Here is a 72,089-nt window from a genome sequence, read left to right as displayed (position 1 = left end):
AGATAAACATCCGTGAAAACATCATACGTGACGTCACTGCACTTTTTGACTGTGACAAACAGGAGGATGAAACATTAAATAAAGATAATAAAACATGTGAAATAAAGATATTAAAACATTAAATAAAGATAATAAAACATTAAATAAAGATAATAAAACATTAAATAAAGATATTAAAACATTGAAGAATAAAACATTAAATAAAGATATTAAAACATTAAATAAAAGAATAAAACATTAAATAATTAATATAACATTAAATAAAGATAATAAAACATTAAATAAAGAGAATGAAACATTAAATAAAGAGAATATAACATTTAATAAAGATAATGAAACATTAAATAAATAGAATAAAACATTAAATAAAGATAATAGATGATGTTTCAGCCTTGTGGCATCAACTTAAGATCTTAAAAATAAGAACTTGAAAATGTAAATATATATAAATATATATATATATATATAAATATATTGTGTTTTATATGTATGAACAAATGTCTCAATAAAGTTATTGAATTAAAAAAAAAAAAAAAAAATTTAAAAAAATAAATAAATAAATAAAATCTACCCGGCATGCAATGCGCGGTGATCGCCGGAACCTATTTCCCGGTCACCGGGATTCTACCGGGACGCCTCCTCTAGCTCCCAGACGGCTCAACCTCCTCTAGCTATGCTAGCTATAGGAGGTTGAGCCGGACCAGGTCCACCGGTACCGGTACCGTGAAAAACACCGGTAATCCGGCACACCGGTATACAGGAGGATGAGCCGTCCAGATAAACATCCGTGAAAACATCATGACGTGACGTCACTGCACCGCGACTGTGACAAACGCGAAACATTAAATAAAGATAATAAAACATTAAATAAAGATAATGATCTTTCGTTTTATATGTATGAACAAATGTCTCAAGAAAGTTATTGAATTGAAAAAAAATAAAATAAAATAAAAACTACCCGGCATGCAATGCGCGGTGATGCGGTGAACCTATTTCCCGGTCACCGGGATTCTATAAAACAGACGGCTCCTCTAGCTCCCGGACGGCTCAACCTCCTCTAGCTATGCTATCCTTCCGTTTTCAGCCCTGCGGTCGCGGTCATTTTCACGCGGATTCAGCAGCATGGAGAGACAGGCTGATGGCACCACTGTTTAGCCACTTCATGCTCTCTTTTACGGACGTTTTCAGCCGGCGGTTGCGGTCATTTTTTAGGCGGATGGAGCAGCATGGTTGTTTCGGTTCATTTTACGCCGTTTTAGTGTGCTAAAAGACCCGCTGTCACTAGAGTTTACCCTGACTTGGAGCACTCTGCTGCGGGTGTTTTGACGCTGTGATGCCGGTCATTTTACGCCGTTTCACTGCCTTAAAAGACAGATTCAGCCGGATTTCAGCACTAAAATCCTCCGGAAAGCGCCTGCTATTTTTTCCTCCCTGGGCTGCTGGAGGTCATTTTACGCCGTTTTAGTGTGCTAAAAGACCGGCTGGAGGTTGAGCCGGCCGGTCCACCGGTACCGGTACCGTGAAAAACACCGGTAATCCGGCACACCGGTATACAGGAGGATGAGCCGTCCAGATAAACATCCGTGAAAACATCATGACGTGACGTCACTGCACCGCGACTGTGACAAACGCGAAACATTAAATAAAGATAATAAAACATTAAATAAAGATATTAAAACATTAAATAAAGATAATAAAACATTAAATGAAGAGAATGAAACATTAAATAAAGAGAATGAAACATTAAATAAAGAGAATATAACATTTAACAAAGATAATGAAACATTAAATAAATAGAATAAAACATTAAATAAAGATATTAAAACATTAAACAAAGAGAATAAAACATTAAATGAAGATAATAAAACATTAAATAAAGAGAATGAAACATTAAATAAAGAGAATATAACATTTAACAAAGATAATGAAACATTGTGAGTCAGATCGGGTGTCCTGCAGCACGGGGGCCCCACAAGGAACCGTTCTGGCTCCATTCCTCTTCTCCATATACACATCAGACTTCACATACAACTCTGCTACCTGCCACCTGCAAAAGTTCTCTGACGACTCTGCAATCGTCGGCCTCATCTCCGCAGGCGATGAGAGGGAATACAGAGAACTGAACCAGGACTTCACAGGATGGTGCCGGCGGAACCGCCTCCAGATCAACTCTGGTAAAACCAAAGAGAATTTATTTATTCTTATGTGTCCCCTTTAAGTCCAGAGTTTGCTGCTGCATTCTGCACAAACTGCTGCATCGTTAAGGCGAGTCAATAATGAATTACAGTCGTCCAGGGGAGAGGAAGCGTCGACTTTGGTTAATTTTCTGATTTGTAAAAAGACTGGAAACTGGAGCAGAGAGGAAAGTCTGCAAAAAAACTATTAAAGAAGATAAATCCACTTCCACGGTGACAAAGTGGAGACAGAAAAAAAGATGGAGATTGCAAACAAAATCATAACCAGGCTGAACTTTGTTCTTTTCAGCTGAGAAGAAAAGAGAGTCACAAAAAATAGGTGGTGCACGTTAACATCCAATCAAAAGTTTTTGCAGCTGCAAAACCGGCGAACTATCAGACAACCTGAATCCGTATAGAAACTAGAAAACAGGCCTCAGAATGAGTTTCATGGAGGACGTGATGAGTTCACTGAACAGCACAGAGAGCAGGAAACAAGCAGAGCTCCATTTAGTTTAAAAAAAGAACAGCTAATTATCAAACCAAAGCCACCAATCATTAATTGTTAGCCGGCACAAAACTATGAATCAGGTCACTTATAAAGGCATGCCAGTCATCCAGAGTGATAATTAGTACTTTGTATACTTGGTGTACCTGCTCTTTGAGTTTATACTGAGGACAGTAGCAAAATGTTCACAGCAGTTTAAACGCTACAATTAAACCAGACTTGCTGCTATGAATCATCATCACAGAGTCCCTTTAACTGTCAGTCACCTCGTTACTTTGTCTTCAGTTTTCTACTCTCACAAGTTTTATAGTCCTTGTATTTTATTTATTATTTTTGTTTGTTCTTCTATTTTTTATATCTGTATTTATTTATTCATGTCTTTGTGCTTCTTTTGCTGCAACACCTGAATTATCTCTTCATATTTTATTTTGTCATGTCTTATTTTATTTAAATTTATTTAGTCTTATTTTATCTTATCTCATCTCATCTCATTATATTCAATCATATTTTGTCTTGTTTTTATATTTTATTTTTTTTACATTTAATTTAATTTTAATTTAGTTTTATTTTATCTTCTTTTCTTTTCTTTTCTTTTATCTCATAGCATATCATATCATCTCATCTCGTCTCATCTCATTTCAGTTTGTGATAGATGCGAAATTGAGGTCAAAGTGCATGAGGCAAAACTCCACACACATGAGAGGCTTCTGCCCTCTCAGTGATGTTTATTATAACTTTATTTATTCACGAGGCGGGGCCAGAAGCACAGATAATATTGGAAGCAGCTGTAATAAAAGCAAAAGTAAAGACAATAAGGAGCTCCTGAACAAAAGCAGTTCCTCCTCTCGTGTTTCACTGTTTTCTCTCTCTATCTCTTTACAATATACATTCACACAATTATTATTTCCCAAGGGCGTTTTTGATTAACAGCTGGGCCGTAAATTAACACCCTGTAGCTCCGCTGTGAATGAGACGCCCTCGTTAAACATGACAAGACACGTACCTATATAATTAGACCATTATTAAGACTGTGAGACAGACAGTGAGTCCAGACTTCACTCCATCTCTGTGTGCTTTTCTATATGTCTTCCATTTCAGTACCGTCACCTCCACACAGTCCTGGCATGCGGTTCTTGGCTCCGGCTCAGACTCCAGGTGCACTGCGACACATTCCTCAACCACTAATGGCTTCTTAAGCAGAGAACCTGTCCAACTGACATTTATGCGTAATAACAACCACCAGTGTGTGTGCGTGATAATTAGAACATGGGAGCCTTTTCACATCTCCTTGAGTCTCCCGGTTAGGTGCCCGCTGGGGGGGGGTTATTTTTAGCTCTTTGGTCTTTGATTAAAATATGACTCTCTTGCTGACCTTCACACCTGCAGCAGCTCTGCCAAGTCCACGGGAACACGGCCGCTTGATAAATAAAGAGCTGCCACCGGAACCGCTGACGAGACGTAATCAATTCTGCACGAGCCGGGTCCTTCCTGTGCATGGTCTCTGTGAGATGCTGGGGGTGGGGGTGCACCCATCCTTATCTGATAATGTTTCCTCATGTTACGTCATTTTTTGTGTTTGTGTGGAGCTTTTGTTGCAACGCTAGCGACATGGCTAAATGTTAAGTTTGTTGTTTGGTCCAGACGGAAAATATCTCAAAAACTTTCAGATGGGTTTGCACAACATTCGTGGTCCCCAGAGGAGGAACGCTAATAGGGAGGTAAAGTCCCGCCCCTTGAGGTGAACCACAATGAGACCTTATTTGGGAAAAAAAAGATATGATAGTCAACGGCAAGATTTGTTTTAACCCGTTTCAGTTGTGCCAGAAATTACAAATGTGGTGTGTTTGTCAATTTAAAAGATAACTTTGCACATCACAAAAGTCACATTTGGACTTATCCTCTATTCTAGTGTCACCAGCAGATGAAAGTTATGTGTTTTCCGTTCTTACGTTACATGTTTACGTTTTACAGCTTTTTGCAGTTTTGTGTGCTAACATCGCTAACAGTGCTGACAGAGCTAACAGCACTACGAGAGCGGGAGCGTTCTGACCAAGTGTTGAATCAGCAGAGGGAGGAACAAAGAAACCATTGACTGTATATAAGAAGTGGAAGTAGTCGTCGTGGATACGGCCATCGCCATGTTGTGTTTTTTGCAACCGTTGAACAGGAAGTGACCATATTTGGAATGCGAAGGAGTGAAGTAGAGACGCCGTATACGTCTCTAGTAGGGACCTGTCAATGAGTGTGTAGCCCCGCCCTAAAGCATACCCTGCTTTATGGTCTATTTGACTCTAAATGGACCATCATTTACTAAATGAACATCATGCTGTATTGAAGAAGACTTGAAACTAGAGATCGAGACCATAAACTCATGTTTACAATGTTTACTGAGGGAATAAATCAAGAGAGAAGTAGAGTCATTTTCTCATAGACTTCTATACAACCAGAGGAGTCGCCCCCTGGTGGACAGTAGAGAGAATGCAGCTAGAGAGAATTCCGCCTGATAGAAACAACTGTCTCGGTCTCTCTTTACAACCACGACAGGAAGCCTGGCTAAGAAACATAACAGAGTGAGTACTGTCCGTCTGTCCATCGTGTTTCAGTACAAAGGACAGCACTGTCTTCTGAAACAACAGCTAAACGATGTCACATGTATTCATTATTCTGTCATGTTTCTATACCTAAGGCTTAAACTAAGACAGCCTGCCACACACCTACATCCAAGATTAACATATTTAAATACACCTGCTCAGATGAAGTTGTTAGATGAAGTTTCCCACGCAACAGGCCAAACCTTACACAAACATACAGAAGAAACAAAAGCAATACAACAAACATCCAGTCAGTCAACAACCAAAACACAATCTGCAAGTCTCAATCAAAGGCAAAGCCCAATTGACATTACGAGTCAGCACTCAGAAGACAAATATCTTATACACACAGAGACGGGCGGGGCGTTCAGAGCCGTGCAAGCAACCTGAAATTGATTCACTATATAAGGCAGCATATCAACCAGTTTGGTGCTCTGCTTTCTGCTCACAATCCCACAATGCAATGCCTCAGAAATGCAAAAGTAATTGTAGGAAACTTCAATGTACTGCTCACTATTGAGTAAACTAGAGAGCATCTATTACACAATATAAGAATGAGTTTTGTTTTCCAACATGAAAAGTGGAGGCAGACGGTGGATGAATGGATAGAAAAATATTGATCGGCACAGATAGAAAGAGTAATTGACAGATGATGGATGGATGAAAAAATGAAGAAAAGAAAAGGGTTCAAGGAGACTGACCTGCTGCAGCTTGTCGGCGGCTTCATTACCGTAACGGATGAACGTATGACAGAAACACTCTATGGATGTCCGGATGAATTAAAGCCAGAGTCGCTTTAATTCCCAGCGGGCACATTAGTCCGTCCGTGAGTTGCCATTTTCTTCTTTTCATTTGTTTGTTTGTATTTGTAGTTGTACTGTACCTTTAAGAGGTATTCATGTTTAGTTAACATTTAATAAAAATAGATTTAATGTTGTTTTACTCTTATTAACAGAAAAAAGATTCAACACCAAATATATTATACATATAAGATACTAAATACTCTTCTTTTTTACTACTTATTTCTCCTTTTTTTATCTTATTGCATGTGAGTTGTATTTGTGTTTATTTATTTATTCTTGTTTTAAATTCGTAACTAAATTACATTTTGATACATTTATTTTTTTCTTTACTTTCTATTTCTTTACTTTAATTTCTTTATTTTATTTCCATTTTTTCTGTTTTTATTTTTACTTTATTTTAATCAAGTTTGTATTTCATTTTATCTTTAAAGTATTTGCATTTTTGATTGTATTGTACAATTTTTTAATCAGATGTCTATTTGTGTATTCATTTGATTTTTGTATTTTTTTGTAACTCATATTTATATGGCCAATTAATATGTATGGCCCTTAAAGCTGATTCTGATTTATTTTTATTTTTTTCTTGTTTATATTGATGTGTTTCCTGTTGTGCTTCTCCGCCTCCAACGCCTCATCATTTTACTGTTACATGACAGTTTCAACACAATAACAGCTATTCCCTCAAACAGATTGCAATTTTTATCCTTGTTGTCATCTTCTTACACAACCAACAACCTCCATCACCGTAAATGTCAGGAGTGTAAAAAGATGATGTCGCCAAAATTGCACAAACCAAATAACCCCCCCCCCCCCCCCCCCCATCCCCTCCTCCCGTCCAAATATAATAGTCAGGAAATAATCCTGCTGAAGAGTATTGGAAATGAAATGCTCCATTAAAGACCACTACACCTTCTTTTTTATGTGATCAGATTACAATGACTCACTCTCTACCAGTGTGGGGCGTTAATGTCAGGGCTGTTTAGCGTGTGGGTGAGAAACGCTAACAAAGCCACTTTAAAAAAAATAAAATCAGCAGAGCGGCTTCATAAATGTACCCACTTGTGTCTCTTTTCGAAGGTTAGCGGTGCGTTCAGGCACAAAGGCCCGACCTTATTAGCATGCACAGAGTTGTGTCATGTTGGGAAGGTGCTACTACATCCACCCCTGTCATAAAATCAATACACCATCTTGCGAAGGCTCCACCAATAACTCATTTCAGCTTTGTCACAAAACCCGGTTCAAGGACCGACTCTTGAAATCGTTCACCCCCGGAGAAATGAAGAAGAGGGGACGTAGGGATTCGTAAACATGCACATCATAAATATACAACATGAGCAGAACCCGTGTTCCTTGTTCTCTGCGGCACGCCAGCTTTGTTTCTTCCCCTCACACACACACACACACACACACACACACACACACACACACACACACACTAAAGGTCCTGTGTGTGTGTGTGTGTGTGTGTGTGTGTGTGTGTGTGTGTGTGTGTGTGTGTGTGTGTGTGTGTGTGTGTGTGTGTTTCTGCAGATTGTTCTGCGGAGACAAGTTTTGTGTTTCAGGACGCTTCGTGTTTGTTATTGTTGAGGCGAAGCTCTTCAAGTGTGCCGGTGAGACACAGTGCACAGATGTGGCAACAAAAATCAAAACAAGAATCAGCATGAGTGCACACGACACACACACACACACACACACACACACACACACACACGCACGCACGCGCAGACTGCATCAATATGAAGCCGATGCCGTTTTCTAGGTCACCGTCTCGCTGAGTGACTTGACAAGTTTTCCGATCTCAGTAAAAAATGTGTTTGAAGTTTGCTCCAGTAATTGGATGAATGACTTTGTGATTACGCAATTTTTCTAGCTGACAATTGATGTTTTTAAAGAAAAAAAAAAGAACAGCTTAAAACAAATTCACAAAAACTCCAACTCACTTGTTTTCAAGCTTTCGACCATATCACATGGACATCTTCAGCAGATTGAGTTTGCTAAATTGTCGTGAAAATTAAGATGTTCAAACAACCTCTTAGAGTTTCCATTATTTTATTCTCTATGTTGGCTTGAAAACTCTTGACTTTGGAAACAATCCCAACTCAAGGTCCACTTACTCGCTTTTTCTTGAGCTTTCAACTGTATCAAACCGTCTTCATCGCATACGAAGTTTGCTCTGTCATTGCGGAATTGCAGATGTAGAAGCTCTCAGTGACTTTCTTGTATGTCTTGAATAAGTAGTTGGCAAACCCATCTAAACTCAAGGTTCACTTACTTGTTTATCTGTAGCTTTCTACCATACAACATGGTTTTCATTAGTGATTTGAGTTTTTCTCGATTCTCATGAAATTTAGATGTTAGAACAACTTCTAGGACTTTCCATTATTTTCTTGTCTATGTCGACTTAAACGTTCTTGGCTTTGGAAACAATCCCAACTCAAAGGTCCACTTACTCACTTGTTCTGGAGCTTTCGACTGTGTCAAACTGTCTTCATCTACAAATTGAGTTTACTCTGTTATGCGGAAATGTAGACGTTCAAACTCTCCGTGATTTTCTTGTCCATGTTGGCTTTAAACTTCTTGAATAAGTAGTTTGAAAACAAATTTAACTCAAGGCTCACTTACTTGTTTATCTGTAGCTTTCTACCATACAACATGGTTTTCAACAGTGATCTGAGTTTGCTCCCTTCTCATGAAAATGTAGATGTTTTCGAACAACCTCTATCCCTTTCCATTATTTTCATGTATATGTCGGCTTAAAAGTTCTTGATTTTGGAAATAATCCCAACTCAAGGTCCACTTACTCGCTTGTTCTAGAGGTTTTTTCATCTGTAAATTGATTTTGTTCTGTGCGGAAATGCAGACGTTCTAATTCTCCCCAATTTTTCTTGTCAATGTTGGCTTTAAAGTTCTTGAATAAGTAGCTGGCAAACCAATCGAAACTCAAGGCTCACTTACTTGTTTATCTGTAGCTCTCATCAGAAGATTGAGTTTTCTCCGTTCTCATGGAAATGTAGATGCTCAAACAACTTCTAGGACTTTCCATTATTTTCTTTCAACTTTGTCAAACAGTCTTCATCTGCAAAATTATTGTTTGTTCAGTGCGGAAATGCAGGCGTTCAATCTCTCTGTGATTTTCTTGTCCATGTTGGCTTTTAAGTGATTGTGATTTGTGATAAGTAGCAGACATTTACAAAACCAGTCCTCTAAAAAGGACTTTAAAAAAGGCTGTAACACAGAGGAAATACAAGCCCAATATTTGTCACTCAAAAGAAGAGTACAATTGAATAAGCAAACAGAGTAAACACCATTCCTAATATTTCTAACTCAAAAATAGAGTACAGTAATTTAAAGGAAACTCAAAGTAGAGTACATATACATGTCACAACATGTGAACCGAGTCAGTCTGCTTGTTCTCGATGAAAGAGAAACGGCAAGACTTTATGCATGTGGAAAGAATACTAGAGTCCAATCTTTTTAACCCCTCCAATCCCAACACGGATGGATTTAATATTTAATATTGCTGTATTATTGTGTGTTTGTTCTTGTGGGAATGTCAAATTCTGATGATTTAAACATGATTGGTGGTGGCTGTTTCATTCCCAGCTTCAGAGTCGGTTTTCATGGACCGTGAATGATTCTGACGTTGTTTTAAAAAGTGCCAGAATATATTCCCTTAATTCCCCAAGAAACAAAAGCTATTGTGTTTCTAAAACTTTGGTTCTCGGGTGTAATTTCAGGGTTTTGCAGAATTGTCCAATATGATCATTCTGGTGAAAGGTTTCGCTCAGTTGCAGCGACAAATATACTTTCAGATAATGTAATGACCAAATACAAATCACGTGGGTGATTAAAGTATGCAAATGTTTCAACCTTCAATCTTTCAACCACCTCAGTAAATTCAACCTGTGATATACGTCCAACAGCTGCAGAAATAGGTCAGCGTTAATTCAATCAGAACGCTGAAGGCGAGCTCTCATTAGCTGATAGGCGTCAGCTGTTTCATTCATGCTTCTCAATCACTCGTAGTCCGTCCATTTAACCTAAAGATGTGGGTAAACCTCACATTATGGCAACAAAAACAAACTCAATGGCTTTTGTGACTCCATCCATCCATCCATCCATCCATCTTCCGTAACCGCTTATCCAGTTAAGGGTCGCGGGGGTGCTGGGTCCCATCCCAGCTGTCAATGGGCGAAGGCAGGATACACCCTGGACAGGTCGCCAGCCTATCACAGGGCCTTATCTGACTCCATATGTTCTAAATGAATTAGGGGAAATCCCAGAATATGTTCCTTCAGAAACCTTTTTCAGCCATTATTTTAATGAGACTGATCTTTTTTACTGTAATGTAATCTTATTTTAGCAAGATCCTGTTTGGTTTTGCCCAGATCAACAAAGACCTGGTCATATTCTTTCCAGATCTGGTCTGGTCCTACCCAGATCTGGTCTTATTCTACCAAAATCCTGTACTATTCTTATCAGCTCTCAAATGTAATATTATTTCAAATATAAGTCCCAGAAATACTCCCCATCTCTGATTGTAACTATTTACAATTTCCCAGATTTCATGATTTCCCCTTCGGATTATTCAATAACTCGTTTTGTACGTTTTGAGGTCAAAGAGGATACCTTCAGGGGAACAATACAAGTAAAGTGGCTTTAGTTGTAATTTATTGGAGGTCAAGATAAATTATTAATGATCTGTTTCTCATTCATCAGCTGTTTCTAGCAGCTGACCAGTAATATATAATCATAATAATGCAGAACAGACATTATAACCTGATGCTTCTGGCTGTTTGTCTGCAGCTCCATCCTCCTCCTCATATGATCTATGTTTGGTATCACACATGAGATTTATATGTTCATGTATGTGTTTCTTTAAGGGGGGATTATTTCTCAGAGCATCGCTGCTCTGATTCTATGGGAGCTCCGTCTAAGAGCTTAGCCTTCTCCACCAAACCTCATTCTACAACTATGTGTAGCTAAAAAATGCTCTCTGGAGCGAGGTTGGTTTGTTAGCTGCAGTTTCCAAGGGAAAGAATGAATATTTGTGTTTTCAAATGTCTAAGGGTTGTGTTTATTGTTGATTTATTCATTAATTTGTCTTAAATTAGCAACAAAAAAAAAGAAATTACCCACCAGAAATTCAAATGTAATGCTTGGTTTGATCAACAGCCCGACAGTAATACATTTATAAGCATAGTTTGTATTAGAAAGTTGTTTTTTCCTGCTTATACAACCACAGAATGGAACATTGGTACATTTTTCAGTATAAGGATAAATTACATGAAATGGCTCCTTATCTATTTCTACTGACGCTTTAAAATATCAGAAGCTGCAGAACCGTTTTTTCAGTTACATTTTAAACTAGATTATTTTATGAACATGAAAGATTTTGAAAACTGGATCATCTCAGCGCTGAATGTACTGGATGCACAGCTTTATTTTTTTTAAATGAGAAATGTAAGGTTTTTGTTTTGTTTTAAACTTTGTTTGCTGTTTTGTTTTTGAAGTCTGATATGTGTGTTTATATGTGGTTAACCTCTGTCAACTTGTCAAAATCTCAAAGGGATTATCTCGGCTAAATAAAAGTTAAATAGACATAAAATAAACAGGAAACGGAGAAAAGCAGCAAACCCCTCACATATGAGAAACCAGAGAATATTTGTCTTTTGTTTTTGCTTTATAAACTCCTCATATGAAAATGTTTTTCTTTTCATATGATTATATATTGACCCAAACATTTTCCCCCTCTGTTAGAACTATCACTTTTAAAAACTCTTTCCTTCCTTTTCGTCCCATCAGAGTTCAGCGACCTCATCTCTCAGGGAGTCTGTAGGTTAAACATTTTCATCACAGAACGCACTCATGTGAGCAGCTCGTCTGTCCGAACCTTCATGGGATCCGAGTGCATGTTCGTCAACCGAACGCAACACGGCTGCAGCTTTGTCATCGACTGTGCATCTGGAATGACCCTCAACACACACACACACACACACACACACACACACACACACACACACACACACACACACACACACACACACACACACACACACACACACACACACACACACAAACAGCATCCAACGCCATGGAGAGCCATGGATGTGACACGTCTAGATTGGAGATAAATTGCGTTTCAGATTAGATGGAGGAGGAGGAGGGAGGAGGAGGAGGAGGAGGAGGAGGAGGAGGGGGGAGGGTCAACGACAGTTTGCTTCATAGTGGACTCCGCCAGCTGCAGGGGGAAAAAAAGGATTAGAAAAAAGCCTCAGAGAAAATCCACATGGAGACCAAAACAAATTCCACTAAAGCATGCACAACAGCTTGATTAAAAACGATCTCGGCACCTGAATGCTATACAGTGTGTGTGTGTGTGTGTGTGTGTGTGTGTGTGTGTGTGTGTGTGTGTGTGTGTGTGTGTGTGTGTGTGTGTGTGTGTGTGTGTGTGTTAGTGTGTAGTTTAGGTACACTGTGTGCTACAGGGAGCACACTAATAAGCCAGTTTGTGATGGCCTCCTCCTTGTTGCTACCACTGACACTTCACGAGATGGCACACTCGGGGGGAGGGCACTGTCACCTTGGATTAAAGCATCTTCTGAATAATGCCTCTTTGCACGTCACCGGGTCTAAAGAAAGCTTTAGCGCAGTGTGCATAAAGCATCCTGTGCACTCGGAAAGGCTCTGTGGTCGGAATGATAGCAAGACAGCCATCCCACCTTCTCGCTTGTGAGCAGAATATTACCGCTGATGATATGATGCGTTGTGGGAAATATTCATCTCGGTATTCAAACGAGCAGAAAGAGTAGCACCATGTAGGGGGGGGGATGGAAGTCCTACGATGATGCGAAACCACAACAAACCCTAAAAAGTGTTCCATAATTAATGTTAAAAGTGAACAACTCTCATGAGTCCAAAGTGACGTCTTCAAAGTCTCAAAGTCCAAAACTCAAAGATATTTGAAGTACAATGATAAAAAAAAACAGCAAATCTGTCATGATTTTGTATTTCATTGTGTATTTTATTCAGGTTCCATGGTTATACATCTTGTTCTCGTTCTCTTCTGCTGTCATTTCAGACCTGATCACTCCTCTATGGGTAGATTATCATCACCTGCTCACCCCCCCCACTCACCTGTTCCCCATTCACTCATTAGCTCCATAGTATATCTACCAGCCCACTTCCACTATAGCTCTTTGCCAGATTGTCTTCGTGTCATGTGTTGTAGCTTTCCAGCATTTAAATTCTACTAATATGTTTTCCTGATCCTGATCTACCTTGTTTTTTTGACCCTTCCTGTAAACCCTGGATTCTGAGTTCATCCTTTCCCCTTTTAAATGAAGCAACATGAGTAAGCAAGAGATTGAGCAATTCTGATCTTCAGAGCCCTAAGATAAGATCAATAGACCAAAGTCTAGCGTTTCATGTGTTGCTCGTAGCGATGAACCATAAACAGTCTCTATAAATCCTCTCAGCTTTACGGAGCTTTTAAGCGTCTTTCAGCTCATTGTTTTGGTTTTGATTCCCTCTCACGGCTCTCATATTGTCGTTTTTGGCTGCAGCTTTCAGAGAAAAAGCTGTAAAACCCCACTGTCCCTACAGGCTCAGCAGCAAACAGCAGACAGACTCAGCTAGAGATCAGCTGGTGAACATCGTGGAGCATTTAGCAGCTAAAGAGACAGATATTTCCCTCAGGAGGGGGTGGAGACCAAAAATGGAGCTAAAAAGAGAGTCCAAATGAATTTTGCTTTGTATTTGCTTGTTGTGTAAATAGGTGACTGTTTCCTAAAGTTCTTCATATCAACCTAAAAGGTGATGATATAAAGGCTGTTCTCATCCAGCTTTTTTAGCTATACCAATAAAAAAAAACCCTGCTGAAATTCATAAATATCCCACGAAATCATTTTGCATGTTATCCACGTAATCATGTAGGAGGAAGTATCAAGACTATAAAAGCACACAGGGCTGGAGGGAGGGTTGGGGCAACCAACAATCTTTCACCCAGAAGGGAGGGTTGGGGCAACCAACAATCTTTCACCCAGAAGGGAGGGTTGGGGCAACCAACAATCTTTCACCCAGAAGGGAGGGTTGGGGCAACCAACAATCGTTCACCCAGAAGACAGCAGTTTGTTCCTCATGTGAAACGAGAAGTCAGTGTTGATGTATTTGTCACATAACTTGTGTAATGAAGTTGCTCCACAAACATAAATATTTTCCTAAACCTTACTAAGTAGATTTTTGCCTAAACCTAAATAGTATTTCACCATCTTTTCTTACACCTAACAAAATATTTGACAATCTTTTCCTAAATCTAACTATCTAGTTGTTTCCTGTGAAGACATACGTTTATTTTGAAAAGACAGTATGCATCTAACACTTGGAAATTGACACATGTTGCATGCTTTTGTAGGTAAACGCATGAAAATGTTGGAGTAACATTTCAGAAGATAACAGTGAAAAAGTGAAAAGTTTGCCTTGCTCAGTAGCAAACAGCAGACAGACACACTTAGATTATAGCTGGTGAACAAAGTGGAGCATTTAGCAGCTAAAGAGACAGATCAGGAGGTGGAGGAGACCAAAAACAGAGCTAAAAAAACTCCTAATGTTGCTTTATGCTTCCTTTATGTGTAAATAAGTGACTTTTTGTTAAAGTTCTGCACTTCAACCTGAAAAGGTGATAATATGTCAGCGTTGTGCTTCAATTTGTTTCTGCTGCCTCCAAGTGGTCCAAAAAAACAAGTTCTTGCAAATTGAAATAGTCCAACAAGAGAAAAAAACCCACAAACAATAATAAACATAATTTTGTGCAACAGAAAAAAATGTTCTTTCTCATCTCTTTAATTCATTTCATTTAATGAATGGACCCCACTGAGGATCCGTACTGTCCATTGATTGATTGATGATTAATCACTGATCTGAACACATTTAAATGTGAAGTCAGTTTTTTATTTTTATTTAAAGAGCATGTTTATTCTGGAACTTATTTGCATGAGATTTTTGTATTTAAAAAGGATCCCGGGGGGAGATGCTTAACTTTAGTGACACAGTGGGACCATCTGTCCCTCCTCTCACTGCCAAATCTGTTCACTCAGAGCTCGGCCCTGATCCAACGGAGAACGGGGACACATGTTATTTTTTAGAAAGGGTTCCCTTCTCTTCTTTTCAGTAATGCGCGCACCAAAAAAAAATAAAAAATGACTTTACTACATCCTTTAACTTTCCTTAGAGCTCTGAGGTCTAGATTGCAGAGGGATTACAGATTAGGATCTGGGACAGCCGCGAGCCGTTGCATAATTAACTCCTTGGTGAGGAATTGAGTTATTCCTTTCGGTTTAAGTGGCACAACGTGGGCGGCGCGTCGAGGAGCCGACGTGGAGGCACCGGCACGGCGGCTCCGCGCAGGACGCACAAAACTGGATGTGCAAGAGGAGCGTCTGGAGAGGGGGGGGGGGGGCGATGGAGTAAAACCTGCGGAGGGAGAAGCGTGCCAGCAAAAGGGAGGTTTTTTTGTTTTTTTATGTTGGTCCGGGAGAGGAGGGGGTGCGGTAGAGTCCGTCTGATGGTGCGCGTCTCTCCAGAAGGTGGATTCGGTTTCCAGTCCGCGTAACACACACATTGACGCAGCGACTTCATCTCACGAGGGTAAAAAAAACAACAACATCCCTTCAGTGGACACCTGAAGGGATCCTCCTCCTCACTGGACCGGATCTAATCCTCGTTTGTGGAGATATTTGTGTTTTTTTTCCTCTGTTGACATTTAGCAGCATCTTTTTCATTTTTTTTCATTTTTTTTTTTGGACAAGTGCGACTTTTTCTTTTTTTTTTTTTTTGCGCATTTCAACTCGAGTCTCGGTGGATGAAACGGAGTCACAAGGAGACATTTATTGACCCCATGTGAACATTATGTGAGAAATAACAGGGGGTGGAAATGCGTCGCAAATGCTTCTATCTGCTCGAGGTAAGTTATGCACCTTCAGCTTCGTTTTCTGTGGAACCCCCTCTCATCCGGGTTTTTGGACATTTCATTAAAATATCTAAATAAACTCTCTTATTGAAAAAGAGTATAAATCTTGCCGCGAGGGGATTTAACACTATCATCCCATCCAGATGTCAGTTTTAGGACATTGTCTCCATCTCAAAGCTGTTTAAAAGACAACATAATATCCATAAAATGAAAAATCTTTCTCAGAACTAAAATCTTTGATAATAATCCAGACTTCTTTTTTTGGACAGCTCCGATTATTTTTTTAAAACAACAATCTGCATCACATTATCAAATGATCTCTGTTAACACTCATGTGTAGTAGTGTGTACTTGCACTGAAACAGGAACCAGGAGTTTGGGTTTAGATTCCATGAGAAAACGATCCAAAGTGACTCAGTTCATCCCTCTTTCTTTTTTATTTTATTTGTGGGACTGGAGCTCAGATGCTGATGCTGAAAAAAAACCATAAAAAAAAAACAACGAGATTTGGGACACAGGAGATTAAAAATGTTAATGCACTCCTCTCACTTCATGTTCTCTGGGTTTGGGATCCCAGAAAGAAGAAGTCCAATTAACAACAACAACAATTATCAACTCTTGAAAGCTTCCCCGAGATGACTCATGTGATGTCTTCTGTTCTGGGCAGTAAGGGGGGCATGATGCCAGAGGTGAATCACTTCAGGAGAGCTACAGCACTAAGAATAGTAAAGAATCCTCTGAACCATTTAAATATATATATATATATATTATATATATATATATATATACCTCCTGGTTTCTATTGGCGTCCTCCATAGTTGTGATTTAAGACCAGGACCCCCCCTCACTGCAGATCACGTGTCTGCTATGAGGTCTAAAAGTACATTTACCCGAGGACTGTACTGTACGTTTAACTTTTGAGGTACTTGTCGTAAAATATTAAACTAACATGAAACTTCTCCAGTTGATTTCTTACACTAAGACAATTAGTTTTTTGTATTACAAGTTTTTCAAATATGCAAAAAAGGCATTATCCTATTAAATAGGTGCAAATTTTCATATTCCCAGAAGAGAAACCTGAACATTGGATAAAACCAGTTCAAATGTTTTGTTACATATGGTTAACATATTAGAGTAAAATGTTTTTACAGAGTGAATTCTGGATATCTCTTTGTATCACTCCATAAATCAGAAAATACTGTCAACAGCCATAAAAAAATATCTATTTTCTCCACGTTTTTAGTAATAAAACGTTGTGTAAATCAGGCTATGAATGATATATCAACAGAGATTTCTGGATCAGAGTCTGAGAAAAAACTAATTTAGAGAAAACTGCCTTTAAAGATATGTTTTGTACACTACAGGTGAATAGAAAATGAGGCATTATCTAACGGTTACTTTTAGTGAATTTAGGTGATAGACAAAGGAGTGAAATAAACACCTAAATGTGCATTTAGGATGTTTTATTTCCACTATTCAAGACTATTCACTATTAAGACAACACTCTAAACTGTCTAGTGCATGAAAAACTAATGTTTTGAGGTACTTTTACTGAGTATTTCAGTGGTATTAGAAGACGTACTCAGATCTTATACTCAAGCACAAAGTGTAAAGTACAAGTACCTCAAAACTGTGCTTAAATAATGATTCAAAACTTTCAGTTAGAAATATATATATTCTTTACTTCACTGAAGCTATCAGTTACTTTTCACAAAAACAATCCCTCCTATCAAGTCATTTCAATGCAAAACAACTTGTTTTAAGAAAAAAAAATCTCTGCTTTATTGTTTCTCGATTCAGAGTGTTTGTTTTGTGTTTTTATCAGTGACATTATGTGGTGAAACTCACACCTCAGGGCTGCTGCTGGTTGGCTGCAGCACACTGACACTATGAATATTAGAGGCAAATATTGTATAATGAAGGAAAAAGGAGAGATTAGGACGTCCAAAGGTCAAAGTCTCGTATTGACAGAAAACTGATCAATGTGGAGGAAACAAAGAGACTCCTGATAATATTTGAATCGTACGACGATATGACTTTGTGTTCCTCCTAGTTGTGCAACGGATCAGAAAACTCTCAGTTCAGATCATATCCTGATCTTTTAGTGGTTCCACGTTCACGTTTCTTTGCTGCTGATACAGATTCCTGGTCTTTAATGAGCCTGTCAAATCATTTTGACAGCCCTGAACTCAGTGTAAACCATCAAAAATTCTAAGTGTAAACTTACTTTGTTTTAGTCATCTCTACTGGTTATTTGCATAAAAAAACATTATCTAAAATCTTAAATAAGGTGCTGGAAGTATAAAAAATCTCAAATTGCTAGAATAGAAATCCTCACACTTAAATCTGAACCATGTGTGCTCTGAGGAAGGTCCTATAGACAGAAAGCTAAAAATAAAGTGGTCTCTGCATACAGTTAAGTGTGCAGATATCTATTCTACCAATGATTGGGAAAATAAAAGATTGTATTTTCTTATTTTAAGACAAATCATTAGTAGTCATGATAGCTCATTAGTAGCTTACTTACATATTAAAAGCTATGTAGCGCTAGTGTTAGGAAGTTAAACTGTTGCTGCCAACGTTACCAGGCATAGAACTAGAACAGACTTGGAAAACACAGAATTGACATTTCAATTCAAATTGACAGAGCTGGAGGGTCAGAGTGACGGACATTTACAGTAGAGTTAACTTCCATATAAACCAAACAAACTTGCGGCAAGTTGCAAACTCACTGAGGTGAGATTTTACAGTCACAACTAAGCAGTGGAGTCGTAACGTTACAAAGCATTGAGAGTAAGATCTTAATATTTCATCCACACACACTTGTCACACTGCGGAAAGCACATTGATATCGTCAGAAGAGTTACGACTTTGTTTTGCTCATTTTCTGTAACCAGTGTAGCATCAAAGCATGGTGGAATTGGAAAGCTAGCCAACTAACTAGGTAGCAGCTGGCTAATTAGCTTGCTTGCTAATTCAGCCATATTTTTCCCAATTCCCGAGAAGATCAAGCTAATGTTACCTAGCTTACTAGCCGAGCCATTCATCTCCCGTTCGCTCTCTTCCCTGCAATCTATACCACTTTACAACCTCGACTGACGTGTGTTGTCACCATAACAACTACAATTGCCATTTTCTTTTGTACCAACCAAACGACCACAGAAAAAAATTGCAATGACCTTTTAACTCCTATTCTTCTTGTCCATTTCAGCACAGATAGCTTCATCAGGGATCTGCTGATCTCCAGAGCGTTTAATTTTCACTGGATTTTGGCCGATAACGATCAGCAATAAAACTTTATTTCACTCTTTGTTTAGTTAAACTGTGTACTCAATCTGGGGTTCACATGCGGCCAAACCAACACTGTTAGTTTTATAGTCGGCCGCTGGGACTGAAGAAGACAAAGAGGCATTTGAAAAAAGAAGATATCATCAAATCTTTTTTATTATTATGACACATAAGTGGGCACCAATAGGTCTAGAAGCAGCTGGACATAGACTCTTATTTAGAATATTTATTCCACATGTAAAAGCTGAATAATACGGTTTTAAAAGGTTTTCAGGACTTAATTGTAGAAAAAAAAATGTTTTAGCAGCTCAACCAACCACAAAACACTGCTTACACATCAATACTTTGCTCATGATAATCCTTTAATACATATATTTAACACTAGAAGTGTGGCTTTCTTTTTATTGTCAATAATCCTGTGACTATAGGCGTCTTCCACACATAGAAAATGACGCCACCACTGATTAAGTACAGCCTTTCTTCATCCTGTTGTTATACGCGGTGGCAGTCACGTCGTTGAGCTTTAATTACGTGGGAGGAGGTGGACGGTCAGAAGTACAGCAGGTGACGTACGTTTGATACCTGGCCAGGAATCAGTGAGCATGAAACAGAGGCAGTGAGCCACCAGGGACGGTTCAACCCGGTGACATCTGCTACAGTTACAGTTTGCATGACGTGACTTCACACACTGCTGGTAATTCATTAAAATAAAAAAACATTAAATGACACACAATAAAAAAAGAAAAGTCAGGGAGTTTCATTCTTCAAAGCAACTTTTTCTTTATGTTCTGCCTAAAAAGAAAAAGTTAAATGTGTTTCAGATGTTGAAATACTGTGGAGTATGTGTAATTTAAAGAGCCAGTGTGTAGAATTTTGGGGTATCTATTGGCCGAAATTGAATGTACATACTTTTCATTAGTGTTTAATAACCTGAAACTAAGTGTTTTCATTAGTTTAGAATAAGCAGCCAATCTGCACCAATATGGGGTGTCGATTTGACCTAAAATTTATATCACAGTAATTTTGTTTATAATACGGTATTGTAATACGGTTATATGGTTTGTATTAAATCACGGAATTACAGAATTTAAAGGGTTACTCCCCTCAAAACATGATTATACCAAATATAACTCTATTTGTTATGTGAGGGATCATATCTTAAGAAAGAAAAAACAAATGAAAATTAGGTATTCCCTGTGTTTTGTCCCAGTGTTAGTATTACCAGCCTATTTTACTGATTTTAAGGTTTTTAAAACCAAAGCCAAACTGGCAATTAAAATACACTTAATAGAATTTACATCTTTGAAGAAATCGTACGTGGACATAACCTTTAAAATATTAACCAAAGAGTTTTTAAAATATGCTGCGTAGGCGCTGTTGGCTCATCTAGAGAGTCGGTTTGCGTTGCCAATTTTTTATTTCAACAAAAATTGAGAATGATCTGTTGAGGGTTTGCTGGTTGGGCGGCTGCTCTAACAAGACGCCAAAATGAAAAGCTTCTGTTTCTTTCTGTGATGAAACACAGGCTGTTTGTGTGTAAGACGTTGTGCATCGGGTGATTTGTCTTCATCGTCCTTGTGTGTGTGCTTAAACCAAAACATGTGTGTATGTATATGAAAATTCTAAATTCAAGTTGTGCCCGAACGTGACACGGTGATGAAAGCGGTTTTCCACCAAACTCCTTGCACCGGCATGTTTCTACAGTAGCCCAGAACAGACAAACCAAATGCTGACTCTAGAGAGAGACTTTTGCGTTTTAACGTCACCTGAAGGCCACCGTAGTTCTCTGACCCTCTTGTGAAACATTGGTACCGTCAGCCACCGTCTGACCTCCGTTGCTCCTGAAGTATGTGTGTTATTGTGTTGCGGATGACCTCTGATCGAGGCGACCGGCGGTACAACGGTTCAGCACTCGGCTGGCTCACGTTACCACGGTTGCAGAGGGAGGAGTGAGATGGTTGCTATAGGTAATAGAAGCCGCCCTCTGGTGCTGCAGGTCCGTTACTCAAGGACGGCTGCAGCGACATGTCAACTAGAGAGGCCAAACGAAAAACTAAACCGATGACATTCTACAGTCTTCTCTGCCTCTCAATTATACGCCATCGGCAGATAGAACCATCACTGGTTTTCCGTACATCACCAGTGCAATGTGCAGCTTAATGCACGCATAAACCAGCAGACAAAAGAAATCCAGAGTGGATGCAAAATGGATCCACTGTGCTTTCAAGTTAAAAAAACAGGTTCTCTCACTTTTTATCATCACTTTTTTATCACATGTAAATGCAGCAGATGCTATATTACATCAAGCTGGTACATCTGAGACCCTGCAGACACATGCACGTAACCCCTCTCCTGAATTATGTAACATTATTTAATGTTTCCCATCCTTTGCACACACGTGAAGTCGCTGCAACCACGCACACTATGCACACGAACAAATTTGTATTTAGCACCACAGCCATCCAAGAAGGTAAATAACTGCTTAGCCTTTATATTTTATTGAACCCTTATATCTATATACATAAAAGAGTTTTGATAACACAGACTACAAGTCCGTAGGAGTTGTTAATGAATGCATCATCGTCTGCTCAAGGGCACAGCGAAGTCTTTCAGTTGGGTTCAACTTCGCTGACGTTGCGCGGTGGGGAATTAAAGGAGCACGAGGCAAAGATGCGGATGTGCTGAATGTGTTGTGTTGATGTTTGTGATCCGCTGATCGGTGGCTTTTCTCTTTTTTCAGGTGTGCGCCATCATGAGCCTGCTGCCTTCAGGCTCCCTCGCAGATCTGACTTGTGAAGCTCTGCTCATGCTGTCGGGAAATGTCTCATGTAAGTCGGTGTTTACAACAACAGCAACTGCTGCGGGGCTTTTAGAAGCTCTGAGTGTTTGCAGTTGCTCCACTGCTACCAACACTTGTGATTGAATTGATTTCCAGCCTTTTCCGTTTAACAACCACTAAATGACAAAATACAACTCTGTCCATTCGTGATTGGCAAAATGTCTTTCCTTATTAGGGCGTCTCCACTTGGACCTCACAAGTACAGTAATAGCTGGTTATTGAACACTGTAAACCGCAGCACACACCCAGAGAGCACACACACACACAACCATGCACACATAAACAGGAATTATCTTCTTGTTATTTGGGTTCTTGCTCCGGGGTTTAATACCGAGAAAGATGAGGTCTATAATAACAATGCGCTGTGTAATTATGCTGTCACATTTCTGAGGGATGACTCGGCACGATGTTGAACTTCTGTACGTTAAGTGTCGAGTACGGCTCCAAATGTCAAAGAAAAATTACAATTATTTTTTACCCAAAACCCCCAAAATATTCTGTTTACAATAATATAGAACAGAGGAAAGCAGTAAATTCTCACAGTGGAGTTGTTGGAAGCAGCAGCTTTTTGGCGTTTCTGCTTTATGGAATTACAGAAATGATTTATCAACCCAGTCGCCAGAAAAAATGTTGGCATTGCAAGTTCATGCAAACCACACGATACGTAGAATTTCGATGAAGTTTTAAATCGGCCTTGTATCAAACTTGCAGTGTCGTACAATGCAAAGTGGTTAACGTGGAACGATTGTTTCTGTTTAGGCAACAGTACTACTTGGTTAAGGTAGCGTAATGTAACAAAGCACAATAACAACACAACGTGACAACGCAATGTGACAACACAACATTAGAATGCCACAGAATAGCACCACGTAACAACACAAGGTAACAACTTAACATAACAAAACAACTTAAAGTAACAACTTAACAATGCCACTTATCAACGCAACGTAACAACGCCACGTGACATCAACACATGACAACACAATGTAACAACGTCACACAACAAGGCCATGTAACAACACAACATAATGCCTGGTGACAACACCACATGGCAACACAATGTTACAACTCCACGTAAGAACCTCACGCAACAACACAACGTAACATCCTTACAGAACAACACAGCTTAGCATAACAACACAACGTAACAACACAACGTAACATCCTTACAGAACACAGCTTAGCATAACAACACAACGTAACAACACAACGTAACAATGCAATGTATCAACACAACGAAACAACACATAACAACGCAATGTAGCAACAGCAAATGACAAAACAACGTAACAACTCTACATAATTACTTCATGTACCAACACAACGTAACAATGCAACATAAAAACACGATTTAACAATGTACTAACCATAAACAAATGACAACCGCCCATAGCAGACTTTCTAAAGTACCTTTATGTTAGAAGCGTAAGTCAACGTTGAGTTTTTGGTTAACGTTTCTTCTGTAGCTCCATATACCTCGTCACATTCTCTGAACAAAGCTAAAAGTGTCCACACTCAAGGTATCTGCGGTTTACAGAAACGTACAATGTCAATGTTTTTTCAGGGCGACTGGACTGGATAAATTGATTATTTATAAAGTTTGAATAGAAGTTAAAGTTTCTCATGATCAACCAATAACAAATATAGAAACCTAGAAAGAAGTTCTTTCACAGGTATCATAAGGACTGAATAAGAATGAGATTCTTCGGCTGGTTTACTTTTTCTTTCAGCAGACGTTTCCTGACTCAAATCAGAAAGAGACAGAATGTTTTATTCAACTCGGTGGCTTCAAGCAGTTTGGCACATTTTGAATATAAAAAGAAAACGCACTGTTTTCATATCTGTACTGAAGCTCAAGTTTCATATTGCCAATGACACTGCAAACTCTGAAATGAAACCCAGCCCAAGTGATGACTAAGGAGTGACGGGAGTAGAATATGAACGAAATGTTTGTTTGTCAGTGACTTCCATCGAGTCGTGAGGACGTAAATAACCTGATAAGTAGCTCCTGATTTGGGTTAATGTACACAGTGAGCAGTGTTTTATGATTCTTGTTGTATATAATGTACGTATTTGCACAATTAGCGCTGTTAACACCCTAAGCCTCTAGCCGCAGCTAAGCCACGCCATGTTGAGAGCCGCAGAGAAGCAGTTTAAGACCTTAAACAAAAAGTGACCAAAGTTAGCATGCTAGCTTTCAATGTACAACATGTAGCTACATAACACAACTGTGGCGTTACGGAGAGCTAGCTACTCCCTCACGTTTACGGCTACTGCACCAAGCTAATGCTACTATACCAGCCTCAACACAAACTGAAACTGTCAAACTAACAGAGCATAATTGGGATTAATAACTTGATTTAATTACTGAATTTGTAATTGTGATCCCTTATAATCACTACTGGAAAAAAGACACCATATTTACTGCCCAACATTGATAGTAAACTAATGTTTATGGGGAAAAATAGGAAGAGTGCTCCTTTTAAATTTCATGGTTAGAGGAAAAACTATTATGGTCTCCCAAATCAAATTCACAACAGACGAGAGTCATAATTCACATTGCGACTAGAAGCCTTTGTCAATAAAACAAGTTGATTTATAAGACACATTTTTCCATTTTTCAAACTAATCAGTTCTTATTTTTAGATTTTTCTTTCATTCATTTATTTTCTCAACACAAACAACAGTGAAAACCTTCGTTTTTAAAATCAGTTAGACTGAAGTGTCAACTTTCCCTCTGCAGAACATCCTTATTTTTTTTTTTTATATAAATGTTCTTGAGTTATTGCAGAAATAATAGCCTAACCCTCGGGGCACGTCCACATTCATATTTGCTGCTAGCGTCCCATTATTGCTGGAGGAAAGGTCTGTCACCAGTGTTTACCGTTGCCCTTTAATGCGCACCCTTTGTAGCCGTTAAGCTGAATGTAATGAGATTTCCATAGCCCTCTTCTGAAGTGTGCAAACAAGGATCCAGGTTATTGATGAATCTCTTTCCCCTCTGGATTTTGCAGTACAGTCGCTGGCCTCCTCCTGGAACCAAACCCTCAGCAACGCCACAGGTCAGTGGATCGGTGAGTCTAAAAACACGTTCATCACTTCACAATGTGTGAAACCGATTCAGTACAGTGCTACTACAAAGCAGAGATTGTTGTGGAAAACCCCCAGGAGGGACGTAAATTTGATATGAACTCAGATTATAGGCACTAACATCAAAGACAATGCTGGGAATAGATTCGGAGACAACACTCAGGAGAAATCATTAAAAAATCCTGTGCACAAACACATTGTTCAAGCCCGTAATTTACTGCCAGCATCGTTGGCGCATTGTCAGGATTTCACCGTGGCTATAAGTAGTCCAGAGCCAATGCCGGGAATGTAGCGTCTTTGACTGACATGTCTGTCCTCGCGCTCCAGGCCCGGGACTCTACTGTGACACCTCCATCGACGGCATCGGCACCTGCTGGCCCAGGAGCAGCGCCGGCCAGATGGTGTCACGACCCTGTCCGGAGATGTTTTACGGCGTCAGATACAACACCACCAGTAAGTCCTCCCCTGTCAAGCTCCTGCGGCTACACAAGAAAACCAATAGATTAAAAAGCCAGATTTAATTTGATTTCACCCCCACCCCTTCCTCCTCCCTCACTCGTCTTCCCCCTGGGCAAATCCTGTTTACGTAATTGCGTACACAGAAAATTAGCATGAGCATTCAAATTAGCAAGAGTGTAGAAACAACGTGTGTACACAAAGAAGGACTGCTGCAGATAATAAAGCAGAAAGAAGAAAGGAGCTTGATGAACTGAAGACAAGACGAGCCGTGTACCCGCTGTGAGAAATGTTTGTGTCGGGGCTTAAATGGAAAAAGAAGGATGGGGTAATGTTACATAATGAGGTGTAAATCGCTGCTGTCTGAGATGCTTAAGCCTGTTAAAACGATTGAAACAGGAGATAAATGCACTCGTGTTTATTCTTAATTTTTCACTACCAGTCAAAGCTACTCCTTAATACTTGATTTTGGCCATAGAGACAAATAATTGAACAGATTTCATCAGGAAGGGTTTCTGTAGGTGTTTTAGACATCAGATTTTTTTTTTGTTAAGTAAAGTGGTTCAGATTCCAGATCTGGTGTCGAACTCTTGCTGAACTCCTCTGCACCAAAGTTTCTTCTAAGGTCTTAACTCTTTATGTACATCTCAAAGTTAATTGCTGCAGCAAACAGATCTGCTCTGTGAATGTCTGCTGTTTTCTCTTCTGAAAAGGAATTTGTTCTCAAATGTTTTCTTTTTTAGCATCATGGCTGTAGGAACGGCAATCGGTCCGTCCACGACTTTAATCCACACTAAAATATCTCGACAATTTTTAGCATGGACCGTCTGGACAAGTCACTCAAATGAAGCTTCAACTTTGAGTCATATTTTTAGCATGAATTCATTATTAATCCTTATTGAATATTTGATATTTTCCACCAATGAGGTCAGAAGAGGCTTCATGAAGAACATTTAATGTTTGCCGTCACTTTCATTTGCTAAAAGCTTCATTGTCAAAAGGCAGAAAAAACACAGTGACCTTACAGAGTTCTCTTCAGGGTTTTTTCATTCACCACTTTTGAGCTGAAAGCAGCAGTTTGTTTGCACCCTGTTACGTTAAGGACGCTTAATGTGAACACAGCACTAAGCTATTCAGAATAATGGTATTCAGAAAACACTAAACTGCACAAATAAGTCCGATGGAGCTCGCTGATGTGTTTTTATGTACCATTTAACATCTGTGGACTAACTAAAGCTGTTAAATAAATGAAGTGAAGTAAAATGTACAATACTTCTAAAGTGTAGTATAAAGAAGCCAAAAAATGGAAATACTCAAGTACAAGTACCTCAAAATTACACTTAAGTGCAGTACTTAAATGTAAATGTACTTTCCACAACGGTCTGCTTTAACCAGCAGCACATGTTCGATATTATCCATCTTTATAGGAGACATCTCAGATTTTATTATGGTTTAGAGGTTGCATGTCTTCTGGAGGTGTTGAAAAGCCTGTAAAATTAAAAAAATGCTTCACGAGACAAAATAGTCCATAACCAAAGAATGTGTATATGCAGACTGAGCCGGCTGCGACCAATTAGTTTCTCCTCCATTTCATCGGTGACTGATTCACTGCCACCGGGAGACGAGGTCGCCATCATTTCCCGTGTTTCCATGTGGTGCTGGTCTACACAGCTGATCCTCCTCATCTATTTATAAGCTTTTTTTATTACACAAACCCTTTTTTTATATTACAAGTTGACACAGCTCTAAAATACCACATTCAATACATAAAATTAAAGGAAAGCAATATATTTTTTAAATGAAACGAGAAAAAGGAAAGACAAAAAAGAGTAGTGGAGATCTGAGTAACGTAAAAGTCCTGCATTCAAAAAATGTCTTCAGTAAAACTACAAAATTATTAGCATCCAAACATACTTACAGTACCAAAAGTAAAAAACACTTATTATACAGAATGAAAAATTTTTGAGGTACTTATATTTTACTGGAGTATTTTTATTTTATGCTACTTTATACTTCTACTGCGCTATTTATTCGACAACATAAGTTACTAGTTACTCTAAAAAATCAGATTAATGAATGATATAATTAACAAAAAAATGAAGGTGTATTATAAAAGGTTAAGTCTTTGCCAAATATTACAGGAAATTAATTAATTAATACCCACCCTTTAAGTCTTTAAAATTATTAATGTGATGAACACATTAATGCATCAATACTTCTAGTCATACAATATATATTATATATAAATGATTCTGCGTGTGAGAAGACAGAGGTAGTAGTAGTAGTAGTAGTGTGAGGAGTATTAGGACAATAATAAGTGGCTTGAGAGGACAGCGAGGGCAAAGCGGAGCGTCCGGAGTGGCACTTTAAGAGCCTGAGTGGATGAAGCTGTTCCTCAGATCCAGAGGGAGATTACAGTTCAAGTTCACGAGTGCAGAAGTCAGCTTCCCTTTTTAGACGGAGCCGTCGGAGCAGAAAGAAGATCTGAGACGTGTTTCAGCCGCAGATCAACTCTCGAGCCAAGAGACAAATCCGTGAGAAGATTTATACACAAATACAACCAATTACAATTAAATTGGATTCTGAGAAGAAGAAGATTTGAGTCATGACCTGGACTCAAAACCCAGAAATGTGACTTTATTCACAACAGATCATTAGCAGTTTACTAAAGAGAGAAAATATGCAGTATTCAGACCCTTTAGCACAGTAAAAGTACTAATACCACACTGTGAAAATACTCTCCTACAAATAAAGTCCTGCAATTGTATTAAAGTATTAAAACTGACTGAACTTCTATTATATATTCTATTATAAGATTATTGTTACTCGTGCATTTATGTAAAAGCAGGATTTTACTGTTTTTCATTATTGATTAATCTGCTGATTATTTTCTCAATTAATCGATTGATGTTTGGTTTGTAAAATTAGTGGAAATAGTGAGAAATGTTCGTCATAATTAAAGTCCAAACTGACAACTTCACAATGTTTGATTAGTTCAAACATCAAGATTATTACTAATACATTAACATAAATTACATTATTACTAAAACATTAACATTGTAAGCATTATTACTGATACATTAGCATTGTTAACATTATTAAAAGGAAAAGCAGCACATCTGGAACCATAAAATGTTTTAACATAAACATTGACTACTATCAAAATCATTTTCCATAGAAAAATCATTTTCCGTCAATATATATTTATTTGTTTATCATTTCATCTGAACTTGTATCATTGTTTAGTGCAATGATAACTTCATATTTCATAAATTCTCCATATGTCCTGTGTGCAAAACTCTTAAAATTATAAAGCAACTAACGCTGTCAGATAAAAGTATAATTGTTTTAATGTATTTATGTATTTATTTGATAGGGACAAAGCACGTTAATGAACATCAGTATCAAATACTATAAGTAAACATGCTGGAGTTAGCAGAAAACAAAAACAGAGACAATACAAGTGACGATTTCACGAGACAAATATGCAATACACAAGTAAACAGGACAAAACACAAAAAAATAAAAGACTCTTGTAAAGTACAAGTGCTTCAGACGTGTCTCTAAATGTACTTAGTTAAATTCCACCACTGCAGCTTCAAGCTTTAGTCTTTGTGAGGAAGTTACAGCCAACACGTCCTCTAAAAATAAAAGCTGCTGCTAAAAATGCTCAACAGAAGTAAAGCTGACATCCATGTGTGTGTGTGTGTGTGTGTGTGTGTGTGTGTGTGTGTGTGTGTGTGTGTGTGTGTGTGTGTGTGTGTGTGTGTGTGTGTGTGTGTGTGTGTGTGTGTGTGTGTGTGTGTGTGTGTGTGTGTCTGCCCTGAATAGCAGTACCATGAAACTGCACTTCCACAAATCAGGTTAGTAGGTAGCCTACCGGGCTGGACTTCCAAAATTAGACAGAGACAAATCCTCCATTTAAAGGGACAGTGCATAGTTTTTGTTGGCATCTAGCAGTGCAAAACCGTAGATATATACCATAATATACAGTATATTTATACATAGTAACACTACTTTAGGAACAGAATGTAGACGGTTAGACATTCAGGTAACCTAAAAAATGTGAAAGTCTCTCTCTAGAGCCAGTGTTCGATTTGTCCGTTCTGGGTTACTATAGCAACATGGCAGTCTTATATAGCAGACTCTGGGCTCATTCTAAACTAACGAAAAAACAACAATTCTTAGTTTCAGGTGATTATACACAAATGGAAATGAAATTCTAAATATTTTATTATATTTCTGCCAATAGATTTCCTGAAATGTTTCACACCCTTTAAGCTTCTGAGCAGTAGAAGCGTGTTATTAACGTGGCTTCACTGTTTTTGAATCAGAACAAGTCAAACTGATCATATTAGGACAGATGTTTAATTAGCTGGACATTATTTAATTGCCTTCAGGTCAAGTCAGAAACAAGATAAACATATTAACGCAGTATAATCATAGAAAGAATAAAGCCTGAGTCATGTGTCAGAATTATGATCTCATATATTCAATCAATCATAAATGGTAAGATACCATAAAAACAAACTTATCTACCATAAATTAAATATGCAACAGTAAATATGTTTTTCAGGAAACATAATTCCTCAAATGTTGAAGAATAAAACAACTTGACTTTTATGGCTTTTTTCTTAACAAAGTTTAGCTACAAAGTGCTTTACAGAGAAGAGGAAAAAAAGCAAATGAAAAACTTAGAATGAGATCTTCAAACACCATAAAAAGTTAAAAACAAGTATAATATAAGTTTACAAGGTAGAAAAAACAAAACCACAAGAGACTTTTAAAAGCTGTCTCATAAAAGAAAGGGATTTGTAAGACATTACAGACATTGTGAAAAAGTGTTTTATGACAAAGTATTTTATTTGTTTTTCACAGTAAAATATCTGCTCACAGTGACTAAACTTTTTATTATATGTTATACAGGCAGTAAGATCACTTGTTAAAGGTTAGAGAAAGATCCTGATTAATACAGAAAAACTGCAGAAAATTGAGACACATGTTTATTAGCCTTTAAATGAAACCACGATCTAAAGCACATCTAAAGCTCAACAATAAACATGTTGGTGATTTATTTGGTGCTTTTTAACAGAGACAGGCTAGTTGTTTTCAGGCTCAGTGCTAAGCTAAGCTAACTGGCTGCTGGTTTTAGCGTCATAATTAACAGACACATACGAGAAGGAACATCAATCTTCTCATTCATCTTTAAGCAAAAGCATAACATGTCCAACTGTTCCTTTTAAATTGTCTTTAAGGTCAGTGCATTTTACTTTTCTGCAAACACCAGATACATTGAATGTTGATGTTTCTGAACCAAAAATACGTTTCATAATAATATTTCTATCAGCCTATAAATATATATGAACAAAACACACAAGGCAAGAATTGATAGAATTAAGAACTATATAGCGCATCACATTCTGGAGAGAGATTGTTTACCCAGCAACAGAAGTCAACAAAGCTCACATCTCTTACAACACTGCCTGTTTAGGTGACCCGAGGTTCTCCATTACACTGTAGATTTATGGTAAATGTTAGAAACTCACCACTATATACCATCATTGTTTAAGGTCATTGTATATGTTAACCTTTTGGTAAATCACTGTTTAACCCTTTAACCTGGCTAGAGGTGAATGTCCTCTCTTCCACTCATACATAAACATCATGCAGACAAAGTCCAACACCAGACCTAAACATGCGATAAACCAGGGGTCACAGCCGGAAGGAAGGAGAGTATGAATGATGATACAACTTACCTGCTTTACTTTGACATTAGGGATGTAAAATTATGGTTTAGGTTTAGGAAACAATCTTTTGGTTCAAGTTTAGAAAAACATCATTGTTTGTGTTAAAGAAATAATATGGCAACGTAACGTAACAATGCAATGTAGCAACTTAATGAAACGTAACAACGTAACATAACAATGTAACAATGTCACCTACCAATGCAAAGTAACATTGCAATGTGGTGCTGCTCCTACTGATGGACTGAGTTTCCCAACACTGTCACCATGTACAGTGCATACCGCAGGCCTTGTGTATTGTGAAGCAAATGAGTAAATGTCACGCATATACCTTTCTTTTTGATCTTGACTGTCTTTTGATCTTAGCTATCATGACAGTGTGGTGAAAAAAATTTGTCCTGAAGTTCGAAAGCACTTGAGTTAATCTTCTTGATGAGACTTGACTCTGGAAAGAAGCCTAATTGGAGCGATCAACACGTGCTAATCAACCCGAGCTCCTTCTGAAACTCTCTCTGAGAAGATTGCAGCATGTTGCCAAACATATGCATGGAATGGGGAGCGGTGTGTGGGGGGGATGACAGACGTCCAGGGGGCGTCGTCCAGACCGCTCAGCCAGCGAGTCCTGACAGGTGCCATCGGCGCTGCACGCCCTCCTCTGGGGTTCATGTCTCGGCCCGGAAAAAATCCCCTCCGCCGTTTGTTGCCAAGCTTGACTTTCCCTTAATGGTCCCCAGAGGGAGGCCAGTGGATTCTCATACGGAGGCCAGTGTGTGTGCACATGTCACCGGCTGGCTGTGAGATGTCTGGTCTCGCACCAGTCAGAGTGGATAGAGGAGGAGGAGGCTGTATTTTTATTCAGAGTAGTGCTCGCGGTCAGTCGGGTGACAGAAACCTCAACCCGACTCACCCTCCTGCTCACTCACAAGGAATGCAATGCATCTCTTTTCTCTGTTTGTTGAATGAGCTCGAGCGTGGCGCGGCATTCATTGAATATTAATTTCATGAATGCCATGTGAGCATGTAGACGAGGAGAAACATCAAAGACAGAAGAGACAAAAGAGAAAGATGCAAAAGGGATGTGAGGAGCTGGATTGTGTGTGTTCTTTTTTTAATTATTCCTGCAGTAAAGTCGGACATGGAAAGTAGATTCTTTTCTCTTCAGACCTCCTTGTGAAACAGGCCGCTCTGTCCTCTGCAAACCCTTGAGGTGTCTCATGCAGAAGCGAGCCAGAACGCACACCCAGCGTGAAAACTGGCATCGATTTCTCTCCTTCAGAGTGTCGACGGCCCGCGATGTCTCAAGAGCTGCTCATGTTTCCAGTTTTGGATGAATTTAACGAGTTCTCTTAAATGAAAATGAGGTGGCAGAAAACTTTTCACAGGTACGGCCGCTCACCTGAATACCTGCGTTTATTCCAGCGTGGAAGTGTTTAGGGAGATGTGGAAACAGTTGCAGTAATGAGCTGGTTGTCTGGTTCATCTCAGAAACACTTTGTCTGTGGCAGAGGCTGATTTACGTCAGGATTAACGCCCCTTTAGTAAAGTTTTATTGTGTGTTTTCACATCGTTTACTTTAAAAGTACATATAACACACTGTAAAAACAAAAACTCCAAAGTAACACCTTCACAATGTTTGTTTTCTCCAACCAACCGTCCCTAAAATTATTTAAAAATGAATGCAGCAAATCCTCACGTCGTAAGAAGTTGGAACCATAAAATGTTTGGCATTTTTAAACAATTATCGAAGTAGTTGCCACTTAATATCATGTCAATAACTTATTGATTGATCAACAGTTTCAGTTGTATTTGTAGAAACTGTCGAGTAGTTTAATCTTTAACAAAGCATTTGTAATTTAATGCAAAATATTAATTTGCAAACTAGCTAAAGCTGTCAAATAACTACGGTAAAGTAGAATAGTATAAGTTAGTATAAGTTTTAAACACACTAAAAATACGCAAGGTGAGTATAAGTACCTAAAGTTTGTGCTTAGGGACAATACTTGAGTAAATATGTTTACTTTTTCTCACCCGCTGATATTTAATGCCACTTCAAATGTCTAGTATTAAGTGGGAAATATTGTACTATTTACTCCACTAAATTTATTAGTTATACTTACTACTTTTGTTGCATATTGTGCAGCATATTTTTCATACAAAACATATGATAATTGGTGTAGATGTGGACTCTAACTCTTCACCTTGACTTAAGCTTTGAAAAAATGTGATGCTTTTCACACCAGCCAGAAGACTAAAATGTGTTATTTAAAGAATTTGCGACAAATCAACTAATTTCCTGCATCAACCTATTGCTATTCATTCCCAGCAAGTCCAAACTAAATTCCCCAGATGCACTTTGCTTGAACCGATCAGACAGCATCCAATCAAGTTGCAGGAGAGAATCCTGAAGAACTAACATTACGCTTTTAATGGCAGTTAGAAATGTTAACAGGCAATAAACAAAATATCACAGGCAACGAAAACCATCTGCAAACATCTAAACGGCCTCGCAAGTTTTAACACAGGCATAATTTGTGCTCTGTTAGTTTTATAATGAAGGAAATTGAAGCAAATATTGGATCATAAAACGTGGTCACGACATCCATAACTGATGCTGAATCTGTCGCTGCTGCAGTCTGACTGAGACGTTCCTGTAACAGAAAACCGATTTCCCAATATGACTCTCACATTATCCGTGCACCATGTTATGTATTGAATGTTAACAGAACATTTACTACTGAGAGTGAACGAATACTGGCCTGAACGCATCTTCTTCACTTACTCAGTTTTTTTTATATCAACTCAGGTCAGTCATTAAAGGAATAGTTGCACGTTTATTTATAAATGCTCAGTTGCTTTCTTTCCAAGAATGAGAGAAAACGATGGATAGCGGCGTAAAGAACGGAGCTTGTGTCAGGAGGTGGTTAGCCTAGCTTAGCATAAAGACTGGAAGCAGGGGGAAACAGCTAGCTTTGCTCCTTCAAAGTGAAAAAACGTCACCTACCAGCACCGTTAAAGCTCCCTAATTAAACACATTGTATCTCGTTTCTTTAATCCATAAATATAGATTAATGTTAAATTCATATTATCTTTAATTTGTGCAGAAAAAAGACTTAAGTTACGTGACTCTAACGTTCACTGACAAGAGATGAAAACATCAGATCTTTGTGGAGCGATGAGGAGACTGTGACCTTCATCACTGCTGCACTAGTTTTAAAACAGGTCTATTATGTGCTCTGTAAGTTGTATAATGAAGGAAACAAAATAGTGAAAAATAGAATTAAAGAAAGTGTTGCATCATAAAACATGAGATCCATAAGTGCTGCTGTACCAGTTATTCCCTTCCAGAGTCTCTGAGCTCTGAATAGTGGCTGACCTTGAAAAACAAGTAAACGCATCATGTAACAGCTGAGATCTTTAGTCTGTTTTCCTCTGCAGTTGTGCAAAAACAACAACTAATTTAGTGCAAATAATATGTTTTTCTGTTGGCTGCTGGTCCTGGTTTTAATTAGACCTGAGCTCAGAATGCACAGAGGAGGAGGATGCTGCTGAGCTGCAGCCATTGATCCGATGTGTTGAAGCGCTAAGTAAGTGTGACTAAATTTGGGTCAGCGTATTTGCTCGTGTAGGGCCTAAAATTACAGCAGCATTTCTGCACCGCGCTGCGTTTTTTTTGGGGGGGGTGGGGTTTGCCACAGAGAGGCCCCTCTGATCTTTGTTAGTAAGCTCTGTGTTTGCTGTAGTGTTTGGAAATGAAATGAAAAGAGGATCCTTTAGCTGCAGGCTTGGAGGGCTGCCGGGGTTCCATCCACATGCACCTCCAGCTCCGGTTTCCCCGGGGAGGATTTAGCACCTGGCACTGGCCGGTCGCTGTTTTTAACACCTACTCCAGAGACAACAATGGCCAGTCACCGGGCAAAGATTAAAGCGGATATGTACTGTGTAGCTTACAACAATGAAATCCACTGCGATCCTTCTAAAGATGCTCCAAAGACAAACCTGTGTGAAGTTAATATATATATAGAAGTCCTGGCAAATCAGCAGTTTGGCAGCAGACACTAAATGAAATCAGCGATATATTTTAGGGACCTTGAGATCGTGACCGATGTAAATGGCGTTTTACGATGCTGCCAGAGCCTCGTTCACTGCAACCTGCAAGAAGACTGCAGGAGAATGTTAATAAAGTAGTGCCACTGCAGTCTGTCTGAGACGCTCCTGTAGCATGAAGCAGATTTCACAATATGACTCTCACATAATCCGTGCAGCATGTTATGTTTGAATGTTCACAGAACTTTTACTACTGAGAGTGCTCAATGTAACTTTTAATTGAGAGAGAAAGATTTTTTTCCAAGAAACATTCAGAAACTGGCCTCCGTCCCGACTGAACCACACGAATACTGGCCTGAACGCATCTTCTTCACTTACTGTAATTTTTTGTCAACTCAGGTCAATCAAGGAATAATTGCACGTTTATTTAAATACGGTTATTGGCTTTCTTTCCCAGAATGAGATGAGAAGATTGATATCAGCGTTAAGAACGAAGCTTGAGTCAGGATTTGGTTGGTCTAGCTTAGCATAAAGACTGGAAGCAGGGGGAAACAGCTAGCCTGGCTCCGTCAAAGTGAAAAACATCCAGCTACAAGCACCGTTAAAGCTCACAAATTATACGTTGTCTCTTGTTTTTTTTTATTTGTGCATAAAAAATGCAGTAAATTCAAAAGAAAAAGTCAAAATCACGTAAAGCATGTGACTTAAACGTCCAGTGAAATGAGCTGAATGCATCAGATCTTTGTGCAGGGATGAGGAGAATGTAACGTCCCTCACATTAATGTAAGAAACAAACAGAAATGTTATATTTGCGTCATGTTCACTCGTTTGAGGTTTTGTCTGGATCTCTTTTAGTAACATTATCTCATTGCCCCTTCTTCTTCTGCATAATTTAATGTTACGTGGCTAGAGAAGCGTGCATTAATAATCATTTTCTGTAGCCCATTTACTGGAAATTCGTATAAAACTCATACTAAACTTGACGGATCCTTGGATGGGTTTTGGTGTCTGAACGAGACTTCATAAATCGTTGTACAGTAGTTTAGTTGTTCTCCAAGAGGTATTTTCAGCGCAAACCACAACATTGTTACCAGCCACGACCGCGTGTGGCTGATATTTTTTAACCTTGTGAATCTGTATGTGCGTCATAAAAGCAAGATGAGGTCGAAGAGAATTCGAATATTTTGCCAGGTTTTATCTGTCGGTCTGTGGATAGATTTTTATGACAGTGATGGCGTCACAACTATGCAAGATGCAGTCATTAAATTTTAGAGGTGTGTAGTTGAGATCATAATGAAGGTGGTTTGAAAATGGGTGTGGTCGGAGCAAGGAGGCAGGAAGTTTTGGGGTAAGGAAGTGAGGAAGGGCCCCCCCACACACACTTTACGGCCCTGTCACCGTTTGGCGTCGGGTCTGGTGTGATTTCATTGCAAGATTGTCTCCAGTTGTTTTTGCATTTCATTTTGTGTTCAGATTAAACAAACAAGTTTTGTGTTAATAATTAGTAAATTTCGACAGAGGAACTTCAATTCAATGCCATAAAATTTATTTTGTTTATCCAAAAATTCACAAATTTCCCTCAGAGGGCTTTACAATCTGTACACATGTGACTTCCTCTGACCTTAGACCCTCACATCTGTGGAGTAAAAACGCCCAAAAAACTTTAACGGGGAGAGCGACAGAGGAGGGATTCCTCTCCCAAGATGGACAGAAACGCAATAGATGTCATGTGTACAGAATGAAACAACATAATATAGTTACAACACATTCAATGTATATGACAAAAAAAAGGGACGTTAAATAAGGTGGGACCAGCGACCCCTTCTTTCCTTCCTACCGATGTACTTCTACACCGTAAAATCTATTGAGTTAACCTCACTTAAAAGAATCATGCAAACCTATTGCCTTTAAAAAAAACAAGTAAAGGATCTTTTTTTAATGCAAGTAAAGTTGAATAGGTATTTTATGTTTGTGTAAAAAAGTACTTAAAACTTTACTCAATATGTACTTTTGACTCAGAATTACTATTTCAAAGAACTAAATAGTTTCAAGTGTAGAGCCCTCTGCTCAGACCACACCCATCTTCAATCCCAGGCTTCATTTTGATTTTACTGACTGACTAAACATTAGCTTCTTGCACATTTGCGACTCTATGACGATGTCAATAAATCTGTCAACAAACAGACGGAAACATAAAGACAAACTCTGATGTTCTTCCTGCTTCAGTCCTTATCTCCAGAACCACATGTTGCCTTTACGACTCACAAGGTGAAAACATTGCCAGCGTCACGGCTGCTAAACGTTTTCCTCTCACATACCAAAAAAGGAATAAAAACAGGCTTTCTATATTCTGCCACAGCGGGAAACAACTGACAGTAATCATAACGACTGAGTTAAATCCACTTTAATTTCCTGCAGCTGTAAAAAGTCCCTTGTGGATTCTGACGGCAAAAACAATATCAGGAGAAATGACGGAAAGACGTTCTTGACATTTATTCTGTGTCATGATATAGAGAGAATACTCTGTCTGTGTTTATAAGGTAGTTAAGCGGTTTTTTATCTCCATCCTTCTGTCAAAAGGATTTTAAGACACAATCACACACAGAGCTGCAGGTCAGTAGATAATTCGATTGAAATTAAACAAGTTGCACTTCAATAGTTGACGTACAAGAATGAGATTCAACCATTATTTTTCCACAAAAAGGGAAATACTCTTCTCTTTTAAATAGTTTCTTTTAAAAGCAATTTGCAGATTTAAATTGGATTAATCTTTCAAGATATGATATCCTTTATGTTTCAAATTATAGAACCAGAGTGACCTCTAAGTCTGCTCAGCTAGACATTATATCCTCTATAACTTTTCGTAGATAATAGTTGGAACTTAATCAAGAACCAAAATGTTTGAACAATTCCTCCAATTATAATCTCCGAACATTTCCCACATATTTCAGTGTTTTCATTCTGCAGCTCCGTAGCAAGCTCTAATCCAAACAGCAATCCTAACTGCTGCTATAACGAGTATTGAAACAGCGCCTGGGCATTAAATCCACCTTAATTTGCTTCAGCTGTAAAACTCCTTTAACCTCCACACAGCCAAACTGACAGCAAACAATGCACAATCGAAAAAATAATAATAATTAAGAACACAAAGGGGATTATGACCTCACTGCTTAATTCGGTTATTACATGAAGAAATACCTCCAGTGACATTTAGTCTTTGCTATAAAATGTTTGATATATATATATGGTCTTTTTTTTTTTAATAAAGAGGTTTAGCAGCCATAAATCTCAGTGTGGTCCAGTGCCAGAAAGAATTTATTTCAAGGTCATACTGGTTGAATTGAAGGCGCCACCATTTCTACCTTTAAGCCCTCGGCTCTGCATGAAGACCTTCGCTGTGACGCCAGTTTTTGGGGTTGTTTTGTCTGCTTTCCTCACAGATTTCTTTAAACATTTGCGCTGCACTTTGGGTTTTTTAAATGTGTCCTCTCTAAATGAAGTTACTTTATTGCTTTGACAGTAATCCATTCAAATTATTTGCGACCATGAACCCAGAAGGGAAGGGTCATGTAAATTCCCACTGGAATAAAAGGAGAGAATTATGGGAGCTCCCTGAGAATATGTACGTCTTTTTTTTTTCTTTTTTTTTTTTTGCCAGTGCACATTAAATTCAGTCATGCACAAGTGTGATAATAGAAAAATGGATTTTCTCAAGAAAAATAAAGCAGTTTAAACTCCAAACTAGTGATAGTGAACTGCCGTCTACGGACTCAAATTGAAAAAATGCTTTCTTTATTCTCCTTTTATGAATCAAAATAATTTAACAAGACTCTAAATTCCTAGTTTGCTATACGGTCAGTCTATATCAGAACTTCTGACTTTGACATAATTGTCCTCAGATAGATTTTAAAGCTCTCTAGGTTATTGCGTTTTGGGATTTAGGGACTATCACAGGCTAGGTAATCTTGATTGGGGATGACAGTCCCTTTATACTGTCAACATGCTATTTTTACCCAGCTCATTGCACATCAGTGCCCTCAGGAAACCCAATCCCATTTCATCTTTTACCCTCCCCAAAAATGTCTCATTATTAAAACATGTATTTAAGATTAACAGCCTCCGTCTCAGGCCGCCTCCACGCTGATGGTGTTTCTCTCTCTCTTTTGAGCTAAAACAGAGCTTATCAATGTTCATCAGTAAACCAGAAAAATTGACTTATTAATGTTGTGAGTCTGACTTTTGTGACTCTTTACCTGCGTTCACACTTTATTTTTATCATCAGAATAGAATTTTTGTTACGAAACATTGTATAAACAGTGGGCCCATTAAGTTGAGCCTTCAGCCGAGACTGTAGTAAATCTTTATGAGGGCTCTGCACATTCTCTTTGTTTTGTTTGTTGGCTGTGAATGCTGGAAACGTACAAAGTTCATTCAAACATCAACACGTTCAACTCAACCAGCTCATTCCTGGTAATGGATGATTTCACAGTTTTAAGCGTAAACAATCTAAATTTGTTCCAGTTTGTATCCTGTTGAAGTGTGTGTAATTAACATCAACTGACAGGAAGTAAACAAGGACCCAAGCTGTTCGCAATGCCGTTAAGGCGGTTTATGTTTATTACTCTAAGCTTTAATGTTTTCAGAAATATTCCATGTTTTTAAGATAAAAAACTGTGCAAAAAAAATGAAAGGACAGATTGCTTTTCATGCATTTTCAACTTGTATTCACTCATTCATACTTTGAGCTAGAAAATCCATTCAAACTTTAAAATATTCCACATCTTCAGCATAATTCAAGTTTAAAATCCCATTAAAGCTTTCTAAAATATTCAACCTCCTTAGGGGCTTTTTTAATTACCTTCTCAGGTTTTTACATTAGTGTGTATTGGAGTTGGTGACATCATACTTAGAGGCGAGAGCAGATGTGAAATCTTATTAAGAAAATATCTATGTGTATATTCCAAGAATGTTCACTCTTCATACATCATTTTAGCTTCAAACACAGTGTCTGTAGATAGTGTTTGTTTTTGTTATTTGGACCCGAGAGCAAAAGCAGAAACTTGCCCCTCAAACAGACGCAAACAATCACTCCATTTTTCAAATGTGTTATTGATGGATGGTGACAGCTATCCTCTTGCTGAAAAAACAACAACTACTGCAGCTTTAACTGTGCCAACGACTGCTCAGCAAACTTCACTTTTTCCTCCCAGTTCTGAAAACTGTCAGTGGAAAAAGGTTTCTGTCGACCCGCCTCGAGATCAGGGTCAGATGTGTCCAAATAGCTCAGTGAGAAATGTTTTGTTACGGAACGAGAGACGGACCGCCTGACACATTCAGAAATGCTCTCCGACACTGATTGTTTTTCTGGAGATGAAAAAAACACATCTTAATGTTATTTATGTGTGTTTAAACCATAACTATAGAGGACTTCATTTTATCCTTATCGTTTAAATGAGTTGAAGATCCATCCGCCTCACCTGCAGACAGCTGCTGACGTAAGAAATGTCTCTCCTTTCATCTTTAAATTGCCTCATTTGCAGTATTTCCAACCCACCATGTCCTGTTTGATGATTTCCTTTCCTTCATCTGAAGGAATAATAAATGTGAAACGACAAATGTGAAATTTGTTTCAGATTATTCCGTTTCTGTCCTGTGAATGTGGCGAGATATGTGTGCTGTGATGGAGCGAGCCAGCATGGAAAAATATAATTTGACTCATGATTTGTCGGAGGCTTCATGCCGACCCCTCACTACCGGGGTTTCATTATCCAGCATGTTGCAGAAATTGTGTTTTTTTTTAGATAGAAAATAATCACAGAGGTTCACAGTCTGGGCTCCAGTCTGAGTCTTTATTTTGATTTAAACGAGGCGATAGAGACTGAAATTGAATACACTTGCCTTTTAATTTTGTCACAGCTTGAAGTAACACTGCCAATAATTTCCCATTAATATGAATAACTCGCTGACCTGCCTACACTCTTAGAAATACAGTAGAACCATATAGGGTTCTTTGGACTGTCGTAATAGGAAAACACTTCTAGGTTTCTTTTAGGTTAGAAAAGGTTCTACCTGGAACTGTTTCAGAGAGTTCTAACACAACATAAAAGGATTATGCCTTTAACCATACGTAAAAAGGTTTCAACCAAACCCCCCCAATGAGAGGTTCTTTAGAGATCCCTTTATGTTCTAATGATTCCACCCAGAACCCTCGCTGGAGGTTCTATCAGCCTGCCATTTGATGCAGGGCAGGTAGCATATCGGTTTATTAGAACCCTAAAAACAGCTAGGTTGTGCCTGAAAATGACACTGAGACGAGTTTCATCTCGAACCCACCCAAGGGTTTCTAGTGAGAACCCTTTTATATTTCAATGGTTTCATCAAAAGTTAACCTAGGGGGTTCTACCGAGCACCCTTTTATATTCCAAGAGTCTCATCTAGAACCCACCGTAGGGTTTTGACCGAGGACACTTTTAGATTTCAATGGTTTCATCTAGACTCAACCCATTGGGTTCTAGCGGGAACACTTAAATATTCCATGGATTTCATCGAGAACCTTCTAGGAAGAACCTTTTTATATTTCAGGAGTTTCATCTAGAACCCACCCATTGTTCCTCTTGACGTTTCCTTAACGTCGGGGCTGATGTGGTGCAGCTCAACCCACAACGATCGTGGTTCACGATCACACTTTTTGTGGGCAGGGAGGTCTAAGCTTTCAACAATCCTTCTTAACTTAACCCCTTTGTCCTCCAAAGAACCCTTTAAGAACCCTTTCTTCAAAAGGGTTCCTCAGAAGCAAATGGTTCTGGGCAGAACCTCAGCCTTTCAGGAAGAACCCTTTTAGAACCTTTTATTTATAAGACTATACTTCATTTGTGGACAAGATGACAGGATGATAACAGGGGTCAACATGTTTAATTGTAAAGTGAAATAAAATGAAAACAGGTTGAACTCAGCTCTTTGGAGGTAAAGAGTCGTGGTCTAAATGTAAAACAGGATGACGATGAGGAGGAGGAGGGTGGCAGACTGTCCTGACAGCAAACGTGTGAGAACTCACAGCTTGTAGGCCTACCTCTAATGACTTCTCTCCCTATTAGTCTCAAAAGCAGAAAAGGTCGCAGTGCCACAAAGAATCGGGCAGGAATTCACATCTTGTGCATTTCCAGGGATACAAGTCCAAAAAGAAAACAAAGAAATATTCATTAAAAAGTCAAGAAAGAATGAGAAAAAGCTTTTCTTTTTTTAACAACTGCCTTTTGTCCTTTTGCTTCTCTTTCTCTCTGTGCAGATAATGTTTATAGGAAGTGTCTCGTGAACGGGACATGGGCGCTGAAGGGGAACTACTCCATGTGTAAGGCCATACTTCACGAGGAGGTAAGACTTCCCAGAGTGCACCGCTGGTTGTTTCATGTCTCCTGATTAATGAGGCTTTTCACGGAGTCCCTCGAAGCATGAAACATAATCAAAAAACCCACGACAAAAGCGAGGTTAGCGGTGGAAGATGAGTGTGACAGGTTTGCTCGGAAGTTTATTTATAGTAAATATGGATTCGGGGGTTTGTTTCCTCAGAGCCTGAAGCCTTAAACTGACACTGCAGACAAAAGAAAATACTATGAATGTGCTATGAAACGCACTGACAGCATCACTGTGAGGCTCCAGAAGCACAATGAACGCAGCCGCTGCATCTTGGCAAGGTTTTTTATGTAGGAAGGAGCCTGAAATCTGCTAATCAACCTGCAGCTATTTCTCTTTTGAATTGCACAAAAACAAAAACGAAGCCTCATTTAGTAAATTCCTCAAAAATAAACGGCAGCCACAACAGGGATTTTTCTAAACAGCGTTGTCCTCTGGCGATGGGAGCAAGACAGCACCGTGATGCTGCTGTTAAGGTCCTGCAGTGCTCCAGTTCTTTTTCTTTTCTTTTGTGCATGCTCTCAGCCACCACCTGGATGCTGCATTGTGATGTGCAGATGTGATGGTGACGAGCACTCTTTTTAATTAGGATTGGTGAAAAGCTTTCAGACAGAACAGGATGACCTAAATAAGGATGTGACAAGTGGACACTTGAAGTAATATATGTGAAATATTAAATGACATGAAAGAAAGATGTGACAGGTGTGTTTAGCCTGCTTTGACCATCTGCTGAAACTGAACTGAATATTAAACACTTCAGTTTCCGTAAGCATTGTTACTCAGGTGCTGGTTCAATTAGCTGAGTTATGTTTTCTTTTCCTCGTTTTGAAAACCGAGATATATATCTCCTTGACCTGCACTGAAAGGATGAAGCCGTAGTTTTTCTGTATTATTCTTATTGTCAACAAATCCCAGGAGAAGACTAAATTAACAATGTTAATCCCTCGATGCTTTCTGAGTCTTTTACTTCACAGCTATCGCCACATTCAGTCATTTGTGTTTTATAATTTGCTTTACAAATCAAAGAAAAATGATTCCAGGCATGAATGTGGGAAATATATTTAAATGTCCACATGTTGATTTTTTTTTATTGGGGTCTACAAGTCTTAATTAGAGGGTTTAGACCCCCCTAATCCTCCCTGTGATTTAAACATAATGTCATATCTTTATCAGGCTTTGGATACACAGACTTGTTTGTTGGATAAATTCAATGTGTGTGTTTGTCTTTTCTTATGGGTTTCATTAATAATAATAGAAATGTAAGTAAAAGATTTGTTGTGAGGGCATTTAACCTGACAATGAGGTCACCAGATGCAGTAGTGTTGTACTTTATAGATTTGTGAGCATGTTGTGGAATGAGACTCATTTATTTTATTCTTTTCCGGGAGACTCTGAGTCTGATGTCCGATCGATCCCCCCCACAGGAGACGGATATAGACTGTCCGACCTTTTAAAAAAAGTGTTTGATTTTCTTCCCCTTTTATGGCCATGAAATAAATCACCGGGTGGCAGCGTTGGCGTGATTGACAACAGGGTGAAAAAAAAGAAAAAAGGAGGAGTTGAAGTGGCTTCTCTCTTTAAAGCTCAGCCAGTATTGAACCGGATATTCAGTGGTCCCGCTGGGAAGAGAAACTGTTTGGATCAATGGCTTATTGGAAAGTTTGTTTGAGGGTTAAAAAAAAAAACCCCCAGAATCCTCTTTTCCTTTTGGGACTTGCTTGGAGGTTGTATTCTCAGATAAACGATACGTGTCTCTGTTGTTTCTTACAGAAGGAGAGTGAGTCAGGTTTGAGTTTGACTCTTGTGGCCCACACATTTTCACAGAGACCTGAGGCTGAGTGGTGGGCGGGTCTTTTATTATCCTCTCGCCATCCACCCCCCCTCTTCTCTGAGCTCTGCTATCCATTTTAAGAACCTCCTGTTTGCTTGATTTATGTCCAGTGTTGGACTGCGAGTCCTGCAGTGACTGTTGAAGCACTGATTCACTTTTTCCTTCACAGCTATATTACTGCTCTCATATGTACATTGAAAGAGTAATCCGTCAATGTGGAGCCACTAATCATTGTAATCATCCCTCCTGTCACACTACCCTTGGAATGATCCTTTTATAGCGTGTCGCCGATGTAAAAGATGAAGGGGGAAATCTACATTCCTTGTTTGGTGGAAAAAAATGCATTTTACTGCCTCAGAGGGAAATAGATATTTAGAGTTTTTATAGCAGACAATAGTAAATCAATATGCAACAGCCAGGACAAAAAACACGCACATGATTAGTCTTATTCAGACAGCTGAAGCCTTTATTAGCTTTTAGAAATGTGAACTGTGCTTCAGTGCGATTTAAACAAACCGCTTTGTTTAGTTTGATTTGATTTCACTTGTCGGGTTTCTCTGACATTTGCCTTCGCATCACATTGTTTCATATACGTAACATTTAGCCAGAAAACAAAAACTACAAACATATTTAGTTTATTACATCCAGTGGTGGAGGAAGTATTCAGGTCCTTAACTTAAAGATATAAGATTTAACTTTCACATATTAAAATGTAAAAAAAACGAGTTTTTCTAATAGCGATACCGGTATCAGAAATGAGTCTTTGCATCGATCTGATATAAAGTTATTATATAATTTCGGGTTTGATAATGCTACATTGTGAACAACAAAGCTAGTTAACGTTAGCTTCTAGCTGTTAGCATCCGGTGTGCAGCACAGTCCTGCTGGGCTAACTAACGGAGGTTGCATTATGATACGTTCAAGCTCCATTCAGTGAAAATGATTGTTAGAAGCTTTTAATAACTTGAATAAATACAGCTGTTTGAAGGAGATGGTTTCACAATATGAAATACATACATATGTATATGTATGTGTATGTATATATATATATATATATATATATATATATATATATATATATATATATATATATATATATATATAAACTCATCATTGTATATATGTTTATATATACATGTATTACACATAATATATATATATAATATACATAATTTATTATTATAATATATCGATATTAGGATCACTGTGGAAATAAGTAAGAATATGGGGGAAAGAATCTATTACTTTGATATATATATATAATTTAAAAAGTAATTAAGTTGCATCTGGCTCATGAGGGTAATAAAACAAAAGTGAAAGAGCAAAAGTAATGAAGTATGCAAATATAGAAGGATTAAAATCGCACATGTGGGATAGAATTGTACATGTAAATAAAAACTGGAAGTTAAGGAGTTTGATGGCTTTGGTGAAGACAGATATCAATGTATATTCATGCATCAGAAGGGAAATACTTGGAGCCATTTTTCCACCGTATATTTTAAAAGGAGTTAAAGATTTCAGCTGCTACACCAAAATAAAGTGAGTGGGATGACGTTTTTCAGGGTGGGAGACACAGGGATTAAACATGTCCACATTTAATCTGGGCGTAGACTCCAGCAGGTTACATAAATCCACTTACAGCACAGATTACTGTTGCTAGTGTGGGGGAAATCCGATCACAATGGATATCTGAGTCACAGACGGAAGTCTTAGGCTGCGATTCAGAGAAAGATGTGTCTGTGATCTATGTAAAACCTCCAGCTACAGCAGCAGAACCACAAAGCCTCATGTGGAGAGTTTATGTGTGAGTGTTCAGGTTCACAGGCCTCCCAGTGTTCATGTCTAAAAACCATGTGGGGAATCTGATTGTCATCCAGAGTGATAGATATGTTGGTGGCCTATTAGTATTGTGGTAGAACTGAACAGAACTACACAGATAGAGGCCCAGGAACCCGAGACCAGAACCTCTGTTCATCAATTGCATCAAGGAAATCAACTAAGATACAAACTACAGTAGAGACAAATTACAACCAAAAAGAGGCTAAAGATGAGCATAAAGAGACAAAACGACCATGAAGAGACAAAATGTAACACAATGAGATACAAAATAAACACAAAAATATAATAAAAACAAATAACCACAAAGAGACACAAAACAATCACATAGAGACTCAATATAAACACAATGAGAGACCAAACAAATACAATTTTTTAACAGCCCCAAAAATATCTGATTCAAGTACAGCCAAACAAACTAACCACAAAGAATCCACAAACGTCTCTTTCAGTTTTCTGGGCCAATTTTATTTTAACCATCCATGGCCTTGAGGGATTACAAATAGTAGCTATTTATTTATCTATTTCATGTTAGAAAATTGTTTTGTTTAATTATGTAAGTCGCTTATTTGTTATAATATATTACAATGAAAGAAAACGTGTAGCTATTAATTATGTAATGGTTATTAAAAAACAGAGCTTCAAGTAAAAGTCTCAACAAACTTTTTACTCATTTTTCATTTTGAAAGTTTCTAAACCCGCCTCTCGTGGTTCAAAGTCACAGCAGGAGTCGGCTCCCAAAAATATTTCCAAAAAAGGAAAAAATAGAACAAAGAGGGTTTTCAGTCTTTGAAGTCTCTTTTCTTATCTTGAGAATATTGTTTGTGTAAATCAGAAAACCTCCCAAAAGACTCATCCATTGCTTCCTTCTCTCCCTGCAGAAAAAAGGCAAGATGCACTACCAGATCGCCGTGATCATAAACTTCCTCGGCCACTGCATCTCCATGGTGGCGCTGCTGGTCGCCTTCTTCCTCTTCTTGTGTTTGAGGTAAGTGATTCGGCGCCACATTCACCAGTCCGCCGATAATCCCGAAGACATCCTCGATGTGACAGACACGTCAGGGTTCTCCAGATCCCCTCGTCTTTCAAAGCGCCTCTCGTTCTTATTCACAAACCGTTTGGTCATGGGATGAAACCTTCCCTATCTCAATCCCGCAGATGAAAAGGGGTTTAGATGCCTGCAAAAACTAGGACACGTCCCCCACCACCACCCCCACCCCCTCCCACAAATGGGAATAATAAACCCATCTTGGAATGAAAAAAAACAGTCTTGTGAAGGCCTGCTGGGACAACCGGTGGAGGTGGAACAGGTTCGTCTGACAAACCGAAATAAACCGAGCGTTAACGACAGAAAAGGTCTTAGCGCCTTCAACGGCCGGGACTGTTATCGATCCCCGAGAAACCCCCGGGCGGGTGAGAAAAGCATGAAAGGCCACGCAGAGACATAATAAATAGAAGCTCTGCAGGTTGCCGTTTATTCACATCCTGTGTTTGTGTGGCTCACACAGGGAGGTGGGGAGGGAGGGAGAGAGAGAGAGAGGGAGGATGAGTGTCAGCCAGCTAAAAATGGCATCAGGGCTAGTGGAGGAGTTTGGCATTTATTACTCACCTTCTTCACTTTTTAATGAGATCCAGAAGCATTTAAGGGAAGGTTGACTCCACCAGAGTGATAGAGAGAAAGGTTGACACTCCTGTTCAGTGTTGTGGAACTGAGAGAGAGAAAGTGGAAGGGATGACAGCAGAGAGGGAGAGAGAGAGAGAGAGAGAGAGAGAGAGATATTAGAGGGCTGAAAAAACACTGAGCATTTTTAGCTGACAGTGAGACAGAATATAAATCATACTGTGAGTTCCAATGTCAGGGTTTTATTTGAATGATATCGACAACATAGAAACACAAGAGTCTCCTGGATAATTTAATACATTTCTGGTTTGTGTTATTAGGGTTTTTTGCAGTTTTCATATGGAAATGAACTGCATTTAGTGCACGATAATCAGGTTGCTTATTTTATTAAATAGGTTTTCACATGCAATGAATTTATCTTTGTGCTTTGGTGCATAAAGATAAACAAGAGAAGATAAAAGACAAAAGCATTGGGCTGAAACAGTCAAGAAACAAATAAAATGTAAAAATATGTGCATATATATGTATATTGTTGTTTTTAAACGAAAGAGCTGTGTAGTTTTTTGCAAAAGTTCACAAGCAAAGACACTTTGACATGAGCAGTCAGGGATTGAACCATCAACCAAGAGATTAGTTAATAGCCCACTTTCACCTCATCCACTGCCGTCCCAGTTTTGTCTGATTGATGGCCCTAAACCCTATGAATTATGTCATAAGAATTTATTCACCATATTAATCAAAAACTGATCCAGAATTTGACAGTTAACTATTTTAAAAGTGCTGAATGATATATGAGGTTTTTCTTGAATGGATCTTTAAAAGGAAACTTGGCTATTTTTCGACATTCCAATATTTATTCGGTGGACAGCAGTTGTTTAAATTGGTCCAGTATTGATGGAGAACGCCGCAGATGGCAGCTGCTAAACGGACTGTTATGTAATATTTTCGGGCAACTCCTCTCCGTCAATGTACGTCCACTGAAAGTTGTTGCCACTGAGAGGCTTATGTTGCTATTATAAGTGTCTGGTAGCATTATGGAAAGACAGACCCTACAGAGAAATACAAGCTTTCTCTTTACCTTTCTGTTTGTTGTTTGTCTTGCTCAGAGAAGTCTCGTTCTGAAATCGTGCGTTGCATCCACATTGTGGAACTCAACGTAATATTCAGTTGTGCCGTCGAAAATCTTTTAGAAAACACTAAGCTACACTTTCTGTCTTCCAGCAAACTCAACACAACAGCGGCACTCCTCTCTACAACTCTCACTCACGTTTCCATCGTTGTTTTCCAGACATAAGTCAACACTTTCAAGATGTCAGAACAAGACTTTTTGAGCAGACTTGGTCAAGAAAAAGGTTTTTTTTCTCTGTAGGTTCTTTTCTTAATCTTGTCAATCACTTATAATACCATATACCTTATAATATCATTAAAGATTGACCTCATTAGTCACTAAGACACAAAAACTGATGATAGTTTGCTTAGCTTAAGAAAAAATGCAAACTACGCTGTTGGCAACTAAACAAACAGATATTTTCTAACACAGCTTTGTTTGTTCTGATGATTCAACCAGAAGAGTTTGTGTAGTTTTTCCATCCAACTGTCAGTCAGCTTAACATTAATATGCATGAAATTAAATGAGACTTTAACTTTAATCTTTAGGCTGGAAGCTAGAATTATCTCCTCGCTTGCATCTCCATCGGCAGTCGGGTATAACGTCAGAGGGAAATTGATCAAATTGTTCAGGGATATGATTCAGTGATCTTGAGGGCAAGCTGTTCACCTTCACCGGCACCTCCATCGCCGTTTTGTTAGATCAGGAAGAGGAAGACATTAATAAATTAGACTACAGACAACCTCTATTAGAAATGTAAGCAAGGGTTTTTTTGCCAACGGATATTCAAACTCACACCTCTGACCCGTGATATCGCTGCAGCAGCTACCACCACACTTAGGTTAACAACGTTTTATATGATGGGAGGCGGGGTGCAGAGTCAGTGACATCCATTCAACATGTCTTTTATGAAAGATAAAACTTTATTGACACCTGAGTGGAAAATTCACACATTACAGCAAGAAACCGATAAAGAACTAGTTTAGCTAGATAAATGCAATTTAAATAAAAAACACACAACTGGCTAACCCCCTGTTTAAACACCAATGGGCTGTAATGCTTCGTAAAACACATTTCATTCAAAACCCCAAAACAAGCAGCGATGTATGCAGCCAATCGACTCTAAGTTGGCGACGAGGTACTCAGCAGTGTGTGTTTACTGGTAGTTCTGTTAGCTGTTAGCGGTTAGCCAAACGCACTGTTCAAAACAATAGAAAGTGAGAAAACTATTCCCCCCCCCCCCCCAACTGTGTCTCTGGCTGCAGAGTAGCACCAGCGGCTTATACTTTAAAGACATTAAAATACCTTAAACTATGCATATCATTTTTTTTTCAGTCATTATGTGAGAACTATATGTCATTTATAATTGTTTAAGTAATAATCTCTTCTATTTGAAACATATACACTCAATAGTATTATAACATTCCTGTGTGTTGCATGTACTGCACATATATATAATATTATATACTTTGCTATATTATTATTTATATTGCACATATATCTATATTCTTATATGTGGTTCACAGATCAGGGCTGCCAGATGTGCACTACTGGGCTTATTCTGCACAAATATTTTCATATTGTTTTCATCATTTAATATATTTTAATATATGGTTTAGAAGTTGTTGTTTTTTGTCACATCTCTTTCATTTCTTTAAGGTCTTATTTTATGTTTTATTAATTTAATTTAAATTCTATATCTGCTTTCTGAGTTTACCCTCGGAGATAATTATTGTCTCATTGTCTCTAATTGCAACGTACATAATAATATGTTAAGTGTACGAAGTAAATATACACACACTATATAGTAGCATAGAAATATATGTATATATTTGAAATGGAAGAATACCACGATATAGCATATAATATAATAAGGAAAGTAGCAGTAGTATTATTATTTGGTGATATAAGTAATATAATACAAACCATGAAAAGAAACAACAGAACACAAACCCAGAGAACAAATGTATTTTTTTTATTTATCTCTCTGTGTCTTTGACAAAGATTTGTCTGCAGGAGTTTTCCTCTTAATTAATACCCATCATGCCGAGCTGACCCCACCGGCAGGATGCCAAAGGAAGTGAGGTCACCAGCGTAATGAATACGAGTGTTTAAAAAAAGCCTTCTGGCATGACATTCACTGCCTTTGTAATACTAATGGAAGCTCCAGTAATAAGTGATATAGTGGGAGGAAATTAGCTGCTTATTTGTGGGTTATAATACATAACTTTGTATATTTTTAAACCCTCAAGGCTGCTTTTTCTTACTCCTGTGTAACAATATTATAATTATTCAAAACTGCAGCAGCATTTTTATGCATAGTATTGTGTTTAATTAGGCCATTGTTCTTTAAGAGCTCCACGGTTAATACATTACATTACATTACATTACATTACAGTCATTTAGCAGACGCTTTTATCCAAAGCGACTTACAGGAAGAGTAATAAAAAGTAAAGTGAAAAGAGCAGAACAATACAATGTCACCGGAGAAATTGTGTCTGCTCAGTCAGCACAAAGCCAGTGCCAGTGACACCTATTAATAAATGATGCATGCTTAGAAAAATAAATAAATCAAGTGATTCACGGTTGGCGTTCGCCGGCTGATAATGCCGTCAGCTGGTGACAGCAAACGAGGCTGTCACCACTGTGACCGAGGTTTGGCTCGCTCTGTCCGCTCAGTCGTGTGCTTCTATTTTCAACCGCTCACTGTGAGGCAGATTTCTTAATTGTATCCTGAGGTTGATTTATTTGCAGCATTAAAAAACACATGAGATGGTCGGGGCATGACACAAACAAGAGTGCAAAAAGTGGGGCTGAAATGTTACTTCATGTTATGTTAGCGGAGTGATGGGAAATGTTACTTTGAGGCTACATCTCTTCATTATTCATATTCATCATCCACGTTTGCATTTTTTCTGAGGTTACTTTATATCACTTTATATCACAGTGGAGGAATAGTTAACTACTCTGAGCTAAATGTCTATGTTTAAAATACACTACAAGACTCAAACTAAGTAGGAAGAGATATTTAATTCATGTATTTCCCAACAGTATGAAGCTAGAGCAAGGAGGCAGTTAGCTTAGCTTAGCTTAGCCTGGGTCTGTCCAAAGTTTAAAAATACATCTCCAAATGTATTTAAAGCTCATTAATAAATGTACTATGTTGTTTTAGTCAGCACATAAACAGAAATATACAAGGGACACAATGTGATTTTATGTGCCAGGCTAGCTGTTACACCCTGCTTCCACTCTTAATGCTAAGCTAAGATAATCACCTTCTGGCTCCAGCTGAATTTTCTCATTAAGTAATAAAGTAATTTCCCAAAATGTTAAATTATTCATTGACCTCTGGTTCAGCTTTTCTACATTTCATTTCGATATAAGTTTGTTTAAAATACACTAGAACATTAATTCATTTATTTTGTTGGTTTAATCTGAACAAAAACAGAAATGTAAAATAAATATTACTTCCAGTCTTTATGCTAAGCTAAGCTACTCCCCTTCTGGCTCAACTGAATTGTTGTCTCACAGATATGAGATCTGTATCAATTCTCTCTGCAAGAAAGCGAGTAATTGTTTTTCCCTAAATGTTGAATAACACACTGAACTCTCAGTTTTGGTACATTTCAACGTGATTTTGTTTAAAATGCACTTGAACACTATATTAATATTTATATTCAGACATTTCTCACAAGTTTGTTTGCATGTTTGCTTTTGCATTATACTTTCTTTACTAAAGTTGAAAAAGAAGCATAAACATCTAAGATTATAAAGATTATTCTCCTCTGTTTGTGCCACAGGAGCATCCGCTGCCTGAGAAACATCATCCACTGGAACCTCATCACCGCCTTCATCCTGAGGAACGCCACCTGGTTCATCGTCCAAATGACCATGAGTCCTGAGGTGCACGAAAGTAACGTGGTACGTATTCCCTTTATCTGATGATCTTTTTCTTTATTTGTTTCTATTCAACCCTAAATAGAACTTGCACTAGTGTATAACTTTGACTTTGCTTTTACTTGCTTCATTTTGTTTTTATAAATATTTAATGAGCATTGTTGGAGGGAGACTGAGCCATAATCATTTTCATCACCAGACATTGTTATTTAGAACAAAGAAGTTGAACTTTAATGTTTGCAACAAGAAGCACTTAAGAAAACTAAAGCACCAAATGTGGATTAATCCACCGCGGAAAATAGTCCCAAACTAATGCACTATTTCTTCCTGTTTGTTTGATGAAAACTCAAATAATCACCTGTTTTATGGGATTACTGATCTTTTAAAAGAAATTAAACTCAAACACATTGTTGGTCTTTTCATGAGATTTACTGGCAATAAAAGAAAAATAGAATATCAGCAGCCTTATCCTTTATTTAGTTCATGACATCCTTTATACCTTTGGCTTTGTGTAAACTGGCTAAAATTATCATGAAATAACTGTTCCAATTTCCTCAAATTTTAACCAGTTTGTCTCTGTTAAATAGTTTGAAGAATTTTTACTTGTTGGTGTCTTTAAGGATGATGCTGCTGCATTCATGAACTTAATAATAAGGTGTCGAATTAAAGCCATAATGTTTATTTAGGGAGATGTTTGGTCGCCAGTTGAAATTCTCCAAGTCTGTTAACTCAATTGGACGGATCCAAAATCTACCAGATGTGTTCAGTTGCTTTAAATCCCTCGTATGTTGCTGGGAAATAAAGTTTGAATGACAAACGGCTGGCAAACATAGAAGGCATTAAAAAAAGCCAGATTATTGCATTACAGTAAAAGAAAACTCAAATGGAGCTTTCTTTTGACCAACTAGAAACAACGTCCAGATGAAATGATGATAATGTAACCTAAAGAACATGTCGTATGCTTTAAAAACATGTCTGTCAGTAAGATGATATATAATATTTTAGAGAAACTGTTAAAGGTCTAACAGAAGGATTTATTTTGCAGGTTTGGTGCCGCCTCGTCACCGCCTCCTTCAACTATTTCCACTCCACCAATTTCTTTTGGATGTTTGGTGAGGGCTGCTACCTCCACACGGCCATCGTCCTCACCTACTCCACCGACAAGCTGCGCAAGTGGATGTTCATCTGCATCGGCTGGTGTGAGTACACCTGCTGCTACGCAATGAACATTAGTACGGCTGTATGAAACCTTAGAACAGTGAGGCATTTTGGGAAATATACGTATTTGCTGGGAGTTAAACAAGAAGATCGATGCCACTTTCATGTCTGTGTGTGTTAAGTATGAGCAAGAGCCAAGAACAGTCAGCTTAGCTTAGCATAAAGACTGGAACAGGAGCCTGGCTTTGTCCAAAGTAAAAAAAACACATCTACAAACACCTCTAAAGCTCAACAATTAACAAGCTTTATGTTGTTAGCTGAATCCATACACAAACAGAAATGTAAAAGGGACACTATGTTGTTTTACGGCTGAAATTAAGTGCCAGGCTAGCTGTTTCTCCCTGCTTTCAGTCTTTATGCTAAGCTAAGATAACCGCCCCTAGCTCTAGCTCAGTACGTAGCATACAGACATGAGAGTAATATTTGTTTTATCATCAAACTCAGCAAAAAAGCGAGTATTGTATTTCCTAAAATGTTGAACTATTTGTTTAACTCCAGTCAGTTTGGGTGAATCTCATTTTAACAGCTCAGACACAAAAAAACATCCAACAATGGGAGCAGTTGACTTGATGGAGATACCAGGATTCGGGGTGGCGGCTGGGAAACCTATTGGTGTGGAGTTCAACTAACACCCCGTTTCACACTGTCAAACTAAACTATGTGCTGCTGAGATTAGGTGCATTGTGCCATCTGGATTACATTTTCCCCCGGGGAAGCGTGAAGCCTCCGTGTGGAGGGAGGAGATGGCAGCACATTTTTTCAGGACCGCCGTGAAAACATAAATAAGATCAAATTTTATTTGCTTTGCTTCACTTTAGCTCAGGCTTCAGGAGAAGACATTTTATTAAAGCAGAGGTATGGACAAGAGATGAAAACAACAAGGCAAATTACATTTTTCATGTAATCTGGAGGGCTTGTGAGAGTAGGTTTTTCCTAAGGTCTAACCTTACGCCGATGACAACATATTGCTAATGAAGTGGAAAGTTTCCAGAGATGTTTGACGTGGCGGCTGGCAAGCTCTTCATGGTCAAGTCATATCATCTCGTCGGCTCTATTATACTTCCCATGAATCGGTAAATCAGACGATCGCTCTGCATTACCGTCAACCAGAGTCCAGCTTTTCATTCATTCACGGAGAAAACGTTCAGATGGTGGCATGTCTTGGCTTGGATCTGCGGATCACAGCACACAAGCAACAATAGGTTTTGACAGATCTTGGCGGGCGCTGGTGAAAAAGAAAAAAGAAATCACATTGCAGCATGAAATCCCTGCAGGGATATTGTATGAAAAGATGAAAGAATAATCTGTCATTTGTCTCTTTTTCTTTTTGCCTCACAGGTATTCCATTCCCTATAATTGTGGCATGGGCAATTGGGAAGCTGTACTACGACAATGAGAAGTAAGCTATTCACACGGGAACAGTCAAACTGCATTGCATTAAGGAGATGAATGCCTATTAATAACCTCCGGTAATCACATTTGCATCGCACAATATTCTTAATTACAGGTTGCCCCTGTGGACATTTTCACTTTGAGAGTGAGTGCTTAGCGTTTGATTGATATAAAGTGGTTTCTTTCTTCAGCTTGCAGAAAGGTGATAATTCAGCATTATATAAATGTGCACTGAAAAACATCGAATTTTAAGACCTTAAAAGGATAGTTTGGATTGTTGAAAGTTAGGTTGTATGAGGTACTTCTCTTAGTGGGTGTATTACTACAGTATGTGGAGAAACAGACAAAGCAATGTACTGCTGTGGCAGTATTTTAGGAAGTATTAGTTTGATTAACGCTATATTTTGAGTATTTTCACCTCTTTACCTTTCTGTCAGACAGCCATTTCTGACGCTATGATATGCTCTCTTCAAAAACAACCACACTCCTTTGACCAAAACAGTAATTTTACCTCACAGAACACAGAAGTTGCTGATCTACTTCTGCCTTCATCTGTTAGTTAGTTTGTATTATCACTTTAGTGAATCCTATCTAACCCTTTAAAACACCAAAATCACACAATAACATAAACAAACTAAAAGAGGAAGGCAGCGGTAGGTCTGCAACTTTATTTATATATATTTATATACTAACTTGAGCACCAAATGTGGATTAATGCGCCGCTGAAAATAGTCCCCAATGAATGAATTATTTCCTTTTATTTGTTTGATTAAACACTACTACAGTGAGCAGCTGTTTTAGAGGACTTCAGAGCTTTTTTTAAATAAAACCAGATATGTGTGACCCATTTTTAAAGATGTTTGTCGTCAGTGGGAACCGATGGGCTCGGGGCTGAGTGTCACAGATGAGCCGGCGACGTCAGAAAGTGTTGAGAGATGGCTTTTGGTCTTTTCATGGAAGTGAAAGAAATCATGTATTTAGCTATTTTATTTCATATTACAGCAAGTATTATCTAAAATACACTTTCTGTTTTGGAGCTTTCCAGTGCAGCCATCTACCTTATTTATTTATTTTTTGAAAAAAATATTAAATTAATTGCCAGTTTTGATCAAAATAATCATCTATATTTCCTTTTTTCTGTGAGTAACTGACTGGAAAACATGTGTTTAAACATCTGAGCAAAAATTTAAATATATAACTCAAACACAACTCAAACAGTACATCCACCTGTAAGTAGTAACAATGCCTTCTGTTTTGATTTCAGGTGCTGGTTTGGGAAGCGAGCTGGCGTTTACACAGACTACATCTACCAAGGTCCCATGATTCTCGTCTTAGTGGTAAGAGTCTTTTTCTTTTTATCCTGCAGCGCTTTCCATAACTGGACGATACAATTAGTCTTTATTACGTCTTTTAAAAATGCCTGACAGGCGTGAAATGTTGGAAACCACAACACATTCTTCATGTTAGAAATGATGAATGTGAAGCTCAGACTCTCTACCTGTCGAGCGTAACGTTTAAACCTGTTAGGAATGTAGAAAGAAATCCAGGGATATGCTCAGGCCTGTTTGTTCCTTTGAGGAATTATCTCTAATATTTGGATATTTCCATTCCCTGAGGGGACGTTTTCCAGGCTTAAATTTATTATTTCATCAAGTGTCTGCATCCAGATCCACATTCAGCTGCTGAACTTTAAAGTGCAGCAATATATCATCTTAACCCTTTTACATTACTTTAAAATATGTGTTCTGATGATGTCCACAGTGCAAAGTCCTGATCATATCATCATTATTTTTATTTTATGTCTATGCCTCAGAGCCAGACATTATGTTTCTGGGTTGTCCGTCGCTCTGTCCGGTCCATTCTCGTGAACGTGATATCTCAGGAAAGTCTGGAGGGAATTGCTCCAAATTTGGCACAAATGTCCATCTAGACTCAAGGATTCAAGGATCATTTATTGTCATTATGCTACACAGGGATGCAAAACGAAATTCTGTTGTATCCCATTTTCAACACAAAAAACCCATGACAAACCAAACAGAAACAGCCGTACATTCCTGTAATGCATTTCTTGAATTTGCATCATAAGGAATGTAAAAGGCATCAACAAAAATAGTTATCTGGGCAGATAACATTTCCACATTTTAATATTGAAAACATCAGGAAAACATTGTTCATGAACTTTGACTGGGTTTGAGCACCAAGCATCATGATGTAAACACAGAGCTCACCTCCTACCAAGGAAAAACTGATTAGATTTTTGTGGCCAAAGGTCACTTTGAAAATCATGTTTTTGGCCATAACTCAAGTATTCATGACGCCAGGGGCTGTTGATTGAAAGCCTGACATAAAAGAATGCAGGATTTGGGGACATTGTTGCATTTAGGTCCACAGAGAGAAGTAAAGACATACTCGCTTTTTGCAACCCCTTATGTCTCTTTCTGGCTGCGTCATCATCTCTCACTCTCACTTTTCATATTTGTGAATAAATGTTTGACAAAATTAAAGCTGCTGGGAACTTTTAAGTGACAGATAATGGTTTTAAAATTTTGTAGACCCCAGAAATTTTGCTATTGAGGCTTTCAGGGAGTCTGAAGTGTGAATCAAGGGTCTCAGAACCCCCGAGACCCCCTTTATTTTGCACACTGGAGCTGTGCTTGAACTTAAAAAAAGAAAAGAAATCAACAATATTTATGCCATATGCACAAACAATCATATTATTGAAAAAACAAAAAGCCAAAAATTGTCCCCAGTGATGCACAGGGGTTAAACGGGACAAGTACCAGCTGCAGGATCTCTCCTTCAGCCTTCATGGTGAAGCTGTTATTGTGACTAACCGTCCGTGTGAAGCCGCTCAGCCTCCAGAAGAACTCGGGCTGAATGATCCTGCAGATTTCTGCAGATCGTCTGGGGACTCGGTGCCGCTCCTCGTACAAGCTTTAGTCATCTCTGGTCTTGACTTCAGTAACTCCCTCATGACCGCCCTAACAGAATACCGTCCTCAGTCCAGTGGTGGAAAGTGCATTCACTCAAGCTCTGTACTTCAATACAATTTAGAGGTACTTGTACTTTTACTCTGCTACATTTCAGAGGAAACGATTGTCATTTTTACTGCTTTTATTTTAAAGCTTTAGTTACTTTATAGATTCAGATTATTAATTCAAAATATGATGCAAAAAAATGAATTAGGATGCATTTTCTGAGATTAAGTTACTCAGCAGTATTTAAATTACCTTTACTAGCTGCAACATTAACATGATGCCTAAACATCAATGCATCATTAATGATAACTAAATAAGATTAGATTAAATTTGTACTGAAACAACTCAATACAGTTAACTATTAAGCAAAAAGAAGAAATGTACATATAATAATAAACAGTAAGGGTAGATATGAGTATGCTAACACATAAACAGTATGAATATTAGAGGTGAAATATGTTGTCAGTAGTATAACTGGGAATATACTAGAATATACACAGTGTAGACAGTAAATATGTATTTTTTGTCAGCATATATTGTATGGGTAAGAGTATATTCATTAGTAAATAAATATGAACACATATAATCAGATCCAAAAAGGGTTTATTGCCAAGTTTGTTTGCAGATACAAGGAATTTTGCTCCGTGATTGGTGCATGACAATAAACAGATATAATTAAAAATAGAAATATGATAAACAAACAAATAATATAAGGGTTTGCTAAAATAAGAGTTGTGCAATACCAATAAAGAAAATACCAGTATAATATATGTCCTTTTTAAATGGTCCCTTCTGCATCATTAGTACTTTTTACTATGATGCTAATACTTCTGTTATTTTACTCTGAATGCAGGACTTTAACTTTTACTCTGAGTACTTCTTCCTCTTGTCCACTTGTTCCGGGTCTGTGACCTCCTCCTCTCCTCGCTGTGGTGATTTTGACCATTTCTCTGTTGTTATGGTCGTCTCCTCCCTGCTGGGTCTCCGGTGGTGGACTGACTGACCTTCAGCCATCCTCGTCAGAAAACAGCTCGTTCCTCCATCTCCTCATCTCATCCGTCAATAAAAAGTCATCCCTCCATGAGGCACTTCATGTTTCTGTCTCTGCTGCCTCAAACTCTCCCCTCAAGCACACATCTGCCTCCTCCGATATCTCTCTGCTGCTTCCACTGGATAAAAAAACAAAAACACTTCCTGCTTACAACAGCAGCTTCTCTTTTCGGCTTTTATCTCCTCGCCAAGTTCTCGATCTTGCAGGATCACCGTCGGGTCATCAGCATATTTGCGGTGTCTCGTGTCAGTGAGTCGTGGTTGTGAACTGTCGGTGCCCTTCAGCCGTCGCCTGTAAGCGTCAGCGGTAAAGTGATGTGCTGCTGTAATGGATAACTACAGGATGGTATTAAAACACGTTCAGCACTAATACATGAGGCTAGTTAGGACCGGAGGAATGGAGCGATCTTGAACATTATCCGTGCATCTGTTCAGGCCAAGGTCAGGTCAGCCGGTCCTGGAAAGTACTCCTCCTGCTATTTTTGCTCTCATGTTACATCATTCACACCTATTGCATCTATTGATTTTGTCTCTCGTCACATTGTGGGGAAAAGTGATCTCAAGGAGCACTTAATGTAACCAAGAACCAAGGTTTTAGCTGTGTTAAAGTATACAGCTGGCTTTATTTTATATTTTTCTTAGTGTCAACAAATCCCCCTCCCAAAACAACAAAGTAAAAGTTTTGATATTACCTTGTAAAAATACTCCATTACAAGGTTAGCCTTTGAAAATATACTTGAATAAAAAATAACAGAAGCTAAATAATAAAATAAATGGGGTAGAATCTAAAAGAATGTATTGCGTCTGCTGAAAGTATCATAAATCTGCCCCGTCTCAAGGTCTGATTCATTAAGGATATTGTGCGAATTATATTACAGTGCAAAAACACCCATAACAGTTTTCAGCTGAGTGCAATTTGCACTTTTTTTTGCGCCAATGCATCAGTTGTTTTGGAGAGAGTCAGCCAGAATCAGAGTCTCTTTAGAGGAGGGGCTTGGTCCATCCAAAGCTCCTGAAAAAAATGAGAGAGTGTTGTTTTTAGTAATGTATGTCTTTTGAAAAAATAAAATGTAGGGGAGCTTTTATCATTTATTTTTCATGACGTGTTCCAAAATTAATGAGTTTGAGCAGACATCCCTTGTCAAATGTGCTTCAGCTACCAACAACTCTCCAATACCTTCACTTTAACTGTGCGTTACTATCGATCGTTGTGATTTGTAAAATCAGAGGTTTTCTAAAGGGACTCTGGTGCTCTGAGACACTTCCGCGTAGTAGCTTTAAGTAAAAGTAACAATAATATTTGCATCAAAATATTATTTTGATGTTGCAGCAGTAAAGGTGGCTCAACCCTTAATATAACATGATCATTTATTAGTTTATTTGTGTGTTGGATTAATTATCTAAATCTGCAAAGTAACAAAAGTATATAAATAAATGTAATGAAGTAAATAGTCCACTAGTTGCCTTTGAAAGTTTGTGGAGTAGAAGCATTAAGTAGCATACAATGGAAATACATTAGTAATATACAAGTACCTAGAAATTGTACAGTCCAGTGTTTGAGTAAATGCATTAGTTACTGTCCACTGCTTCTTACATGGTAAGGCAAAAACTGTATTTAGAATGTGAGGATGAGTGCTACGTACAAATCTTAACAGTAATTTCACTGGTTTCCAGCAAGTTTCTTTATTTCTAAACACTGAAAATGTCCAAATATAAACTACGATGACACCGTGCTGCCGGACTCTAACCCTCCATTAATAAACCTGTCGAGTACAGCCTCTCTCTGACATTAATATACTCTGAGAGAGTCTCACATTAATCTGCTGTCCCAACAGATCAATTTCATTTTCCTCTTCAACATCGTGAGAATCCTAATGACCAAACTGCGAGCCTCGACCACATCGGAGACCATCCAGTACAGGTACGTTTAACGCTTCCTGTTGGTACACTCACCTTGAATAATTCATGTTTTGACCTCGATCGGTCGATTGTGATGAACAGTTTTGTAATGTTTCCTCTGTGTGAAAGACAGTTGTGTCAGTAGACGTCATTCTTTCTGTCCCGGTTGTCTGATCCTCTGCAGGAAAGCTGTGAAAGCCACTCTGGTGCTCCTTCCTCTCCTGGGAATCACCTACATGCTCTTCTTCGTCAACCCGGGAGAAGACGAGATCTCGCAAATCGTCTTCATTTATTTCAACTCGTTTTTGGAGTCATTCCAGGTAAGATTTTTTTCTTGCTTCGGTCCAGACGTTTGAATCCGTTCACTCCACCGAGCTCGAGTAGTGGATTCGTATTTCATCGTGACATGAAACAGTGGTTTCTCGGTTAAAAAGTAATTGTCCAATTAGGCCTCGGGGGCTGGGCTAACCATTAGCCAATCAGCGCAAGGGGATAGTGACGCTGCAATCGCGATTATTGTTTATTAAACAATGAGGAGTGATGTAGAGATGCCGTTTACGTCTCTGGTAGAGACCTGCCAATCACTGTGTAGCCACGCCCTAAAGCATCCCCTCTTTATGGTCTGTTTGACTCTAAATGGACCATAATTACATGCTGTATTGTAGAAGACTTGAAACTAGAGATTGAGACCATAAACTCATGTTTACAATGTTTACTGAGGGAATAAATCAAGAGAGAAGTAGAGTCATTTTCTCATAGACTTCTATACAACCAGAGGAGTCGCCCCCTGCTGGACAGTAGAGCGAATGCACCTTTAAGACATGAAGCATTGGCCTTACTCAGCAGAACCAGAGGTTGCTGTCTGGTTTAGACTCTGGCTCAGCTTATTTTTCTTTGGCATATCATGGTCCCTTATATCTTCTCTTCCTAAATCCTTCCTTATTTGTGTCCCTAACATTAAATCTCCAACTGCCACTTTCTTTACAAGAAAATGTGAATCTTCAAGGTTTTGTGTAAAACATTTACACAAAACCTCCCAGAACAGACGGCAGGTCTACAGGGGAGAATTAACCCAACATCTCTGATACGTTCAAGGTCTATCTTTGGCTTTTGGGCGACTGAATGATGTTTGTTCTGACACGACCACCTTCATTAACAAATTGATTTTACGTATACGTCATCTCTTCATGCTCCACTCTCAAAACACCGACACAAATTGTCATGGCAACACAACACCAATCAACTTCAAAGGACGTTCGATTCAGGTGTTCTGTTTGATATTTGGCAAAATTTATCCCGGACATCCTGAATGCTTTTCAGCAAAAAAAAAAAGTGTCACATCATTGTGTGCGTGGGCGTATTTTTGTCCACAAAGACGCAGTAATGGTAATGAGTGGACAGTGTTCCTCTCCGGAGATGATTGAATGAATGTAACGTGTTCGATAAGCTGCTGTGCGGCGATTAAAACCAGATCAGTGATGATGTTTTGTTGTTTTGGTTTTTATTTCTGATGACATTTTGTCCCTCTCTTTATCTCCCTCCTCCCCTCCTCACAGGGCTTCTTTGTGTCCGTGTTTTACTGTTTCCTAAACAGCGAGGTAAGCACTTTCACATCCGCTTATTGATCAAACATTTTACACTTCTTTATGTTCCCCGTCTTCAGGGCGCCTCCGCTCTCCCTTTTGCTGGCTGTTGTATTATTAGATGGGATTGACTGATAGAGCTTGAAGCACTAGTATTTAGGGCACAATTAAGACTTGTCATGTCTAAGTGACATCAATTTCTACTCTTTATGACAGTGTCAGCCTTAATTTGGTCTCATGGAGAAAAATCGTGGGTGAAACCCTCTCAGAATAGCACAGAAACATGAATATGAATATTTTTCATGACATGTTTCTAATATTTGAATTCTGTTTTTGGGGTATGAAAACATTCAAAGTGCCACAAATGACCTTTCTCTATATCCCGCCCCCTTGCACGCAGACTGGCCAATCATAGAGCTCCATAGACTCTTCATTTGTTTTCAGATGTTCTTTATAGTTCAGGCTGGTTTAGAGAATTTGGAGCTCGTCGTGTTTAAAAGTTGTGTTATAGTGATACTCGTTACCTGGAGAGGTTGAAACGAGATATACATTTAGGAGTTAACATTAGCAGCGTACATTAGCACATCATTAGCAAGCATTAGAAATTCTATGCTAAGCTAGCTAATGAAGGTATACTGGATTTATACACATGCTGGTCCCTACAAGCTTTTGTAGCTATATCTACAAAAAATAATGCGCTGCACTTCTAAGATATCCCATGAAATTATTCACATAATCGTGAATGAGGAATTATAAAGCTCAAAAGCATCCAACAAAATTTCATCAAAGAGACGCTATTCATGCAGCATTTGAAACATAAAGTCAACGAGTTATTTGTCACGTAACTTGCATAATTCAGTAATGGCACTTACGTAGGTATTTTAAACCAAACTATGACATTTTCGTAAACCTAACTTAGAAGTTTTGTTGTCTGAACAGTTGAAATTAACACGTGTTTCCGGACTATAGTAGGAAAACTAACAAAAAATATGAAGAGTAACTTTTCCTAAGATATCATTCAAACCGTTTTAATGATTGTAACAGAAAATAAAGAGGAACAGTGTTGTTCCTTAATTTCACTGTCTTCTGTCTCGATCTTCACTTTTACACTGTGATCTGTGGCTTTAGCTTTTATCTTTATCTTTTTAACCTGTTTTCATCCTGGAGATATCCTTCAAAATCATATCATAGACACTTCTGTCTGCTTCTCTCTAAAGTCGCTTTAATAAAAATTGAAATGAGATTATATGTCTTCAGGGAGTGCAGTTAGTGACAGTGTGGGCTCCATGGTTATTAGCTCTGACAGCTCAAAGGAGTAGCAGTGGGGGGCGGGGCTTATCAAAAAGTGAATCGCACAAGAAAAAAGAAAATGCATCTTTTTTTCTCCTCCACCCTTACCTCGAGTATCCTCCTTCAAATCCCTTCCGAAGACTCACTTTTACCGTATTTCTTATTCCTACATGTAACTAATTTTATTTGTTTGCACATGTACAATTTTGCACCATCTTTTTTTTTGCATCTTTGGGTCTGGATTTTAATGGCTTATATGTTTTTCATTGAGAAGTTCTTTGTCACTTGGTCTTGAAAGGTGCTATATAGAAATGAAAGCTTTTGTATGTAAAATTGTAAATAAACTGCCACATCGTGCTCTACAAGGTTTGAAACAAAACCCCTTTGTCTTTAACGACAACCCGCCTGACAGCTCTGAATAAATCCTCAAATGACGATGAAGCACAGACGAGGATACTTATAACATCACTTGACCTTTCCATCGAGATGACGGGGATTACCTCAGATCTTTAGGTTTAATCAAGACAGCCTGGAGGTTCTTGGGCTGAATCACAATCTGGTGTTTCTGCTCCATCTCATCACAGAACTAACCACCACCTCACAAGCTATTCCTCCCACTAACACATGGATGTAATATCAGCTGACGGCCGGTCCCTTCGGTTACTGCCCCACACTGTGTCAGTCGGCCTGATGATGAACGAACATCTCATCATGGACCAACAAGGGGCTTAACCAACATGCGTAGCTTACAGAGGATATTGATTTAGTGTTGTGTTTCAGGCTGAGAGAAGCAGAACAGAAATGAGACAGATGAACAAAGGATACTCTGGGTCACATTCAAGAGGGAAAGGAAAACATTTAACATTGAAACACTTTATATGTGGAGGATTAAACGGGTCTTTACAGACAAACACGGCGCTTGTTAGCCCGCTGATGAATTGAGATATCAAAAATAACAGTGTGTTAGAATCATTGTGGTGTTTTTTTGTGAGGATCAGCTCTGGTATGGAGAGAGTGTTGTGATTACTGGAGGCAGGGATGCAGAGAGAGAGAGGGACACATGGGACGATTGATTTTGGATTGGGAGTGGGAGACGAGGAGGAGGAGAGATGCTTTGTAATCATCATTAAAATGATTTAGCATGTTGTCAGTATAGATTCTGTTCCCAAAATACATTAAATATGTTGGAATTGGAGATGGAAATTCGGTTTAACATGTAATGAAGCCCATTTCTGTAGGAAACAAACAAAGAAAGTAACAAAAATTGAGAATAGTCAGAATTTTGAGATACTAAGTCAAATTAAGAGAGTCAGACATTGGAAAGTTGACCTTATATCTCATAATATTAACTCAATATCTTATACTTTTGTCATAATATTGTCAAGGTAAATCTCATAATCATAACTTTATTGCTATCTTTTAATTTTCACTCAGTATCTTATACTTTTCCTTAATCATTTGACTTAATAAGTACCATTTTTAACTTAATATGAAGTGAATCTTGTTTTAACATCGATCTCAGGATTTCCACCTACTACCTCAAAATATCTACTTTTTGTCTTCATTTTGTCCTGTAAATCTTATTACTCATAAAGTAAGTAAAAATTGATCGACTACCTCATTATCTTTATTATGTAGTATCTCATCCTTGTTTAAATCATTTTTATCATTTTGACTTCAAGGGTGACTTGGGTATTTTTCAACCTGGAACCTATTTTCCTGTGTTTTTAGTGTCTAATCGACTAATGAGGACAAAAAAGAATGAAATTAAAGAAGACTTCTCATTGAATGAAACTTTGTTAGACACAAAAACAAACCAGAGAAAGGTGAAGAACAAGGTGGAGACGTAGGGGAAAGTTGGAGAGAGGAGTGCTGGTGTTGTCAGAGTTTGTCGTGTTGGAGAACAGAAAGTGTAGCTTAGTGTTTTTTAAAAGATTTACAATGTCATGGAGGACTATTTAGCTGATTTCCACAATGCTGATGCAATGCTAGATCTCAGAACGAGACTTCTCCTTGAGCGAAAAACACATTATCAAACAGACGAGATCGAGTAAAAGGTAAAGAAAAAGGTTATTATTTCTCTGTAGGGTTCTTTCCATAACGTTGTCAGACACTTATTATAACAATCTGAACCGGTCAGTGGCAACAACAAGCACTTTTAGTGAACGTGCATTGACGCTAAATAATTAAATGGAAGGATTGCTTTGCAGCTGCAGCCTTCTCCTTCAATACTGGACCTGAAACTTTAAGACACAAAAAAACGGGAAAATAGGTTCCACGTTGAAAAACACCAAAGCTACCCTTTAAAAACACAACATTTCTAACTTTAAAGTAACTGAAAATTGAAATGCTAATGTCCAAGTACCTTAAACTTTTGAGTAAATGTACTTTACTTTCCTGTTACTTTCCACTGCTGCATCCTTATCCAAAATATGCTCAATACTATTTACTATAAGAGACAAAAGAGATGCATTGAAAACTAGAAGGATGCTTTGACGAGTGCAAACCTCCGCCAAGGACATTTCCAATAGTGAAAAGTATTTTGTGCAGGCACCCCGCGGTTCAGATCCGCTCCAACATTTGATGGCTCCTACAACCTTCCACCAGGTTTCATGAAAATCAGGCCGGTAGTTTTTCCTGCTGACAAACATACAGAACTATACGTGGTAATATCTCAGTAAGGCAGTGTCGTTACCGAGGCAACACAGTGATCCATCAGCTGATAGGTTGTTTTTGTTGTGGACAGGTGCGGTCGGCCGTGAGGAAGCGGTTCCACCGTTGGCAGGAGCAGCACTCCATCCGGGCCCGGATGACCCAGGCCATGTCCATCCCCACTTCACCTTCACGGGTCAGCTTTCACAGCATCAAGCAGTCCACGTCGCTATGAGAGAGGGAGGCCAGCGTTGTCCCGGATACCCGACCCCCCCGCCGCCGGCTGTCGTCATCGTTTTACACTGAAACACTTTGTGAGCTGTGGAGACAGAGAGGCTGCATCAGTCTCCTAAACCTCAGGAGGGACATTACGCAGAGTTGAAAATGGACGAGGACGGAGATAAAGGACACTGCGGACTTTAGGAAAGGAGAGGTTAGTGGATCAGAAGATGCACGTGACCGAGCTGAGTGACCTTGAATCTGGGTGTGAATGTACAGCACTCCATGTTCTTTAATGTTTGCCTGTCATAGAAATCCTCTGTTGTATTCCTGCTTGCACTTTTTTTTTTTTTTTTTTTTATATTTTACATCAGTGAGAACTTTGGAGCGCGTGTCGCTGGACTGCACTGAACTGGATTCCATCCCCAGCCGACATTGGACTCAAACGCAGCGGATAACTTATTGAAAATTAAGATTTATATTTTATTTTTTTGTTTTTTAAAGTTGTCTGGTTATGGTGTTTGTTAATTTGATGTTGTGCTATCTTCCTCTGTTCTCAGCCAGTTTGGCACAGTCGTGCTACTTTCATCAGCTTTCAAGAAAGTCTAAAACACATTCCCTTATTTTTCTACCTGAAGAGTTTTGTTCCAAAATAATACGTCCACCATGAATTAAAGTCAACGTCGAGCACATGAGGGAGTTAGTAGTGAAGTTTGAAGTCAGATGAGAGGATCTATACCACTAGGAGGTAATTAGCTTAGCTTAGCATAAAGACTGTAAACAGTGGGGACAGTTAGCCTACCTTTCCTTTCAGTGTCCATAAATCAGTGGTTGAATGTAACTCAAGTACTGTACTTAAGTACAAATTTAAGTAACTTGTACTTTACTTGAGAATTATCTTTTCATGCTACTTTCCACTTCTACTCCACTACATTTATCTGACAGCTTTAGTTACTTTTCAGGTTAAGATTCTTTTGGTGTTTTGTTTTGAATTAAACTACTCAACACTTACTACAAGTACAACTGAAACAATAAGTTAATCAACCAATTGGTCAATTGATAGAAAATTTAATTAGATGGATCTCAGCTCCGTCTCACGGCTTCAACGCGTTTTTTTAACCTTCAGGTCTATTTTTTCGACAATGCCCATGTAAACGTGAGTTTGATGCCCATTAAAATATGGAATAACTGTGTCTGTGGTAGTGTGTGTAACTCCGTTAGCTGTTAGCTCTTAGCCAAACACACCATCCAAAACAATAAAAGTGAGCAAACTGTTTGTCCCCAAAGACATACAGTCTATGGGTTTTCCCCTCTGTGTCTCTGGCTGCAGAGTAGCGATTGAAGTTCGGCGATGCGCTCAGCTGTGTGATCACTAGCGGCCCACTACCGACAGTCCAAAACCGACAATCAAAGGTGTTTTTTTGGAAAGTGTGAGTCACTGAAAACCATGAGAGGTCCTTGATCATGCAGCCATAGCTGGACACCCGAAATATTATGAGAGATTAGTCGCGGACAGACACAGAGATGCACACTCACTCGTGCACAAACACGACAGATCCCATTATCTCCTGGCGACATTTATTGATATAGTATATAAGAATATAACAGTCACGGGGGACATGTTACATTATACCTTTAATACTTAAACTACATTTTTCCTGATTATATTTACATTTTTTACTTTTACTGAAGCAACATTTAAATGCAGGATTTTTACTTGTAACAAAGTATTTTTACAGTGTTGTATTAGTACTTTTGCTAAAGTAAAGAACCTGATTACTTCCTCCAGCACTGCTGTTTGAGAGTGAACTTTGTTTCACAATGTGTGAAGATGTGAGTGGATCTTGATTATCTTGTCGAACATCAGTCAAAAAGGTCAAGTATGAACTTTCATGGATGTTTGGTGTTTTTGGAACAAAACTCTTCAGCTGAATAAAGAGACTTATTATTGTTACTTCTCCACCAGCAAAGCCAGAAACAGAGAATCATTAGCTGAGACAAATACAGTTTAGTAAACCAGAACGGAGGTCAATCTTGTATCTCATCAGACTCTCTGTGTTGTTGACTTGAAGCATGACATGTGAGCGGGCTACGCAGTAACTCTGTTTACTGATTTATTGTAAATATATATAAATATATATAAGCTGGGGGAGAGTTAAAGTCACAAATAATAAACCAAAAAACACAAACCACACACTGTGAATCATATGGGCACATTCATCAATGTGATCAGCAATTCACAGTCCACATTCCTACTAAACCAGAATGCCTAGCACCTGTGCATTTTTAACAACTGCTGTTTATGTCAAATTGTATATGAACCTCATCTTTCTGTCAACCCCAAAACATTTTATTTTCATCCCTTTCAAGTGATGTTTGTACGACGGCGTAGTGGGGCCATTTTAGTTCAAATATATAACTACGGAGCTGCAGGAGACGGGTAACATCTATAGAGAAAACTCAGAATTCACAAGATTAAAGTGATAAATTTACAAGGAAACAAACTTTGATATTTGCTGAAATTAACATGTAACATTTACAATAAAAAAACTCACTTATTCACAATACAAACCTCCAATTTTACCTTAATGTATGATGTCATAAAATCAAGAAAAAAAGATCAGAAATAGTCTGAGATTTAAGTCACAAATTAACCAGATTTCTTTATTATTATTATCTGAATATAAAATCATAGATTTCTGGGGAAAAAAACTCCCAGAAGGAAAATTCTGGGGGGTTTTGTCAAAGAACAATTCAGAAGAAAAACAACATACTGATGTGGACGAGGTGAGAACTTTTGTGCATCAAGAACCACAAAGCAACCAAAGAATGGCCATGTTCCTGAATGTTTCACCTCTTCGTTAATGTGTATGTGTGCAAAGTGAAGCGATGTGGTTCCATGTTTTTTCTCGTAAATCTTTGTTATGTCATTATCATAGTAATTTGTGAGTTTTTAAATTTACCTCTGTAGTCTCAGAGAATATTTGTTTCGCTCGGAATTCAACGACTGTAATCTTGGAAATTCTTAGTTTTTTCTCAGAATATAACCCCCCTTCGTTCCGGCTTTGTACTTTTTATTTTTTCTACCTGACATGGCCCTAATACGCCGTCATATGTGTGAGCTGTAGTTGTGATAAAATGTAAAAATGATTTAAGATGACAGGATCTCACATGCCACAGTGATGTGTCTTACTTTAACGCTAATCATCTCAGCAGTCTGTGAAGCTGCTTCATGAGTGATTGGAGGCTTTTTGGGGGAGTAAAATAACGTTAACACAAGTACCGTTCAGAAGTTTGTAATCAGCTGTTTTATTGATGTTTTTCTTTTTTCCTTCTGTCAAAGCTATCTAACAAAGAAAAAACTGTATAAACACCAATCATATAATTAACATTTGATTTCCAGTTCAGAAAAAGCGTCAGTGAGCCTCGATCATTATTGAAGTCTAACTATTGGGTGAGTCTCTCTGATTGAAGAGGTTTGAACTTTGATTTGTTCAGTTGCTTTTTCCAGTAGAGCTACCATGAGACTAACTTTCTATTTCTATTGTAAAGTTTAAAGAAGAGCTCTGCTAAAGCAACACGTTGCCTGTTAATGAAGCTTGTTCAAGGCTGCTTTTAGCGTGAAACACTAAAACTTACTTTCTTATTCAAATGTTTTTCTCTTTCTTCTTGTTGAACCATCGTTTAGCTTTTTGTTTCCATGTACTAAACTAATTAACATCTATTTCTTCAAGACAAAAGTATTAAAGAACAACCGTCCTCTCAAACATCTGACTGGAAAGAGTGAAGGTTTTCAGACTATAAACTTTTGAACGGTATAAAGAGCTCAAATTAAAGGAACGTCTTGTTGTGATGCTCTCCTGCAATGAAAAGGAATTCATCAAAAAAGAAAAGTCAGCATTGAAAATCATCAGAGGACGATGGGGACATGTTGTCATTCCAGAAAAAAGCATTCGGTCAAACATTCAATGATCTCTTCACAGTTGTGTGGTACATACGGTGGTCAAAACTAAATCACAGTGTCATTCACAATATTATTTGTTATTTATTTTAAATATTGTTATTTTCATACTTGAAAAGATGTGAAGAGATAATAAACCGTGTGTTTGAAATTGACTGAATGAAAAATTCAACAATGTGGAGTCAAGTTTATTTATAGGGCACATTTTATACGTACTGAAATACTCCTTCAGCCGGCGTTATTATGGGATAGAAGGCTTCAGAGGTTCAGCATCGTGCTGCCATTTGTCTCCACAGCCCCCTGAGACAAAAGCAAACAAGAAATACATCTTGAGTATCGTGTGATCCTTTTAAGCCTTGTGTGTTCGTCTCAGAGGGGAGCTCAGCTTTTAAATAAGTTCCTTCTGCACAACTGAACATTTACTCTCCGGACTGAGAACCAGAGAGGAGCTTCTGCTTTTAATCAGTGACGTCAGGCTGAGAAACCAGGAGGGATGTGGTGGGGGGGGCATCCGAGTTATTGATTGTGACAGTATTGATGATTATTTGAAAAAGGCAACAAAACCAACAGTTAGGTTTAGACAAAAAAAACCAACAGTTAGGTTTAGACAACAAAACCAACAGTTAGGTTTAGGCAACAAA

The 72,089-nt window shown here is 38.4% G+C and overlaps 1 protein-coding gene across 1 annotated transcript; it reads left to right on the top strand.

Annotated features, from left to right (window-relative positions):
- Positions 1–15,962: 15,962 nt before the first annotated feature.
- On the top strand, positions 15,963–67,503 carry LOC129091320 (corticotropin-releasing factor receptor 1-like). The gene is made up of 14 exons (XM_054598898.1): positions 15,963–16,037; positions 22,071–22,158; positions 25,184–25,243; positions 25,587–25,712; positions 42,789–42,874; positions 47,462–47,568; positions 53,110–53,230; positions 54,252–54,405; positions 55,763–55,823; positions 57,081–57,153; positions 61,680–61,765; positions 61,928–62,063; positions 63,300–63,341; positions 67,363–67,503. The coding sequence occupies exons 1-14, from the start codon at positions 16,008–16,010 to the stop codon at positions 67,501–67,503; spliced, it is 1,311 nt and encodes a 436-aa protein (XP_054454873.1). The 5' UTR covers positions 15,963–16,007.
- The last annotated feature ends 4,586 nt before the right edge of the window (positions 67,504–72,089 follow it).

Source organism: Anoplopoma fimbria, chromosome 5 (genome assembly GCF_027596085.1).
Source record: "Anoplopoma fimbria isolate UVic2021 breed Golden Eagle Sablefish chromosome 5, Afim_UVic_2022, whole genome shotgun sequence".
Taxonomy (NCBI): domain Eukaryota; kingdom Metazoa; phylum Chordata; class Actinopteri; order Perciformes; family Anoplopomatidae; genus Anoplopoma; species Anoplopoma fimbria.
This window is presented reverse-complemented; position numbering and strand designations above follow the sequence as displayed.

Bases quoted from the DNA above. Each gene is read 5' to 3' on its own strand.
- LOC129091320 (XM_054598898.1), top strand. From the start codon at position 16,008: ATGCGTCGCAAATGCTTCTATCTGCTCGAG. The intron at 42,875-47,461 runs GTAAGACTTCCC...CTCTCCCTGCAG, and splicing joins AGGCCATACTTCACGAGGAG to AAAAAAGGCAAGATGCACTA. The intron at 53,231-54,251 runs GTACGTATTCCC...TTTATTTTGCAG, and splicing joins AGGTGCACGAAAGTAACGTG to GTTTGGTGCCGCCTCGTCAC.